At 39.2% G+C, this 72089-nt stretch overlaps 1 long non-coding RNA gene across 1 annotated transcript; it reads right to left on the minus strand.

Moving 5' to 3' along the window:
- Nucleotides 1-10363: 10363 nt before the first annotated feature.
- LOC108449667 lies at nt 10364-29714 on the minus strand. Its single transcript, XR_001865928.1, has 6 exons — nt 29623-29714; nt 23893-24071; nt 21332-21531; nt 15557-15726; nt 12846-12974; nt 10364-10729 (listed from the first exon to the last, which is right to left on the minus strand). It is a non-coding gene; the product is annotated as an uncharacterized LOC108449667 (long non-coding RNA).
- Nucleotides 29715-72089: the final 42375 nt, after the last annotated feature.

Here is a 72089-nt window from a genome sequence, read left to right on the forward strand (position 1 = left end):
TGGAGAAAATTCTACTTCAATTTATGGTGATGAAAAGAAGGCTCAGAAAACAGCTTGTTTACTCCTCATTTAAAATACTCCCAGACAAATGGATTATTGGTTTTTTTAATCCCTCCTGATACGGGATTTTATAATAAATAGCACAGATATATTTGTCACTATTCTTAATCATGGATATTAGTGCGAAGATTTCAACAAGCTCTATTCAGTTCCAGTTTAAATTCCTTTAAATTCTTCCAAGCTCCATTATGGAATAACTCTCTGCATAATTTAAACTTGTGTTTGACCACTGTTCTGGGTCCTCATCACATCTGTATTGAGGAGCATTTTTCCAAAGCACAAACAGCAATCACTTCAAACAGTTTGAATTTTCTGGCCACTGTCTGTCCATCCAATCTGAGGAGCTGTACTATCTTACATTTCCTTGTCACTGACCAAAATATTTCTGAAATTCCAAGTTAATTAGCACTGCAACATTCCAAGTACTGTAAGAGGCTAACCCCTGGTTTTCCAATGGCGTAAGCAGGGGTTGCTGCTGCTCCATATGCAATAAAAATAAACTCCTGAGACAAAAACGGTAAAGTCTAGATGGATAGATAACAAAAAGTGAAAAACAATGGACTTTTTTTTCTCACATTATAGTTTAGGAAACAAAGGCTGAAAGAGAGCAAATGTTTTGCCCAAGATTGCCAAGACTAGACAAAGCAAGGACAAAAATTGAGTCCAGATTTCTTCAGACTGGTTATGGATCCTGTATCACATGATCATTTTGCTCAGTAAATGAATGGCAACCACAGCCTGACCAGCAGCCTACTGAATTCAACAAGAACAGCTCTTGCTATTTCCAAAGGGGATTTTGATCAGAGTCCACTGGGTTACTCTACGAATACAGGCAAAAGAAGCCTGCAGATAGAATAAAGCTGAGGACATGCCACACCAGACCAGATTTCTTCTTTTTTAAGGCATCTCTAATTCATTTGCCATGAGTAATATAATATTCACGGAGTCCCATCTGGTGTTCAGTTTTATGTATAAGTGCTTTGCATTGTTGGTCTGATAATTCCAACTAAAACTGGTAAAGTGATATACAGGTCCTTGAAAACAGTAGCAGGATAAAAAGAAATAACAAATTGAATAAAGGAGAAAAAATAAGCTTGCTTTAGTCTGTAAGGAATAAAATTGATGCCTTTTAACCTTACACATAAGTTCCACACCATTGCTTTTTAAAATCAGCTGAAAATCATTTAAAATCAAATTGATTTTGGCTTTTACATTCAGATGCACTTCAGCTTCTCACTTACTGGCCTATACAAGTAATGCCTTCAGCCAACCTGTGTTTAGAATGGGTTGAAAATCAGTTTGTATGTCCACATGCTTATTGGAATTTTCTCATTTCCATTTCACTCAGAGCCAATCACGATCAGATTAACTTGCTGGGGAACATGTCAAGACGTTGATTTTATGGGTGTTTTAGCAAAGAAATGGTTCCTAATACAGTGAAACATTTTTTTGCTTATAACACATTGTCTATTGCCCATTTTGTGTCAATAAATGGGAAGATGGATAATCAGAACTGTTCATATTTATTCTGAAGAGCTCTCCTCTCCATCATGTGTAGACCCATAATCAATCATGAAAGAACTGTAAAATCACATGAAAATATTTCCTAGTTTACATCTGCTCTTTTCTACTAACAAAATCTGAAGTATCTGCAGCCTTCCATGTATGGAATGGTAGGGTAGGCTTCTGAAATGGACACTGTCCTGCTCACCTGCTGCCATCCAACTGTGGATCATTTGGATTGGATAACTGCTATCTGAACTGACGTTTAGTCATCCAGTCTGAGAGCAAGAATGTTGAAATGATGCGGCATAGCACACTATCAAGGCTGTAATAGGACATAGAACACCTGCCATTGACTTGGATAGAAAGGATAAAATGCTCTGAATTGCTTTGTTTTCAGCATTCTCTTTCCCATACTCCTCACATGTCCGTTTTTACTTAATCTGTCACTGATGCTTTAAGGAGAGAGAAATGGCATGGTTGGAGAACAAGAAAATGTGAAGCAGATGCCCAAGTTCTATTATTGACTCTGTTGGCGACTGGATAAGCTGCTTATAGCATTGTATCAAGTTCATTGATTTAGATGGCTTAGTTTTAGGCTTCCAAACTGACAAGATACACACTGCCTGCTCTCCACTGTGAGTCAGTACTTCAACACTCTTTGTCTTCAAAAAAAGAGTTAGAATGACTCTGCAATTACAGTGGTAAATATGCCTCAAGCTCTGCATCTAAAAACTCAACACTTACAGTTAAATGATATCAAGAAAATACTGACTGTAACCTCACAGTAATTCAATTTAGTTTCCTCTAAACAAGAAATTAAAAATGCATCACAGAGATATTGTGGGTTCAATCAATGCTTTAAGTGTTTCTGCAAATCTCAAATAAGAAGTAAAAAATCCATGTGCAAATATTACATTGCAGAGATGATGAATGGGAATGGAGTGGGAGGTTATATAACCTGATAATATCAAGGATCTGAAAGAGCTTAAACTATTTAACTATTCAGCAGTGAAAAGTCAAGAAGGATCACTGCAGACAAGGACTGGAAATACAATATAGAAGCTGACTTGCACAGGCTGACATTCTGCTTCAAAGAATATTAGTGCTAGAAAGTGCTTACAAAACTCTAAGTCTTTAAAAACAACTCTGATTTAATAAATATTTACTAAATTGTATAAGAATTGCCTGGCATCAAGCTATAAATATTAAATTGTGATGTAAATGTTAAAAGAATGATGTTTTTTCAAATAATCAATTTAAGATTACAAGAATTTTTGGATTAAACATAAAAAATAATAAGAAAAACCCCTGAAAGTCAAACAAAAATAGTGATGGTTAAATTCCAAAAGAACAATCCACTCAGAGTTCCTTTTATGTGCCAGAAACTATTATTTATATTGTTTATGCACTTTCATCATGACAGCCCTAACACTGAGCAGAGCAGATAGAGTCTAACAGTTACCACATTAGAGAAAAAAAGCTCTCAAAAGGTAAATAAAGTGAAGTGAGGCTATATTTTTGGATCTTGGGAGACATAAGGCCATTCTGATATTCCACTTACATCGATTATTTTATATTGTTTAATTAATTTCTGTACTTTCTCTACAAAATAAAGATTGGCTCAGTGACTAGAGCTTGCACTTAAAGGAGCCACCCTATTAAAACTGGTTTTGTTTGTGCCTGGAGAATCAGAACAATTCCAGACAGTTTGTTTCATATTTTACTTGAAAGCTTCTGTTCCATTAGCATGACATAGTTTCTGAGACAAAGCTTAACCATAGTGTCTTTCCCCTTTAAAAGGTAATGACACCATCTAAGCAAAAATAACAGTAGGGGGAAAAAAGACCCCCATTATAGCAAACTGTGGTATTAATGAAATTCTGTTTGTATTAAAATTTTCTTTCAACCCTGGTCTTCCTATTCAGGGGGATAGTGTCAACCTGTCAAACTTTTAATCAAGAGCAGTTCATTGATGCTTCCATTATGTCAAAAAGCCTCACCTAGGTGACTTCAAGGGGAGACAGCAGGTCTGACTTTCTCAACATCCAAGGTTATGAATTTTTCATTTCTCACCCCCCAACTTTTAATTTCTAGTATATGTATGTGGATAGACACAATGTCTTTTTTATTGCATCAAACCTATAAATAGTGTACATTTTAATCAAGTTGTAAAGTCAAGACATTAAAGAAAGGTATATACATGAAAGAATAATTTCTTAATTTTTAGGTTAGTAAAAAGGGGCTGGTTAGAGGACTGAAATCTATGCATTCACAAAGCCTTTTAAATGACAGCTACTTCAGCCAAAATTTCACAACACAGCATCATGATTCACAGTCTAGAATCTCCCTAGAAATTATTTCACTGAGGTGTTACATTTGCAGACATGCTGATAATAATGATATAATTCAGCTTACTAAAGAATCCTTACTTTGTTACATAGAAGTCAAATTTGGGGCCAGATTCTGACCTCCCGCAGTAGCTGCTATCCATCAGCAAGACTGAAGCGTACAAAAGACAGTTTAATGAAGTACCTGGACCTCATGCTCTGTTGGCAGATGCTTATTTGAAAGACAAAAATAAACCCCCCCACATGGCAGCTTTACAATGCTTTCCTCCGCAGCTTATCACTTACTAACCTGCTACAAGTGAAGTTACAAGGCAACTGTGAGTAGGAAAGGCTCTCTCTCCCTGATTCCAAGGAAGCAAAATGATTGCTTAAGGGTTTTAAGAAGGTGACTGAGAGCAGCCTTACAACCGTTCTGATTTTCACCTCAGTATCAAGCATGGTATGTCGTTGACCCCATGTGATAGGCAGAAAGCTTTTCATACTGTGTGCTACAGACAGAATACAAGTCGCAAGGAAATGTATAGTCCTCCTAGGATCTCAATTCAGTCCTGCAAAAGTTTGAATTGCTCTAATAGAGCTTCTGATTCGACAGTTTCTACCATACTCATGAAAAAAGCCATCTTTTTGCATTCACAGTAATATCCCTTATTTATCAATTAGATGTACAGTGAGATGAGTTTTGACTGAAAATACTTGTTGCTTCATGATCAGGAAGTGAAGTTGGAAAATTATGGTAACCTGAAGGTAAGGTTAAAGGAGAGTCCAGATCTTGGGTTTTTAAATAAGTTTGCAAAGGCATATTAATGGGGAGTAATCCATCTAAATTACTTACTTTTCACTCTTCTGCCAAAAGAAAGATTCTCATCCAAGCAGTTTGGTGGGTTTTGTTGTATTTTTTAAACGTATCATGTATAATTAGAAGATGACTATATGAGTCATTTATAAAGCCAAACAACAAGACCAGAACTCTCATAATGTGAAATGACCAGCTAATTACAAGACTGGTTTAAATTATGTTCCTAGGTATTACTTGTTGTTTCCAAAATGGGCTGGATATCTGCACTATTAATTCAGCCCCAAAGACCAATTTCGTTCTTGCAAACATATTGCACATTTAAAATGTAGCAAGGTTTAAATCATCCAAGCTTATTGTTTTAACTTCCAGCATTTCATTATTCTACTTAATGGTTTGCACATTGTTCTACACAAGTACAGTATAATTTTACTGCATGAGGTAAAAAATACCCAACCAAAAACCAAAACCCACGTCCCATTTGCTTCCAAAAGAGATGAGAAGTGATGGGACAGGAGACCTAAAATACAGTGATGTTTTACCTACAGACAGGAATAGCTGAAGGTTGTTCAACATATGCTTAATTGGGAAGATATATACTCAGAGTATTAGTAACATATTCTGAATTCGTCCGCCCCTCAAGATCGGATTGGCAGAAATATAAAGAAACTGAGCCAGCCCAATCTTTTTCTCATTGTAGTCAACTGGAATATTGACAGCTTTGGCTGGGCCAAGAGAAGGCACTAATTTAGGCCCTGTGGCTTCTGCACTGGAGCAGATTTTGTAGCTGGGGGGTCACAGCTTTGAGAGACCCATCTTGGGGGTTCAAGTACTAAATGTGCTGGGTGGTCCCTCAAAACATATCTGAAGATAGAGCCTGCAGTCTCAGACACAGCTTCCTTCTTTCCCTGGGGAAGTACAGGTGGCAGTGTCTGGGGGTCAAGAACTACATCAGAGCGGCTTATTTCATGACCTCTGGGACTCCAGGTGCCACTAGTTAGAGGGATGGAAACAAGGTCTCACAAAGATTGGAGAGCACTCTGATGCGTTGCCCCTTCAAAGTGCAGATATTTGCCTTTAGCATTAGGAGATCTATGAGGAATTAAAAAATATATTTCAAATTGTTCTTTTGTATGCAATACATAAATTGCTTTTTCACAAAACTCTTTTTGCCAAATATTTCCACAAAGCATATCCAGTGAAGCACTGTGTCTGCAAAGCTGTTTAAGGATCGGTGCTTCCCAAGTGCCCTCAATTGCTCCTGTTCTACTTGCCTTGACCTGTTGCATCACGTTATGAGATATCAAACTGCCATCATGTTCCATTTTAGAGCTGATTACACTTCACTGGTGGGCAAAGTTGCTGCTTGCTGAGGGTTTGTGAGGTTTGATTAATTAGTGCTTATGAAGTGCTTTGAAATTCTTGCATGAATGATGTTACAGAAACACTGAATATTGCTGCTGTTATGCAGGCAGGTACATGATTAAAGATTTGATGTTGCAAGGTGTGGCTGGACCTTATCTTCTCTTTGGGAAAATATTCTGGTTTCCTCTGAATTCCCTCTGGCAAGCTAATACAGTCTTCCAACCAAACCAAACCAAAACACTTCAATCGTCCTAGGGTAGGGAAATATAATAAAAAAAAAGATTAGATGAAGGGTATTTCTGAGAACTCACTGCCTGTCTAGGATATTGCACCTCTAGGTGGTCTGACAAACTTCAAGGGCACCTTGGTGATTAAGTTTATTCTCAGACTAACTACATTTTCTTCAACTTTTTTATTTTTAATCAACTAGAGCTCTTTTAATTGCTTTCTCCTCTAGGTATTTTACATAGACAACTGATGGCCTTACTTAAGCATCCTTATCTGTGATATCCTCTCCTTGGCTGGAGAGACCTACCTATCCCCCTCTCTGATCTCTCTTGCCCAAAGGGAACTGTTACACATTGTATCCCTTTCCATAATTTCTGACTCTGAACCCGACAGCTCCCATCTGCTCTGGGAAATGCAGCTCCCCACAGGTGATTCATTCTCAGCCAAGGCAGGAAGCTGTAGGGCTCAGCTCACAGCCAGCCTTAAAAGACCCAAGCTGAAGATAATTATTGCACAGACTTACCTGTTTAAAGATACTTCCAACTTGCTCACTGCTGCCATGCTTGGCCATGACCACACTGTTGTGGCCCTTCAGGAATGTGCTGCTTCACAAAGAGAAGGCCAGGATTCCTGTCCGACACACAGGTGCCCAGTGCCATTCGAGAAGGCCGTAAGGCACCCAGGACATCTGCACAGGAATAGCATAGATGACGCAGGACCTAAAGTAGACTGACACTCCACCAGGGTAGCAAATGGATGCCAGGCAGACATCTGCAATAGCTAAAACAACACCAAATGCCAACGATGAAGCCACCAACTTCTCTCTGTACTGTTCAACTCCCCTGCTTTCTACTACTATTGAGGGCACTCAAAAGGATTGGCCATATTGATCCTCTGTGTTAGTCACACACTTCACATACTTTTGCTCTTGCTTACATTAGCCAAACAGACTATGATCACCCGTGCAATCTTCAATTCAAGTCACAGCACGGTATCTTTCATTTCATTTTTCCTGCTTCTACTTATTTCATATCCTGCATGCAGTAACATTTTTTTGGTTACTTTTCATAACAACTTAATGGCTAATTTCGTACATACCTTTCTGCATTCACTAACCTCTAGGTTTGCAGTGCTTTGCACTTGCTTAGTTTCCTAAGAACTGTAAAGAAAAAATACTGATTGGTTTTGCCTCAGGCTTTAGTAGACAAACTTACTTAGACTGCGAGGCCAGAGTCTGAGACCATGTCTGTATTTAAACCATGAGAACATTTAGCATTTAAGAGGTTCAAAATAACCAGGCCAAACACTCTTACTATCTATCTAACACTGCCAGTTTCCTGGCTGCTGCCAAGGCTGATGCCACAGGCCTATCCTGTTGCATATTTTCAGAGACATAAATCTTATGAAGAAGTATTTAAAGGTACCAGATTTTTCAAATGCTTAAATGAAGAGTATCAGGAGCCTCTCACTTGGTCCCAGATAGTGAGTTATTGCACATTTAAAAATCTGTACCTTCAGTTTTCTGATCACTGTTCTTGTCTGTGCATCTTTCAAAAACGGGGTTATTAATCTACTGTGCCATAAAGTTTCTTTCATTAGAAATTAACAAGTCTGTTCTGACCTTTTCCTAGGTCTGGGCTGGAATTCCATGAGGCGTTTCTTGTCAATCACTATATTCTTTGCACAGTTTGCACTGTTCCATGTGTGCTTTCAACTGGGTATTCATGCCTGGCCTGTAGATACATTTCCTGGCTCATCTCAGGCATGTCTCTATCCCCAGGTGTGAAATATGTATCCACTGCATGATGTCAGCTCTTAAATCTCCTGGGATTACTGTTCAGCTCCATTTAAAACAAAATCCATGCAGTTCTTCATTCACTTTCTGGGGGTGGGCACAACAGTCTGTGGCACTTACTGCTTTCTCTTGGTTGACCACGGATTGCACATCGCTTTCCTGCCTGTCATATGCCATGCTGTTTTGTAAGACTGCCTTGAATGAAAGCATTTGAAGACCCAGAGTCAGTAGTAGATTTTCACCTCATTGTTTCCCCTTCCTGGATATACCAGAACCATCAGCAAGCACTGCCACATCTTTACACCCAGAGCTGGTTTTGCTCCTCTTTCTCAGGCACCACCCACACCAGTGCTTTAGGTGCATATAATGCTTCAGGGAGTTGTGCTCCACTTTCAATTTTCTTCTCGTGATGCCTTTTCTTTCTAATATTTGAGTATTCTCACAAGATTCCATACCGATCATTTTCAGCAGTCAAGAGAAGTCCAATGTGATAGATCCATAGTTGAGCTCACTCTCAGTCTCCCTTCATTCACCCTAATGTTTTGTCTCCAGCACCCACTGCAAAAAGTTATCACAGATAAATATCATGGGGGTTTTTTTGCCTGTTATTTTACATTTCTTTCCTGGAATAAAGATGCCGTAAGTTACAACACTGGCAACTAGAGGCACAGTATCCAGTTAATATCAAATATCTTTGAATTGGAGCTGACACTGATAATCATATGTGCTCATCAACACCTGCTAGAAGGTGTGGCAAAGGTTGTCAGGCAGCTGAATAGCTCTTCCTCTTCAGCATGCAAGTTATTGACTCCCTGATTTCCTTCTTAATTCTTTAATCACCTACCCCATCATGACAGGATATATCCACACAGAAAATAATCCACATGAAAAGGACACAGATGGGAGTGGACAGAATGGAGGCATACACCTGGCCCAAGCCAGGTAATTGCTCCTACTTTGCCAATTAAAATCACATTGCCATTTTTGCTGGTATAACAGTAAGCATCTATTTTACATTCAGCTCTTTGTTCCAGAGCAGATGTGTTCATTCTTACTTTTTAAACTATGTCACCTTTCCCTCAACGTGGACTTAGGTTAATAAACTGTACATCAAGCACTGCTTAAAAGCTGGCTTCGCAGGATGATAACTGATGAGGGAATTGCTTTTAATTACTATACAAGTGAGTAGATAAAAATCACAGTCCTAATAATCAACTCCAGAAACTGACAGCAACAAAGTCTCACATTTCAAATGTGGATTATTTTTTCTTTCAGCATTCAGCTACAGAAGGCAAATGTTAGTGGTTGGATCATCTTCTGTAAGCAAGCCAAAGCTATGTGTAACATTTTTGGATGCTAATAGGACACAGTTCTGGCAGAACAGAAATAAGGGTAACATTAAAGATTAGAGCAAGCTTGGAAAGGAAGAAAAGTGCTTTTATCAATTCAGACTTTCAGAAGAACAATAATCTCACCTACATCTGCTGCTAGAACTTCGAAAGTCCAAGGACAGAAAAAGCAAACAACTTGCTTGTACAGCTATCAAGAATCAGAGAGAGCATGAGGCTTCCCAGATTGCCTTCAAAACCAGCAGCATTTGGCCCATTACCATCCACACCAGGCTAATGTATTTTTAATAGTTCACCTCCTAAAGAGATACTGCAGGCCATGAGATGCAAATTAGGCAGCCAAAATTGAGCGAGTTTGTGCTATGAGAAATTTCAGGGGAGAATGAAATAAATGAAAGTAGGACTACAAACTGGGTTTGGTGCTCTGGTGAGAGGAGAAAAATGTACTCATAAAGCCCAATAAAACTTTCTTTTTCTGGTTTATTAGGTGTTTGCAAAAACGTCTCAGTTGCAAAGTACGACATGTTCTTTTTCTGAAGACTCGTCTACAGCATAGAGGCTCTGATAAATCAGCTGCTTTCTTTTTCAGCCAACTACACAGTGTATGGGAAGCTGAGGTTACCATTACAGCTTTGTTAAAACATTAGATGTTGCCTGAAAGCTGCCATGTGAACTCTATTTTGAATGTATTTCAATGCAGATTTTTACAATAGGAAAAATAAACACTTAGGAGCTCAGGAAACCAGGACCTAAAATACTGTAGACATGGATTTGTTTATTTGTTGCTTTCCTGCTATAGATCAGCCTGTCAGGATACCTCCTTCATGTAAATATTTAAGATATACAACTAACTACAAAAGATCTACAACAAAACAATTCTGATTTAAAAAAAAAAAAAAAAAAGAAGGAATTAAAGGAGAAAGGAAAAGGAGGATACAGAGTTTATTTTAAAAAAACCCAAACAAACATGGATGTGGCTCTCTTTGGATCTATCAAGTGTATTCTTAACGAAAAGGAAAAATATTCTGATTATAAAGGTGTTGCATCCAGGGAACAGCCCTTAGTTCCTTGAAACCACATCTTCTGTAGATTTTAAGTTACCATATTCCTTTTTGACTTTTTTTTGTTGTTGTTGTTTTAATGGGGCAATAACGTCAGCTTGCAAAAGTCCACAGGAGAAACTGAAAATCCGGGATTTGAGAACTAGAGAAGTTCAGAATAGTAGTCATCTGGAAGTCTCCTCTTTTCATGTCGGTAAAGTATAATGTTACTTCACGCCATTTGGCTGCAAATGTAAATTACACCTTTTTTCAGTTGTTAGGACAGGATAAAAAACCACATAATTCTAATGAGTCATAAATGTTTCACCATTTTTTTCTTCATTTAATTCATATGGTGCCAACACCTGTGAAAACAATCAGCATCATAGCTGTGTGCTCTACTTAAATTTGCTTTAGGGTATGCTTGAGTAAAAGCTTTTATATCTCATTTCTCTACATTATTAACAACATGATGCCCTGAATCATTCTATAATTTAAGTATGCTCATTTCATTCTCAGCCATTTTATTAGGACTGGAAAAGATGCTCAAAGACTATGACAGTCTTAAAACAGACACACACACGTACCCATTCCTGATTCTTACTGTAACAAAATATCTATAACAAGATCTTCACATTATTTTTTATGTGCTTTGGCAGTTTTGCACCTTGAATTACGAATCTAAACTGTTAGTACAAGAGCCATACTACAAAGCTTTCTCCCAAAAGGCTTTGCAGCCATTGTGCTAAGGTGAGTTCATTTCATAAGAGCGACATCTGCACTGATCTGAATTTTAAGCTATTGCCAAAGGAGAGCACACCTTGTTTAGCAATGGGAAAGAGCAGTGGTTGGAAGCATAGGTCTGGAGTCACTAGATGGTGCCAGAGACGAACGTGCAATGGTAATTGCAGTCCTGCTTCAGTTACCGCTGGGCAACGGGGTGGGTAAGCTGATCAACAGCAGAAGCACACAAGCTAGAGAGCATGATTTTCAAAAATACTTGGGGGTAAATTTAAAAACACTCTTCAGTTTCTGAAGAAATAATGTAGTGACTGGAGGATGCAGACAAGATCCTAAATCCTACTTGCCCTTCAGCGGACATCAGGCCTTTGACCACCTTGGGAGCCCTTGGTAACTCCACCTGGCACCTACATAGCCCTAAATGACTTCAAACTGAACTGTCTGCAAAGTTTTACCTACAGTTTTATAAGATAAGTGAAAGGGGTACTGAGCTCCCCCTATACTTCAATGGGACTGTGGCTCAAATTTGCTCTGTAAAAATCTCCATCTAAACCCAAGCAACATAATAAATATAGATGAGTGAGCATTAAGCTGGAAGGAGTAGAGACCATGATATTTCCCAAAGAGATCCTTTCCCAAAATGTACATTCCAGTGTTAAACAGCATATTACAATTAACCATCCAGGGCCAATTCAAGATAAGAAAGCAGGCCAGAGCTGATAAATGCTTCAAGCAAAATGTTTGCAGTTTTGATTCATTGCAATAACTCCCTTGTAATCCAGAGGTGGATTTAAATTACTCCAAGTAACTTAAACTAGCTAGCTCAAATCCTGAGAGCAGTGCAGGCTCCAGCAGGGTCTTGGGTAAGGACTCAGACTGTTACAGTTCATTCAGCAACTTAAGTCAACCCAAGCTAGTCAATTTAAAGTTTCTGAACTGCAGCCTTCTCTCCACACTGAAGCACAGTATCACCTGCATCCATGAGGATGTGAGGGCTGAGCTGACCACTCCCTTCCATGCCCACACAATTTCAAAACTGACTTTGAGGTGGTTAAAACCAAGTGGTCTGCTTGTCATTTCAAATAAATTTATTATAAAGTTATTCCAGTAACCTGCACATTTATACATACCCCTTGGTTTCTTTGCAGATAAAAATCTATGCTTGTGATTACTCACCAGTGCCCTTAGTGGCAGTTTGCACAAAAGATACCAATAAGCACTAGTCAGAGGATGAGCCTTTTTTTTCCTTTGCTTCTCTTAAGACTTCTTCTTAAGAGGTCTTCCACACAGACATGGGACTTTGGGGAAGTGGGGGGAAACAAAAACCAATCCTACTCACAAAACACTTCCTTGCATATCTATTAATTTACAACAGCATGCACCAGACCCAGTACCATTTAGTGCCAGATGGGTACACACAGCAACATGACTAGATGACACCAAATCAGCCAAACCTTTCTCTACATGATTCAAAGCTCCCCATTTACTGGGACCAAAAAAAAAAAATCAACTGCTTCTTCCAATTTCACCTTTTTCTACCTTTCTTCCTCTTGATCTGCTAGATTTCACTTTGAAAGCCCAAATGAAAATCCCTGTGATTTAGACAAAAAATGTCTTTACCTTTATAGGAAAGAGGTTGCCCTTGCAGAATCCATTCAAAAGGCCACTCAGCATAGTAGGACTGTGCTTGCTTTACGTTGTTCAATGCTCAGTAGTTTACTCAGCTGAAGGTCTGTTTGATTTGAATTTCTGCTAGGAAATTTAGAAAATATGAAAGAAATATATTTTTAAATTTCACTGGAATAATCTCCATATTGTTGAAGATATTCAGACTTCCTGGCCAATATGATACCCATGAGATGCAGCATTTTCCATGGTGCCATATATGCATTCTTAACTTTGAAATGGAGCAAGAAGGAAATATTTATACTGGGTGTACCTTAATTAAATTTAATTAATTAAGTTAGGAGGTCCTGAAGCAAAGAACAGATCAGTATGAGCTTTACTTTTCTTTCTCAATAAAACTGATCTGTTACTGAAATGCTCAACTGCAAATCAGATCTTTTACTTAGGGGAATACTCATTTGCCTGGCTGTAAGTTGCAAATCTTTCATAGTTTCAGTTCTTCCACTGTGAAGGCAGCTTCTGTGTTAGGAATTTTAGGAGGACAGTCTTGAAATGTTATTAATAAGAACTTAGTGTATACTTCATATTTGATGTAGGTGCACTCTGCCTCCTAATGGAAGTCGCATGTGGTTTTTTTCCCCCCAAGTATGCACTGGTAAGTAATGACCCATCATCAGGCAGTGACTGATGACAATTGATCATATGGCCATCTACAGCAGCAAGAAATTAGAGTAATCTCTCAAGAGAATAATCTGAGAACAATTTTCCAGGGTCATTACTAGCGAAGAAGCTTGCTGAAGAAGAAAACAGTCTCAGTCTTCACTCTGGATTTTCTTTTCTCCTCTGGATTTCATTTTATACACAAGGTTTACATTTGGTTTTAGAAAATTTTATGAGGCAGACTGAAATGTTAAGGGGATTAAGGAATGGGAGACAGTCTTTCACCTCCAAGTCTTCAGTTCAAATCCAGTTTAGGTTAGTAATGAACAAGAAGTATTTACCATTGCTGTTCACTGCCTGTGCAAAATGGATTCGTGGTTCTGGCTCAATTCCCAGCAATAAACCTGCATGCCACAACTGGCAACTCCGTTGCCACTCTCAGCAGACAGTGCCAAGAATTAAATGAAGCATAAGAGGCAAAGCCACCTCTCCCCCACTACAGGCCAGGGTGGAGGCACACTGGCAGGAGAAGTCTTCACTGCTGCTGCCTGAACAGGGCAGTGCCGCAGTCGAGCACAAAGACATCAGTTTAGTGGACTGACAAATAAGCACCTTTTTCAGGAAATGAATTTACTAATCTTCTTAAAATAAAAAAACCCAGGGGCCATCTAGTGTGGGGAAGATTAGTGACTCAGACTGGGCCATGTTGTTCCTTATGCTAAAGTATAGATTAACCTGCCATTATAAAGAGATTGAAACTTGATGTAAATGCAATGGATTCCCACTACACAAGGCTTGTCTTGCCTGGGACAATGCCCTAAAACAGAAAAAAAAATCAGTACCTTTTTTTCCCCAAAAGTCACATGAAAGATCATTTCTCAGTCTAGGAGACTTTGACTCATTAGCACCAGAAGCTATTAGACCAGGAAGTTTGTTTTTCCTTAAACCATAGACTTAGAGTAATTCCACAGAAATAAATGGAGTCAACCACCCACACAGAACAGCATAAAAGGAAGCAGAGCACACCCCAATCTTCATCTGGCCAGTACTGGAAAGAAAAAGTGATTAGCACAAACTAAAAAATGCCACCACATTTCTGTGCTGAGGGCATCAGCACCATCAACAGGAAGGACACTGAACATCCTTGCACATGAGCATAGCAAGAAAAAAATCCAACCTAGGCTATGAGCCTGGGAGTGATTTTACCATCGAACAGTGATGATTGAAAAATGCATGAATTATATTCTAAAAATAGCAAGATGGGTCAAGAGAATAATGATCTCAGTCTATACAGCTAGATGAATTTATGGTGATGCCCTCTTTTATATTTCATAGGATATTCACTATGGACCCTACTTTTTCCATGGCTTTGAACACTTTATTTATCCATATTTTATTACCAGTGTAAACTTAATTATCACAGCATCTTCATGCTGAAAGTGATTGATAGATTTTGCTACTTGCTTGTCAAGATGGTCATGTTCCTGTATTCAGCTATCACACCAACCCAGAGACTGATGACTGTTCTGACCTATTAATAAAAGTCTATTACAGTGCATGGATGCTACTTCTCTCAAACAATATTAATGGAAGCTCTGCGGCAAGAGGCACATTTTTAACTTGCTACAATACAATGAGGTTATTTCATTACAACTATTAACTCTTTTACATTTTACTCAGACTGTCCATTCTTAGACATAAAGAACAATCACAAAGTCTTCTCACTTCTTATTTTCCCATTGTTTTAAAAATGTGTTGTTCATCAGCCCATTATTATAAAAGCAATTAGTGGTATTTCAGTACCTGTACTTGCAACTGCTGAAATTGAGACAATATGAAGTGCAGACGATTTTATGAAACGGTGAATAGTTGCCTTTCAAAAAAAAAGAATCACTAGTTGACAAGTCAGACACTGAAGGACTCAAGACCAATCATTGATTGTGAAGATCTTATGTTAGAGCTCAACTGGCAACAGGCAATGAATGAAATGTATTTCTGCAAATAATATGAGATAGAAAAGGAAAATAATAAAAATACCCACCAACCTTGAACATGCTTAAAGTGGTAAAGGCAATATGCTGTCAATTTTTTTTTCTTGTAATCAAGCAGGACATTCTATTTTTCTATATATGCTCCTCTAAGATTAACTTCTTGCCTTCTGTCACTCAAGTTTTGGTTTGATTCTATGATATTCAAACTGAAATGTCTTGATCTGCTAAAGAAGGTAAATTGTTAACAGTTAAAATACTTCCAATACTTTTAGATATGGGAGCAAAACTCAGCCTGCATGTGAGGAAAATGGATAAAAGACACGGATCTCTAATACCTCAACTCAACTTTTTTTTTTAAGTAGAACTTGAATAAGCCTCTAGTTCTAGAGCTTCCATAGTCACTTAATAGTATTTTAAATAGAAAAACCTGAAAAACAATAAAACTGACTCTGTCCATGAAAATGCTTACAAACTGTTTAGCTTTAAGCCTGGCAGCAATACACGTTAGTTTTCTTTGATGAAGATACTTACCTTGTAGCAGTTAAGCATGTGCTTAACTTTTTCACTGTGAGTCCATAGCCTTATAAAAACCTACAAGGTATGACATAAATTCTTTTGTTTGTAAAATAGGTGTAATTTTCCAGACAATCTAGATTCAGCAATCACAATCTGAATTAGCATGCCTAGATACTCCACCTGCACAAACTGCTGGTGCTCCACTGACTTTAAATAACCCATTGAAGATACAGCCTCGGGACCCCAAACAGTGCTGGTAGTCCTAACAGCCCTCAAAGGCTGAAGACTTGGAGCTCACTCAGAGAGGCTGTGCTGGATTTAGTGATAATGGCTTAAGAGGTTACCTCTCCCAGCTGTCTGCAGCAGTCCCCCACCAGAAGCTGAAACAGAGCCATCAGAAAGTGGTATGGTCCAGCCATCATCCATAGAGCTCTGAGCCAGCACATTAATTTTAACTGCCCATGGTCTGCAAATTGTAACAATTGATAAACTGGCACTTGCTTACATCTGCTGCCTCCTCTAGTAAGGTGGAAGACTGTGGCAAAGTGGCAGGGTAGACATTAAGGGCAGTAACCCCTTCCTCCACCCTAACAAAATTAATAGCACTTGTTTGCCAGAGCCCTAATCTGCTCAGAGTGGAACAGTATGTTGAAAGAAGCAACTCCATTTAACTTCGTTTGGGGGGAATGAAGAGCAAGGATTTTCTACATTTCATGAGGCAGTGAATGGCAAAGAATTAGTGTATATACAGTACCCCTTGTAATTTTAATTCACATTGCCCCCTCTCAGTGAATAAATCTTGTTAAACCTTATCCTCTTGGAGACCATCTGGATGAAAACTATTCAGGAAACGTCACCATTGGTACAAGAACTTAAATCTCACCATAAATCTCAGCATGTCAAAGCCAAGCATGCATGCCTTAAAGAAACTCTGCAGCTGTGACTCGCTTGGAGTTGCAGACATGTGTGTGCAAATGGTGCCTCCCAAGAAACACACTGCTACATTTCAGTAACTCTTAAAAACAAATGAAAGCAACTCAGGGATATTCTCATTTTCAGATAGCTTTATCCTATTTTTAATATAAAAGAAACAAAATAGTTTAATAAAAGCTACATAAAATTTACTACCCTATTATAACTGTATTGGTTCAAATGATCTCCACCCTTGTTCTTATCTTGCTCTGATTACTTCTCCCTCTCTTCCAAAGTGCATGTGCTAATGTGGCAACCTATGCTGAAAATCAGAAATCATGATTACTTTGCTCTGTAATCTGATTGCCTGTATAGTTAGACACCTGCCTTCCTGGCAAATTTCTTTATGGTAACAGGGTAGGAGCAGGTTGGCCTTTTAAGTGCCAGATACGGTCAAAACAGCTTCAATCTAAGCTCAGTGAGAATACTACTGTTATCCAACAGCTCATATTCTCCTCTCTCTCCACCCCAAACCTCATAGAACTGTTTTTTACAGAAATGGATTTTGTATTCAGTCCACTGACTTCAAAATATGGGGAAACATAATGCAAAATTTACAAGGCAATCCATACAGTGGGTGAAAAAACAGAAAAGTAACTAAGAGAATTAAACTAGATTCAATGCTTTGACAAAAAAATTTGGGGGCATAAATGCAGACTTGAAACAAAAGGTTCTGCAAATTTGCTTCATTTTCCCTCATTTCCATATAGGGAAAAAAAACCCCAAATATTGGAAAAGGACTGGAATGATTAACTTCTGGTAATTTAAAAAACTATTTGTGAAAAAAATTCAAAAGGAGCTTGTTCAAAAGCATTTTTCAAGTAAGGAAAAAACTTATTAAACATAGGTAAATCCTAAGCAGCCCATTTTATTTTTATCATATTTTACTTGACTGAAACTGAAGTTTTTTCAGTTTTCTGTCTTCTGAAAAACTTGCATCTTGGAACTGCCAGACAACCTGAAGATCAGTTACTTTTACACAGTGAAAGCAGCTTTGGAGCCTGGGAATAGGTTGATTAGACGTTCTAGATGAATACAAGTTGCATCAGCCGAAGCAAATAGAATATTTCTGATATATATATCAATGTACCACAATTGATGAGCCAAGCTTTCTCCAAAAGATGTGCAGGTTTCCTGATGAGTCAGAAAAGTAACAACGGTGGACTCAATGATCTTAAAGGTATTTTCCAAGCTAAATGATTCTATGATTCTAAGATTACTGGACTTTACTCTTTCATTCAATACAAGTGATCCAGGTTTATTTTTGCAAGAAAGTCCAGTTCTGTGCAGCTATGTATCACCACTGTAAAGCATTTCAGCTACCACCACAACAGCAGAAATGACACTGATTTGCTAACGCAGGTTCTTGCTTGACTAATTATTGAATAAAAAACAACCAAAAAAAAGAGGAGCTCAATTAGCCTTAGAGGTAATAGGTGCTAGCAAGACATGCAAAGACTGCCCTGGTGGCTCCCTGTAAAATAACCATCCTTTCTCCACAAGTGCAGAGATATTCAGTAAGAATTATCAGTCTTCCTCTGGAAAAGCAATGCCTTTTGGGCCTCAGTAAATGGGCTTCAGCATACAGTTGTCTAAGAACTGTAGAACGAACCACTTGTATCCCCATAAAGGAAACATTTGCTAGCTCAGAATGCAAGATGCTTGGCAACACGTTGTTGACATGCAAGGTGTATTGTTTCTTCTTTTTCAAGCCGTATCCCATGCTGGGCTCTAATTCCTCCCACATGACTTTCTAGACCAAACCAGGGAGCTAAATTAGGAAGGGGTACTGTTTTTCTCTGCCTGCATAGTCAATGGATGAAGACACGTGGGCTGAATTATCCTCTGGAGGCGCATATCGCTTTCCAGCATCAATGGGGAGCCTTGGGTGATTAGGTACTAACTTAGGTGCCACAGTTTTATCCGTGAAGTCAGGTGGCTCAAATCCAGGAGCAACTGTGCTTCTCCTTTTGTCCTGAATTGGTGCATGCTGTTGCTACACATCACAAAACAAATAGCAAATAGTAGTAGTTTTCGTGGAAGTGATAACAGCTAGTATAAAAGCTAGTGCTTTGGATCTAAACCTAGAATACTATTATTATTACAGGAATCCAGCCTGTTTCATATGTCCTTTAACTTCACTCCTTCAACTATGCAGAGCTGCATAACTGAACATACTGTATAAGATTATTTCCACTTTTCATGGAAGCTTCACCCAGAGCTAGCCACTATTGGAAGCAGGACAGCAAATTTTCAAGGCCAACTTGCTGCTCTGGTACAGTAAATCAGTTGTTCCTACTGCAAGTAGCATACAGATTTTTTTTCAATGCATAATACAAGGAAAGGATGACTCAAGCTGAGTTTCACAGGTGAAGTTCAGATGAGTTCAGATCTATTCAAGCCCTCTCGATGTTTCCATATGCTTGACTCAAGTCCAAACATCTAATCGTCAGCTCCAAACAAAAACTTCCAATGAAGACACAGAGCAGGGAATTGTGAACTCTGCTTTCCAGCACTAAGGACTTGAGCACTTTTTTTAATAATCTGTCATTTGTACTTTTTCATACTAAAGGTGACAGTCTAATTCACATATGACCAACACCCATAAATCATGTTGGGGGAGGAAATATTCATAAATCCATATCAAACAGAACCCAAATTATGACAAATGACATGGCAGTCATAAAATTGCACAAGCACAACTCACCAAGTCATTAATTTCATGGCCGTGGAAAATAAACAGACACATTTTTTTCGCAGCCCTAATAAATTTTAAAAAACTCAAAGAATGGTCCATCTGCTTCGAATAATTTTTAATTTCCTATTCTGTCTCGTTCCCATTAGCTATTCCACTGAGATATTTGCTAAATTCTTTCATTTGCCTCCTCCCATCTGTATTCAATTACTCTATTCCCAAATAGAGTTAGTTTTTCTTTCTCCTAAGTGCAGTACAAAATATCCCCACCTGTACCTTAAAGCAAATGTTATGTGTGTTTTATTATCTGTTAGACTCTATGAGTCATTCTAACTCGATTGCCTGTGCTGAAAGACTTGGAGGGCAATCTGATTTTGATGTTTTCTGGCTTTGGTGAAAAACACCTGCCTGATTCTCATAGCTAATCTATTAACTTGGTAAATGCCTCAACAGATGTTCTAGAATCAGCTAGGGATCAGGGTCTGTCCTCGTGACAGCGTCCCCTTGTAAGCTTGAAATATTTAAATGTTCAGAGATCAGAGGCCAATGATGTGTTTTGGGTACAGGCTTTCACTAAATCATATTTTTTCAGTCAGTCCCTGGAGTGCATTCCACATACAATAAGTGGCTGGAGCGTTCTGACTGAGCAGGCCAACAATACAGGCCTCCTTGAACTTTGAAGGGACATGAATTTCAAGGCAGAATTGGCTTCTTTTATTGAAAAATGGAACAAATTTTAGACTGTGCTGAAACTGTTCCCTTTTAAGCTACATATCTTTTTTTCCAGTTCCTTTTCTTTCTTCCTAATGAAACCCATTAAGAAAATATAAGGCTTGGCTTTGAGACCTCCCTTTCCAAGGATAACTCAATGTCTCCAAGGAACCTGTTCCAAACCGTCATCCTCTGTTTGGGTCAGCACTGCTCTGCATGATTCACTTACTGTGTGCCTGTTCCTCCACTTTTTAACACTGATTTTAATCCAGGGTTGCTCCACTGACTCTAAGCCATTCCACTCTGTAACAGCCCCTGAGGCTCACAGACTGGCTGGGATCACCAGAGCAGAGCAATCCCTTGAGAAGGCTTTAGTTCTCCCATAGGAAGGGTGGGATAGATGCATGACTTCAGTGTCAAGCCCACATGAACTCCCATTTTGCAGATTAAGGCACTTTTCAGTCAAGCTAGCACCACCAGAAAAACACAAATGAGAAAAAAAGGCTCACAACACAGAAAACCCCACAACTACTGCTGGCCCCATTCTGCTATAAGAAATTTCCTCTTGACAATCAAAGCTGGACCTGAGAGCCTAAAAATGTTTATTACTTTTACAAGCTTTTATATTACTTTGCTTCTTGTAAGAAAAGCTCCAGATTGTGATAAAATGTCCAAATGTTTCAAACTAAAATGGCTGCAAGCTTCACTGCAAAAATTTTCTCAATGAGATCACACGAAAGCAGAACAAATAGAAAACAGGAGACTTTCCTCTGACCTTCACTTATCACTTGACTCTGGTCACTTCACTTACCCTCTGTTTACCTCCACTTCTTCATTTGCTAAATGGGTTTCATTAACGCAAACTTACTTCGTTGTTTTAAAGCTTAATTAGTTAATGTTTGTAAAGTGTTTTGAGATCAATACAACAGTATTACCAATGTATTCAAAATCTCATCTCTGCTGCTCTTTGCTCTTGGAGGCTTGACAAAAAGGATTTCACTGTTCCACATCTTCAACAATGCTCAGAAGCAGCTCTGTTGTTAGAGCTCTCATAGGAGTGATCAGCAGATGGAGTTGGAGGAGTGAGAAGGGAAAGACTGATTCTTGCTCTTATTGCTGTTACACATGCTGCTTTCTAGAAAATAGAAAATATGAAGGGAGCGTTGATATCAAATACTTAATCATTTAAAGGAAGACACTGAAAGTACAGAGAAGTGCTTATGTGTATTTTAAAATTACTGCATTTTTCAAAAACACCCTTCTGGGAAAGCCATCAGGTTGGCCTCCAAGCCTGACAAGAGCTGGAGAAATATTCAAAATGTGAGATGAAGGAGAAGAAAGAAGAAAGGTTCACTAGAAACAGTGTTTCCAACTGAGGATATAGGCCAAAAAGCTTCATTAAGGAGGAAAAAGAGATTTTCTGCCTGTAATCAAATGTGAAAGAATTTGTCATTCTTACCTTACCTTCTAAAAATAGTTTCTTCCTTCAGTTTTCAGACTGTACCTCTGCTAAAATCAAATGTACCCACCCGTCACTGAGAGATTAAAAAAATTGAACTGGTTACTGGAAAGATACAATAAAAAAGTTTGATTTGAAAGTACAATCCCTGCAATATTTCCTCTACAAATTAGGCAGACATCATAGAAACATAGAATATGCTGAGTTGGAAGGGACCCATCAGGATCATCAAGTTCAACTCCTGGACCTGCACAGGACATCCCCAAGAGTCACACCCTGTGCCTGAGAGCATTGTCCAAACACTGCTTGAGCTCTGCCAGGCTGGTGCTGTGACCACTTCCCTGGGGAGCTGTTCCAGTGCCCAACCACCCTCTGGGTGAAGAACCTTTCCTGGTATCCAACATAAACCTCCCTGGCTCAGCTTCAGGCCATTTCCTTGGGTCCTGTCAGCAGAGATCAGTGCCTGTCCCTCCTCTTCCCCTCACGAGGAAGCTGTAACTGCAACGGGGTCTCCCCTCAGTCTCCTCCAGGCTGAACAGACCAAGTGACCTCAGCCACTCCTCATTCGGCTTCAGCTCCAGACACTTCACCATCCTTGTGGTCCTCCTTTGGATGCTCTCTAACAGCTCAATGTCTTTTTAATATTGCAGTGTCCCCAGGATTTGAGGTGAGGCTGCATCAGTGCAGAGCAGAGTGGGACAATCACCTCTTTTGTCCAGCTGTTGATGCTGTGCCTATACACCCCAGATATGTTGCACTCACTCTTCACTTCTTGTCTATTTTGGTATTTTAGAAGCGGTATCACCAGAGGTAGATGTGATATGATCAGTGCATGTGGCAAATATAGATTTTTTCTTATGGCCTTGGCAACCTGGAGGCGATCTCCAGACCGAAGCAAGGTTGCGTGCCTATACATCTCTTTTGCAAAGGTTAAGATTATGGTTTGGGATCCTCTCTAATCTATAGCAATTTAGAAACTTTTGTTTGTCTCCTACATATCTTTTCTTCAGTAAACATTTATAAAGAAAGTTACCTTCCAGATTAACACAAGGAAATGAATATATTTTTGCTATCATATTCATGCAGCTCCATTGATACAAGTTTTATTTGTAGACCCTTTGGGACAAAAGAAATACACAAGTTATAAACCAAGAATAATTCAGTATGATGTTGTTATAGATGTCCACAGCAGAGGGTGCTAAGATTAAAGAGGTAATATTTGGGGCAATGGGAGCAAATTTGCAGCAGGCAGAGATAGATGTTTGATGATTAGTGGAGCAATAAAAACATTGGCTGCCTCTTCATTAATGATACCTCTGCTGTTTAGGTTGTTTTCCCTCAAATTCAGGTTTTTCATAAGAAAGGAGGTACAACATCCAGAGCAGAAAAATGATGTGTGGTTTCTTGCATCAACAGTTTTACTCAGAAATTGAATTTAGCTTACACACTAATAAAAACAAATCAGATCAAACAAACAAGCAGACTGTTCTCCTATACTTTGCCTCTTTTTTCCCCTGAAGTCTTTAATTGGTCTCAGGAAGATACATTTATCTCACGCCAAAAGCAGCCTTAAGTAAGTAAAAGAGGAAAATTCAGAAATACTTCTGCCAGTGGAACTGGCTGTTACTGCAATGAAAATGAGCTATCTGACTGATAGCTTTGTTTCTATTGTGTTTCAGTGAAAACACATCCTTGAATTTAGAGCTGTGTAATGACATTATTACATTAAACTTGTTATTTGAAAATAGACAAACAGCTCCAAAAATATCCTGCTACCAGACACATGTTTGGCTCATCTCTTCAGAGATGACTGAACATGTCATTAAGTCCCCCCTCCTTATAGCTACCAACCCACTGGTTTTCACAGACTGTTAAGCTTGCTTGTGGGGCAGAGTGAAGCAAAAAGAAGGGAAGAAACAAAAGCTCTGAAGTGTATGCCCAAAGACTTGGAAAAATCACAAGTTGGAGAAGGGATTACCAAGTCTTTAGCTAGTGAGCCACACTGAACTCAGAACAGGAGCAAATGAAAATTTTTACCCTTTGATGCAGTGGCCTCTATCAGTAGTTGTCCATCTTTACCACACAAGGGAAGCTTCCTGGATTCTCTACTCCTTCACTCACACCAGGCTTCTCTTCCATTGAGACCAGGAGCAGCAATTGGGGTTCTCACTTTGAAACATGTTGGAAGCTGTCACCTTCAGCATCAGCTCTCTGACCTACAACACCAAAATCCATGACGAAAAAGAAACCAAACCAAAACAAAAAAAGCCGTGAAAACAACAGAAAACAAACAAAAACCCATAACCCCCCCAACTTTACAGAAATCAGCAATCCAGGGTGGTTTTCTGCTTTCCAGTTTTGACATCAGAGGAACTACTGATTTATATCAGAATGGGAAGTCACACTTGGGGAGAGAACAGATGGTTCAACAGTTCTGCTTAAAAGCACAGGATACTTGTGCTGCAGAAAGGCATGAGGGAGAAAAGAAGGCTAAAAGACAGCCTTGCAGAAAAAGCTCACATACACTGTGGCTGGAAACTTGTTGTGACTCCAGGCTTTGACCATCAAAGCAACTGAGGCAGCTCCCCACAGACACCGACTGGTTTCAGCAGGCTGAACAGGCATTGGGGTGATCAGCGTTTTGAGGCACCTGGACTTCATCACTCTGGTATAACCTAAGACCTTTGTGCCTAGAGCCCCAGTTTCCCATCTTGTTGCGAGATGATAGGAATCTGGTTACTGATGATAAGCCAAAAAGAAAAACACAGTAATGCTCAGTAGAGCATATACACAAGTCCTCATAGAAGAATTGCTGTTATGATGGGCATCATAATACTGAAATTATTTTGCCACCGTTCAATTACATGTTCTTTTTTTCTTTCCCCTCCAAGTCACCACTCTCACTAGGTATGACTGCTCACTGAAGAGTGAAGACAAGTAGTAAATAAAAAGCAATGAAAGCTGTTTTACATCTCTTTTCATCCCCTCTACGCAGCTCCCTCAACCTTAAAATTTAGGGGAATAAAAACCAAGTTTTCTATGCAGACAATGAAAAGTATATGCATTGAATGTCAATTCTATAGGAAAGAAAAGAAGAGACTGAAAGAAAGAAACCCATAAAAGGAAATGCACCACATTCTTCCACCCTCTACCCCAACAAATCCAATTAAACTTGCCAAGACACACACACATGCCGTCAATCATTCCAGATCCTATCCACCCTATCAATATTTCAGCAGCATTTCACTCTCTTACTTTCCAGGACTATGCACACTCCACACAGCATGCACTCATTGTTCCCCATTCTCCTTCCTTGTCCCTCTTAATCAGTCACAACAAGTCACATTCATTCCTTTCCTGCACCTTATGCTACACCAAACTAGCAGGTTAGCTGGCACAGCAGAGCTTCTTTGTGCTCCATTGATGCTTTGGGGCTTGGCTGGTTGGCAGGGGGGGGTTGTTGTTTGTGGTTTGTTGGTTTTGGTTTTTTAAAGGGTGAAAGGCAGGATGCAAAATATGGCTGTTTATAGACAAAAGGACACTGACACAGAGGAATTGTGTTCATGCTTATAATGCAATTTTCCTTATTGTGAAATACTGCTATCCTATTGTAGTGGCCTCTTTTTAATGAGCACAAGCTCATTTTAATGAGTCTACAATGAATGGACTCAAAATTTCTGGTAACAAGAGATCCAGAAGTTCTCCAGAGACTTTACATATCTGACATGGGCATTCTCAAAGCCTGCCTAGACACACAACCATTATCAAAATAACTTCAGTAATTTGAATTGATGTTCTTATGCAAGCTGTTCTGGTTCAGAATAGAACTCAATCTCCTTTACGGGAAGGGGAGATGCTTGATGGTTTTTTATTCTATCTTGTGCACTCTCAGGGCTACCCTTGAGGATGGACATACACGGTAACTCATTTTCAAAGATAAGGATTATTTTGGGTGTACTAGAAAGATCACAGTTGTACCTTGTGCCAGTGTCACAGGTCAATCGACTTTCTCTTCAAATTCTCACTTGATATCACCATGAGAAACAGGAAAACCTAACATGATGGAGGATTTTACCAACTGTTGGGCTGTCTTTACTGACAGTACAGGCAGTGACGTAAAGTGGCTCCAAAAGTACGGCTGGGCTTTCAGGCAGGCAGTAGCTATTCAAGCAGAGAAATCTGTCTATAAAAATTTTATTCTTTTCCAGTGTTCCCATGTCCTGAACTGCTTCAGTACTGAGTAGATTCCAAGCTTAAAGCTGTGTTCCTTCTGTGAGCTGCTATTCCATCCCCAGTATGTTTTTCTTCATTTTTTGAAAGGCTTAAAGAGCTGATATTGCAGCCTCATACAAGAGGGCTGGAGCACAAAAATGAAATGGCACCAAAATACACTGGTGACCACTGTATGTGCTGGCACAGCTACCAGACAGCAAAGACAAGTCTTGCAACTTGATATATTTGGCTCTGAATATATATGATACATATGATCAGTCTGTACTCTTCCTCAAATCCAAACAGAAATGGCCAAAGGTTAAAACTTCTCTTTCTTTTGCAAGGAAGATTTTTTGTTTTCTAGAATCACAGCCTTCCACCTGCTGAGCTCTAATTTCTGGGTCTAAAAATGCTCTTCGAAGTCCCACCTTCAGTTCTCAAATACACTCCTAAAAATTGTCTCTCTGTATGACCAGGTGTTGGTATTTCTGTATGAAATTTTAACCTGTTGCTGCACAAAATGTGAATTATAATAAGATTATAAAGCTTCCTTGTTACCAGTAAAAAATACTCAGACATAAAAGACTCATGGTTTCACTGCAACTTTTACACAGAATGAATTTAAACATTAACTTTGCAGCTTCAGTTTTATTTAAACATCAGGGAATACTGAGTTGCCAATAGCAGGAGAGAGGTCATCTGGATAGCATAACTTCATCTCCCATCCTGGAGAGAACTGACAAGTACACTCCCTTGGAGGATGCTGTTCTGCTTTCTCATGCTGAGGCATAGAATGCAGTCCTCTGGGGCCCACAGGAAAAGCCGCTTGAAAGTTTCATGCCTTGAAAGTGCAGGCAAGGCCAACTGCATGTGGAGGACTACGGCTTCCTCCAGCAGACACCCTGCACATCATTTGAGAGTGGTCTGAGATTAAGAGGACCTGAGTAAATAGAGGCTAGTTATTCAGACAGTTCACTTCCTCTTTTCAGCAGTCTCCCTGGAGATCGCTTTGGAGAACCCCACCCATCATCTAAGAGGGAGTTTCAGAGCTCCTTTGAAGAAATACTTCCTAAAAACATGAAGGGAGCTGTGTAAACTTGGATCCAGGGTAAAAAAGTAAAAACCTCACTCTGCACAGTTACAACTTTAATATAGTCCTCAATGTTTTGAAAATAGGCTTCCCTGAAGTTGCTGTCCAGAAACTCTTTCTTCTCTGACCCTCTTAGTGTTTTCCACTTTTTAACTCTGAGAAACTTTCTTGCATAAGGCAGAAATCCAGACTTTGAGGGGATAAAAGAAGAAAAAGGGAAAAAGAGGAAACCTGGTGATCATTGCTCCCTTGGGCAATTATCTGTCTTGTAAATAATTAGTGTTTACTCATATTTGTAACATGGTTATCTACCAAACACAAACACTGCTTGCTGCAAATAGCTCAGCTAGGAAGAACAAAAGCCAAAAAACTTCTGAATGAGTCAGCAATCAGAATTGACTGTATAGCACCTGGAGAATATTGACTGCAGTGTGACCTGTTTCCTGTATTTGGTGAGTAATATGTGATTTCCACATAAATTGGAAAATGACTTTATGACTGAAAAAAAATCACAGTTGTGCACACATGCAGTCTGAATGCCAACTACTTATCTCTGGTAACATGAACTCAGCTGACTTGGGGATTGCCTGGAGGCCTCCAGGGCACTAGCAAACACGGCATCAAATGACTCCAGCAAAGCCTTTTCGGAGAATTGTTTGACATAGAAGGATGCTGTGAGTCACCCTGGTTTTATGTGCAGTGTTTGTGGGAAGCCAGTGCAAAAAAAGAGCTGAGGAGCATTCAGGAATGTAGCTGGCAAGGTGATGACATGTGATTCTAATAAGGAAATCACGGTTTTTCTCAGCCCTGGTTTTGGTAAGGGGTCACTTGCTGCAATGTATGGAATTTCTTTAGAGTGCTGCATCTTGCACCCTGTTCTTGAGAACACAGTGGGCAAAGCTCCCAGGGTATGATTGATTAAAATAGCTACCACATGTTTATCTGTGTATTTATCTGATGGTGGAAACCGTGTGTACACACACAGCAATTCTGACCTTAATTTACAACCAGGTCACATGTTTTCTACTGCACTAGTGATGTTATGAGGTAAAAATCACAGCTGAATGGCGTAAAGCTCCCACTGTTTACACTGGAAAGGAAAATGAGTTCTGAATTACTCAGCAGGCCAGATTTGCCTGTGAGGGACTCTTGCATTCTAATATTTGTTATAATGTCTGCTTATGGAATGTGGAGAGTAAGGCAACCACAAGTGGGTGCCTAAAGCCAGCACTCTCAACAGGGAGCAAATAAAGCTTGCCAACGGGAGTTCAGAGGAGCCTCTATCTTTTGACTTCCCATCCCTCTTCGCAATTTAGAAATATATCTTCCCAGACCCTGACCTTGGTAATTTGCATTTAAAACTTACAGCCTTGAATATATGAGGCTTGGAATTACAATCTCACTTTTCAGAAATGAGGAAGGGCTAAGACCTGTGGTCTTTGCTAACACATCCTAAAGAGTGTGTGCTCTGTTTTAATCCATCAGCCTGGGTTTTAGGTTCTACACATGGAACGGGTCTTCTGAGAGAGCCTGTTGGTGAGAGCCCAGTGAATGTGCACTTGAGCACTTAATCTGTGAGTCTGGGTGGTTTTAGATTAAAGCAAGGCCTGGAATGGGTCAGCAATCTCAACATCTAGCAGAATTTTTGGTCATTTGACAACATTAACATCAATGTTGTCATGCAAAATTTTGTGTCTTCAGTGCTGCGTGACAGCCAAATGGGTTTTTGACAATCTAAACAGTTTGTCACTTAGACCACTCGGTGTAATGGCCTTGTCCTCCAGTCAATTCACCTTACCCAATGAGCCTTGGAAGCTATCATCCTTTCTATGCCTCTACACTTTCTTATACACTTCCCTTTAAACCAGTCTGTCACTGGAAATGCCGTTTGGAAGCTTTGATCTCAACTGACATCACTACTAGGTAGACACTTCATGTGTTCCTCATTCAAAAAGAGAGAAGGATCCTCCCACAGATTTATTCTGGTTGTTTTGCCTGCTCCATCACACCACTCAATACCTGAAACCCCATCCTCAATTGCACAATTTAGAGCAGTCAGAATATGAGCAACACCTGCATGTTTTATGGAGAAGCAGCTAGCCTCCCCTTACTGCTAATGGACTTTGAGTGAATGGGGCAATGTATTCCCAGTTATTCAATCAAATTGAAAATTATTGCTAACACAGCACCTGGACAAGCTGCCATTTTTCAAATGAACAAAACCACACAGTGAATGAACCATTCTCTCCCTTCCTTCAATTTTCTGACACTGTTGTTACATATTAGGTGCAGTTAGCAGAATGTGTTTCCTGGTAAATCATGATCTAGGATTCATATTTGAAGAAGATAATAATTTCAGACTTGAACCTAACTCTGTATTTTCCCTGCAGGTGTGTATGGGGACATGGAACGGGATTGAAATTCTTCATTCAAAAGATGGCAGCCAGATGCAGTCTGTGTCTGACCTTTGCATTAGGTGGGTATTCAGATCTAAAGCGTAGTTTCAGGGCTGTCTCTGGCTGGCTCCCTTCCACAGGTCAACTGATTTTTCAAGAAGGTGCTCTGGAAAAGATTAATTTAAATTAATCTTTTAATTAGTTTTTAAATTAATTCAAGTTAAACTGTGTTGCTACTATCATGTTATGAAAGACATCTAGAGAAAAGACCTCCAAATGAGGGACATATCCATCAGCCAAGAGGCTGATGTGACTAGTACCAGTCTCTAGCACAATGCTTTCTGTCAGATTCACAGTTTAATGGTTTGTCTTACTTAAAAACACACAACCCTCCTAGCCACCCCACACCAGTCCAAACACTGAATTATTTGGAAAGACCTAGGCTGGGATGATGCCTGCATCTTTAATGTATCATCTATATGCAGCATATAAAAATATGTATTTCTTAGAGACACATTTTATGTTATGCTATTATTTGAATGCACACACACAGTTTCCTGTGACAAAAGATGGCAAAGTAAGATCCAGTAAAGGAATCAACACAAACAAGGAAACAGAGATAAACACAGACTCACCAAGCAACTAGATGCAACAGTAAAGCAGCCAACAGTCCTGAAGTCACTGCTTCAGGCTAAATTCATCCCAAGCATTCAGGACATTTGTTCCTATCTTTTCATGCAGACCTCCTGAGTAAACTGCAGCAGTACTCTTCCATTAGCAAGACAAACAAGTCATACTATGGGAAATTCTATAACCTTCTAACTCCTCCCCAAAATGTCTATTGACAAGGACAAGGCTGTTGAACTCTGAAAGTCTGCTGAAAGTTCCTTGCAAAAGACTATGGGATTGCCCTTGACAGAAAGGAGGAGAACAAGCTCTCACAGATAAGATTTGAAGGCCAACAGGCTGATGGGTCCTTGAACAACCCACACTTGAGCTTTAGGTGCAGTTTAAATGCCAATAGAGGCTAGGGCTTGAATCAGGTAGCACAGCTGAGATTTGGCACACAAGCCCTGTATCCACACAGAGGGTGTGAATTGCTGTGAGGGCTATAAATGGAGGCTCTGCTCCACTAGATCTGATCCAAGGGCTGTGTCTGGGGCTGTGCTGTGCAGGCACAAACCCTTTGGGGGCTGCAGAGACTCTTTTACAGGCAAGTAGAGAATACGTTCAACTCTACTTGTTCAAGTTGCACCTAGACAATCAACAGAGTCCTACACAGATTGATTTGAGTGAGCTTTTCTTCTTCCCCTAAACAATTCACCTTCTTGGCCATAAAATATCAATTTAAAAATGGTTAAAAAAATCATGCTAATAAGAAAAAAACCTTGGGGTCCATCTGCATTTTACATTTCAGACAACCCCAACTCTACAACCTCTAGATACCAAACCAGCTTGGTAGTAATCATTTGTTTCAGCAATTATGCAAAGATGTACAGGACATCAAGTGCTGGGATTTATCACAGAGGAAAAGGTTTAAGGCTCTCCTGAATTTAAAAAAAACCCCAAATCTCAGTTTCCAAAACAGTATCATGTTACCAGGCTGTAACAATAACAGTTTTTACTGTTGGGTGAATCAGGCTTTCAGATTTATAATTTATTATAACAACAGCATGAAAAGCCAAGCTGTGTATGAAACAGAGCTAAATTTAGATCAAAAACAAAGGGTGCCCCACAGAGCAAAGGGTCAGCTGAAACACACATTGGATGCCTATGGAGAGGTAGAGCAATCTTTTGATCAAGAAAAAGGAGCAAGACTCAGGGGAGATGGGCTCCAATTCCAGCGTATTTCCTATAGGACACTGAAAAAATTATCTCCCTCCTTTCTATCTTTATTTCCTCAGTGGTGTCACAGGTTGGCTTGGGAAGACAGTAAGATCCTGAAATGATGGACAGTATTTGAAGAGCAAGGTACTGCTCTTTTCAACAGTTGCAAATGAGCCCAACTCCAGATGGTTCTCACACACACATTGCTTCATTTCATAAGTGAGATTTTAAATATGATCGTCATAGACCAAGAACATTAATTAAATGTACTGAAGACAACGACACTTTTTTCTGAGTTAAAACATGCAGAGTCTGGACCTGTCTCTGGACACAGTGAGCAGGTCTCAGAGTTCTCATTTCAGCAGTTTACTCATATATGAGTGAGTAAACTTAATGTGAGCTGTTAGTTTAGTTAACACTTCATGCATTTTATGTAATCAAAAATATTTTAGCTGATAGTTTCAAATTCCAAATGAAGCTACAAATTTCAGGTATAAAATGTGATTTTTACAACTTTTCATGATATTTAGATGCTTGTATTTGGTTTACAATTTTCTTCTTACAATTTAAATATGAATCCCTTTACAAAGCATGGCCTGAGCAGAATCTCTCTTAATGCTGGGGGTTTTTTTTTAACTTGGGAGAGATAAAGAAATGATCAGTTTACCATGTCAGAACCACATTTGTGTAGTTTTGTGCATGAGGGCAGTGCCAGCTGTGGAACTGGCTTAATAATAAATTTTTACACAATTAAAATAATTTTTCAACAATTTCCTGGCAAAGAGGTAGAGGGGAAGGGAAGGGTATTCAAATTCAAAATCTCTGCCAGACCACAACATACAATTTGTTTGTGTCCTGGGTTGCAGTGTATTCTATTGGCATCCTCATGAGCTGTTGAAATCAGGTGGAGCAGTGTTTCCTTGCCTCCTCCCCCCAGACTCTCTTTCTGTTAATGGCCCATCAATGCCCTGCCACATGACTCAGAGATAACTCCCTCCGGACTATCTTGTGTTAATAGGCCCATCAGTGCCCTGCCGTATGACTCATCATCCCATTGTGAGATGCTCCACCCAGAGGGAGGAACCAAGCATTCCATCCTGGATATAATCTGAGACTCTGAACACCAGAGACAACATTTCCACTGGATTCCCAGAGGACAGGAGCTACACAGCCACCACTGGACCTTCTGAGGAAGAGCAGACCCTCCTACAGGACCACAGCTTCAACAGAACCACATCCACCACTTCAGGAGGACTGCAGCCACCATTTTATTGGACTGCTACCACCACCCTAACAGGGTGTCAGGTTGTATCCTGACTCTGTCAGTTTAACCCAGTGTTTTCTGCCTTTATTTTTTTTTTAAATTGGTATTCTGACTTGGTGCCTCCCACTGGGTTGTTTTCAAACTAGTACATTTGCCTGTTCTGAAAGACCTATATATTAATTAGGACTGTTCCTTACTCGCAAGTGAAATCAGTGCATGAGAAAGTCATAACCTTCATACTTAAGTACCTCAGCCTTGAGGCACGCAGAATGCTCCAAAACAGAGGACACCAAAGATGCCCATCACATTTCCTAAATACTTAGATAAAGTATATTAATAGAGATGATGGACTATGTAGCATCACACTTTTCTTAGTTAGGGATGAATGGTTGCAATTTTGTTTTAAAAAATGTATTTTTACTTCTCTGCCAAGAGCAAGGAAAACACATGAAGCTTTTAAAAGAACACAAAATGCTGAGGGGATCAGGTATATTTCATATTATTTGTTTTTTTAAGAACACACCACACATGTCTCCATCCTGGGACAAAAGCAGATTCACACAGTGTATGGGCAACCTCCTCTTCCAGAAGTCACTGCAGATATACATAATGCTCACTTCTTGGGATGTGGTTATATCCTTACAGTAGTCTTCAACAAACCACTGAACAAAGTCTTTGTCAAGTCCTTTAGGACTTCTCCGCATTATAAAGCAACATAGTTTTTTAACTTTAGATAAGAATGTACTGACACAGTCATAAAATTTTCAAACCACAGAAAAAACTCCATCATGAGAAAACACTTAGCACTAACACGCCCTTCTATTCCAAGGGTACTATCTTTGTGACATATGGGTAACATGGGGAGGTCTGACTATTACTTTGAAAAGAAATTCAAAATGTAGAGGCTGCTATAAAAGGAAAAAGTCAAAATTTCTACAGCAACATTGACTCTTGACTGTGACATGTCCTGGGTAATTTTAGCCAGACAACAGAAATTCCATCTGAACAAACTTTCGTAGAAGAAGGAACTTCAGAATTCTCCAAATTATGAAAAAGTTCGGTTTCTCATCCTTAACAGTGCTTTATAAACAGAGGAATGGAGAAAGATAAGAGTGCTGCCAGATGGCAGTGAAAGGGTTAGTTGTTTTGAACATGGTATGTGGTCAGATGCTACCTATTCATCCCCAGCATGAATTACCTCACCAGGTCTGTGATGTAAACACGTGTAGTTGCTAAGCAATTTCCAGTCACAAGGTCTCCTGTAATCCATACCATTTGCTATTTTACTAGAGATGTGCCCTGGTCAGTTTGCTAAAATGACACCTATGGTCCCACATTGGGTAATAAAACTCATATTTACCAGTAGGGCTGGTGGGTCTTGTAACATAAATTGTTAGAATCCTTCCTCTATAAATAAATGAACAAATATATAGATGAGTTAGTCTATTCTGTCTACAACAGGTCTTAATATCTTCTCTTCTTCACCCTGCCATAAGTCCACCCAGCACTGAGGCATGCACCTAGGGTCTCTGTTGTACATGACAGCTTTTAATGCTGTAAAGAACATTATTTCTGAAGGAGGAGGGAAGGAGAAAAGGCTGATCTTCCTTCTTGCAAAGAAAGGTTTGGAAAGTTAATCAATTTACTAGGGCTGAACAGATCATGCAGAAAGGCTCCTTGCATATGTATAAATTCTCGGATTTATTCTTGGCTTTAAGCAATCAGTACTGTTTGACATAAACCTCAGCAGCCAGAATTCTGTGTTCTGGTGCAAAATGGAGTGATCATCCTAAACAGAAATGGTTCAAGTCTGGGAAAAAGAACAGAAAAATATAGTTTCCTAAGATACTCAAGGATACTCAGATCACCTCTGCAAGCTTGCAGGCTTACAGGATGCTTGAACTCTGCACTCCTGCTCAGGTGACATCAGAGGACTATGCTAAAGCAAAACAAGCTCGTCTTTCAAAGACATGTAGTTCATTCAGTGCAAATGTTAAAAATCACGAATAGAAACGGTACTGAGGCTGATTCCTCCCCCCATCTTAGTTATCCTTAACTGCCATTGCAATAGCAAATTCAAGTGGGAACTCTGGATATCTGTGCCCTAAGCAGTACTCAGGAACCAAGTGGATTTGAAGGTCAAAAAACACCCCAACAATGAAGAGATGCATGGTATAAAAATAACCATTGGAAGCTGAAAACATTTCTCTCTTAGGTCCTGGTTCTGCAACTCCACCATTGAATCTCATGATCAGTAAGAATCACTATTCACAGAAGACTCACCCAGTGAGATTAATGCCTGTGCAGGAACCTGAGTGGGCTGAATGTCACTTAAAAATTGTTTGTGATGGACTGTGAAAGCTAATACCTAAGATAATCTTACTGGTAGTGTGTCAAGTCCTGCCCTTAAACATCTAGCCTATGTGCAGTTCAACTCAATGCAAACTGCAGGCGATCTCTCTCTTCCTAACACACTTTCCAAAGAATTAGGCCCAGCCCACATAACATATAGAGAGGAAGAACATTTTTCGTACTTTAGAGATTTCTTTTTCCTCCTAAAATGAACAAACTACTGTTACAATAAGTGTTTTAAATGGTAATGCCCAGCCGCAGGCTGCACACCAAGAGTGTTTATTTTAATTTCTTTAGGACATAGTGAATTTGATAAACACCTTCAGAACATGTTATGGAGTCACTCCTCTTAATCTAAAATGTGAAAAACAAGCATCAGTCAACATAAAATACATGTGATATGGCATGAAGCAGAATAATAGGTCTAGCACATATGGTATTGTGAGAAGTGATTTTCTGTGACAGCCAAGTATGACAATGAACAGAAGACAAATGAATTTCCTGCACTACGTCCATAGGGGTTGCCTGTCCTGCAAGGACTTATATAGAACAAACTGACAAGATCACCTGGAATTACCTAATCTGATTGGCATTATATGTGACAGATAAAACATCTGTGCAGAGAAAATAAAATGTACTTATCCATGACTGAGATACTGACCAAAACCAGATCAAACAGTGGGAAACATTCCTCAAAACAATTTTAACAAGTCTTGTGAAGAGGTCTCAAACAATTTATGGTAATGCAGAGACACGGAACTCAGCACACTTTCAGTTCTAATGACAAGCATGCCACAGTTAATTTAAATGTTCTAGTTGTGTAATGTGTAGAGAAAGGACTGGTGTGTAATTTAGAAACTAAAATCATCTGGAAGAGAAATAGGCAAAATAGGAATAATTCAGAATAGTATCTGTCAAGGAAAAAAATATCCATTGTTGATCTATCCGAGAGAAAGGTACTTTAAGCATCATTGTCATGTTCTCTTTGTCCGAGAATGAAGTTTCTATCAATGGATTTTAAAATGCTGTTTTAAATCTGGAAACAAATTGTCCTCTAGAAAACCAAACATTATTGATTTCAGTACCTGGTGGTTGCAAACAGCAGAAACGTAGCAAGTATACACAAAGCAGAAAATCTGAATTTTGAAAGGAGTTTCTCAGTGAGATTCCACTGACACATTTATTATTGTTAGTAAAACTTCCCAGACTAACCCAAAAGTCTGGGAAAGTATACAAATTTCCCAAAGTATACAAATTATCTCCTTATCTTTAAGAATTTGTTGCCTGTACCTTAAAATGGTATGTGAGGTTGCTTCAATTTTGGTGACAGAAGAGCAGAAATTTTTAAGTTATGCATACAGATTTAGAGGGAGAGAGAGGACAGAGCAGTGCACAGGGAATGGGCTGGGTGGAAAGCATTGAGAGTCTAGATGGAGGATTGCTGTGGTAATAAGGGTGACATGGTAGTTGAAGGGAAGGTGCTCCAATTAGGGTGTGGGTGTGACAGCATCAGGGTGATGAGAGGAAAATTACCAGAGATGCTTGAAATGAACTGGAAGGGAGAAGCCAGTCAGTCAGAACAATGCTCATTATACAGGTGTCATAGGCACAAGGACTCTGTTTTTCTAGCTGGATACAGCAGGCACAGCATTCAGGCAGCTTAAAAATGCAACTTCCACAGGAGGCTGCATGGGAAGGCAGGGGCCCACATAGTCACAAGTTGTATGCACCCACTTCAACTGCAAGGCCAGGAACCTGCTGAGGGAACCACAAACCACGGTTCTGCCTACTGTGGAATCATTATAGATTGGGAGATAGCATGATTGCAGTGATACTCAGACATGTCCTCCATTTGCCTCAAAAATCAGATATGAGTAATTTAATCAGAATCTGCTATCATGAAACTGGCAACTCACTTCTTGTTAAAAATATCAACACTAATAATGCCCTATTCTTGCCTTAGGCCACATCGTGAAGCTTTTCCTCTTTGTGAATTAGTAAACAGGATCATCAGTTACACCTCAGCTGTCAAGCGTATGTCCTTTAACCGGGACCTTCTTCAGGCAGCACGCCTCCTTTCATCCACAAGCATGGTACAGCCCCACAGAAATACAGACCAAAGACCTCTAACTGTGGATCATCAACTTCTCATGAGATACAGCTGTTCCAGGGGTTCCTCACTGCAACAGGCCACAGGGATTTTTTCAAATGCTCATCACCTTACAGTCTAATAAGACATTTCCAACAGGCAAGTCTACCTGACAGAACTCCGTGTGGTTTTTTGGACTACTTACACTCATTCCCAGAAATAACCCCAGCTAGAGCTGGCAAGATGCAGCTAAATCAACTTACAAGAGAGTAAACCTAAAACTGCATTGGCTATGCAAAAAAATCTCCCTGGGATACAGCACTACTGCTTCAACACAAGTTTTATATGCCACATATAATAAATGGAAGAGACTAGTCTCTGGAGAGGGCAATTTACAAGAGGTGTGTCATAAAGATGCTTTGATTTTCCCCTCTGGAAAAATTTCTGTCTCTCCATTCTCTACAAGGAGCCTGGGTAGGCCAGGCAACAAAAGCACAACAGCAGACTCTCTCCACAGAGAGAGGTACCAGAAAAATCATCGTGAGTATTTTCCCAGAGAGGGTAGTCTCAGGAGGCAGACCAAAATCTGAACAATAATTATGCTTAACTTTCTCCAATAATTTCCATGAAAATTTTTAACAGCCAAAGAAAGTAGACAAAAGAGTTTGTACATTGAACTACTTCTGTAAATAACATGCAGACAGAGGAGGGAACCTGGATTAAATTATTAGGAACAATGAAAATTCTTTGGGGGTAAATCTGAAAGGAAAATGTATGCTGTGTTCCACTTGGGAGAATCTGTTTCATGTCATGTATGGCATGAATTTGCCAGGGCACTGCTTTACTTTTGTAACAAAATACTTTGTGAATATTCTGGTCTCCAAAGGCAGACGTGAGGAGGAACTAGGAATCCTTCAGTTCAGAGCTTAACCCATCTGATCAAACCCATGCACTTCTCTTCAACAGGAGAAAAGCATTGTTGCTGTGTTGTCTCAGACCCTGTACATCCACCCTAATATTCTTCCTGTTTCATCTTTCCCTGTATTTTTAGTCTGGATGGATCATTCTGTTGTACTTGAAGATTCACACACTCTCATGGAACTGTTTTATTTCACCCCTCGCTCAGCAAGCCATGCAACAAAAGCCAGAGAAGAAGAGCAAGCTCTGTGTACTGTCAGTGCTACATACTTCTGACTATTATTTCCGCCTGACAGCTTTAGTTTTATCCAAGGATTATTCAGTTTGGGAATAATAGGAGATTTACATGCTTGCACACAGGTCAAATTACAGTCAGAAAGCACATGTGTTGCAATTTCTTCACCTGCAGATTATTCCTGGTGACTGTTATTTTAAAGCTTCCCTAACTGGCAATGGCAGAAATTATTGTTTGAATCCTGTTTGCAGATGAATGCTGATGTCCTCCTGGTGTTCCAGCAGGACATTGCTTTGATATTGAATTATAAATTGTTACAAATAATATCAGATTTTCTTTTCTAAATAGTAATTCTTCAAATGGCTGAATAGATCACTCAAAGTCAAACTTACTGGAAATTTTTTCCAAGTAGCTATTTCTTCAACCAAGCATATTACCACATCATTTTGAGTTTTATATCATCTCAAGCAAATTAACATCAACTATAATGCCTTTTCTCTGATCACAGGAACAAGTGCAAAAGTTTTATCATTATTCGTGGTATTTCTAAAGGTTTCAGTAATCATTTGGAGATATTAAAAAGGAAATAAACAGAGAGCTATGCTGACTTTTCCTCACTCTAAAAAAAAAAAAGTAAAATAAAAACAATGTGAATTTCACTGCCTGTCCTGTAACAAAGCAGGGAAAGAAATGACAGTTTTGCAGCTTCTGAGGAGTTACTGCAACTGACTGAAATACAACTGTGAATTCTGGATATAAATGATGAGAAGAAAATGTAGAAAAAACCCACTACTTTACTGATGGAGTTATTCATTTTTAATGATGACGTACACACAGGCAGGCTAAGGAGGCTTACTGGCACCTAATTTAATTTTCAAGTTTATCTAAATTTTCTAGAACCACATAGTACTACCCAGACATGAAAGTAGGCAAAGGATTCTCCATCACTTTTTGGGTTTTTGTGATTAAGTATCTCCTCAAAAATACTCACAGTCGCATGTTCAAACCTAGTGCCCAAAACAAGACTCTGAAGCTTGGGTGACACAGGGTTTAAAATTAAATTAGTAAATGGTCTTTTCCATCTCCTTAATATCTAGCAGTAGATGTCTGGGTAGGGGAGAGAAAATTGATTATAATCTCAGAACAGGGCTCCTAAATGCACTCACCAGAAGCATCAGGATATCAGGCACTCCAGCTCCACCAGCTGCACACCAGCAGGGCACAACCCCTCAGCTCATTCAGGACGTTGCCACTTGTTCTTCCTGAGCAAAGAACTTTTGCTGCAGCACAAAGGTAGGCCTAACCTCTGGAACCCTTCCCTCAGCTCTTAACCCCATATGAGGCTTCCTAGGGATGGAGGATGCACACCGAGGAACATCTTTGGAACAGGAGATTTAAGAGAGAGGCCTATTCAGTGACCATAATAGATCAGATGGTTTTTTTGTTTGCTTGATTTTAACAAAGAAGAGCTCCATCATAAATCTTCACTTCAAATTTGATTGCTTTATAATATATCATACTGTGATGTAACTGGCATTCACACTTGGCTCCTATTAGGTGACACCATATGGTACAATTAGAAGTGGAGACAGAGAGTGACATCTAAATAAGTTAAACTTCATTCATCTATGATTAAACCATCCTCATTCCCCTGCATGCATTCAAGATCCTAATTTAACTTCTGAAGAAATTCCCATTCGATTGTGCATATATATTTTGCATTTTTGAAACTCTAGATCACTCAGCTGAATGTCTCTTAGAGTTCCTGAAAGTTGTTTATTTGCTTTCTTATTAAGATGGTTTCACAGTCTATTGCAGGGCCATCCAGATGGGGAAGCTGTGCAGAGTTCCCAAACCCTCACATTCACAGAGCATGTGAGGCTCTTTGACACATTGCCTGCCTCCCACTGGGAGATCTACACAATGGTATTCAACTTTGTCTTGTGGTACCCACGTTGTAGCTATAGCACAAAATAAATCTGCAGGTTATCAATAAAGGATTTTTAATTGGCAAGCCTGTTTTATTTATTCATGGGAAGATAAGTGAATCTTAGAATACCTTCTTTCCCAGAAGGTTAGGGGGTTGCACACAACTCACAAATCTTTCTTGGTAATCCTTTAGTTGAACCAGAAATTATATTATGCTTTTGTTCTTTCATGCCTAAAACTGACCAAGCAGGCAATGATTTATTAAGCAAGAGTCTTGAGTCTCCTGCCACACAACCCACTTAGTCACAGTAATGGCTATGAAACAGATCACGCATTCTAAGATAGGCTATAATTTGTGTTAAAGAAACTTGTCTGTTTTAATCACCAAATTTAATTTGCAAAGCCCTATAAAAGGTTATGAAGTAAAAAGGAACAAAGACCTAAACTTTAGGTTGGAATGTTATGTGTTACATACACTGAGTAGGAAATGAAAAAAAATGAATTTGGAATGGACCCAAAAGATAAAAATCAAATGGCTTCAAATAATTAAATGTAGGATACTTAGGATGCAAAACTGTAGATTGGAAGTATCTGTTTACAAATAATCAGAGGTAAAGCAATCATATATATTTCACTTCCTAAGTAAAAGATTGAAATTGGAGTCCACTTACAAAAAAGTGGAGAGGCTTTTCTTCAAGGACTGAGTCAGGGTTTCACACAAAGTACCATGCATTTTTAGATGCTGATTAAGCACATCTTATATTTGAATTTTAGTATCACTGATTTCAACTTGTATTCAATGCTAGATGCATTACAAAGGAATTTAAGCTGGTATTTAAAAATTGGAGCTTTTGGGAAATGCACAAGAAAAGAAATAAAAACCTTCACTCTTTTCAAATAAATGTAATTTTTCCAGCTATTCAAAATTATTTGAAATACATCAATTCATTAGAACTCACTTTAGCAATATGTCTAGAAAAGATTGTGGCAACTGTAATGTTACTTTTCATAGGTTAACAATGCAATTTTTTGCTTTAAAACAATGGATAATAGAAGATATTATCTATTATGACCATTGCAGCAGATTCTAGCAGCTACTTATTATAGAGATGAAAAAGGAGACAGGAAGAGGCACTTTTGGAAGTTTCTCCAACATAAAGTATACATTGACCTCAAATATCACAATAGATTTATGGTTTTCTTTTCCTATGTGAATGTGCAGTTAGGAGGAGGAAATGTTCACAGGGAGGCAACAAATGGAAAGGCAGAAAGAGAGTGAAAGAACCAACTGGATCGAAGTGGAAGATGCAAGGGACAGGCACAGCTGAGATGCAGATGGGGAGGAGAAAGCCCACTGAGCTCATAGCCAGCAAAGGTTGGCACCTGACAGAAACAGGCGCAGAGGCATAGCCCCAGCCAGAAGGTAACTTCCTCATGACAGGAGGATGCTTGCCAGGCTGACTTGGGTCATTTTGAGTGTGAAGGGCCCACTTACATCCTGCCACTGAAATAGATTAAGTTTCAAAAAATAATTTCAATAGCCAGCATCAAGATCTTCCATCCACATTTAATCTCATATAACATTTGCTTGTTGAAGAGAATGAGAGAATTAGATTTAAGTCTCAGTCACACATGTATCAGGCCAGCAGGTCAGGTGGGAATTTCTTTAATTTGCAACTTTGCAGTTACAATATGTGCCCAAGAAATGGAAATAGAGTGAATTTCTGCCCATGCTCACAAGCTCCTTTTGTGATAACCCCAAGCAAACTGCTTCAATTATCTGTATTTCAGCTTGTTCTGTAAAGCAATTACAGCCATATTTGCTCAGTCTGAAGGCACTGTGAAGTTATACTGGAGTATAACACAAATTTTGATCCCTGGACTACAGCTGTTACTGGTTGAAATTACTATTATGCAGCAATTTATTCAGACATAGCAAGTTTCTGTAAGAAAGCAGAGAATGGTGAGCCATTTTAGTCACCTTTGAAATAATTGTGAGAGATAGATGCAGATCTATTTGAAGGCCTATTCTAGCATCTATTCTAGATGCAGATAGGTCTGCAGAGAGATGAAGGAAAGGAGGAGTTAGGAGATGAGAGAGCTGTGACCACAGTACTGCATACATCTCTGATTGATGTTATTTGTGGGTGACAAAGCCCCACAGGACAATACACACCAAGACACAGGCTTAAACACACGCACAAACACCTGCACCTTCTTAACAGCCACACACTTAAAATACTGACATTCTTTTTCTATTTCGCCTCCACTACTCATTCAGCACCCTGAACCAAAATATGATTCCAATATATTTTATAGTAGCTGCTTTTTAGAAATTGCCCTGCGTTCTTCGCAACACATTATTTCAAAGCAGCACTCTGAAATGCAAAGATTGCCGGATAAGATTAAATGGTTTTGACAAGATTTACTCTGAATTTTTGACCCAGTAATCTTGTTTCTTTTAGTGATTGATGAGAGATCACTATTGAAACCTTCAAGTTAGTCAGCAGTGCATGCAGCACAGATGAAGTGTTAGAGGTACAGAAAAGCATAGACCAGAAAAATGGTCTTGAGGCTTCCTATTAAAATATACAGCCTTGCACCTGGAGTGAAAAGGCACAAAGCAACCACCTAAGGCTTTTCATATATTTCTTTCACAAGAATTACAATGATGAAAAGATGCTTCTATTAAAACACATAAACAAAGAAGTAAATTATCATGTTTGGTGAAGGTAATGCATTAAATCTCTAGGGTGTCTTCTATCTAAAGAAGTCTGCATTGGAATAGCACAGATATTACTAACCATCCTCAGCTGGCCAAGCTGTGAGGGAAATTCCTGTAATAAAATAGCACCAGTGTGGAAAAGTTTCAGATAAAAAAAATGTTGTATTATCCAAGGGTAATTGGTGTTGACTGAAGTCTGACCCACATATGCAACTGGAAGGTCTTTTCAGGGGGTGCTTTTGTCAGGAACTGCAAGACAGGGTACTGTATTTGTAAAGATGTGGTTTTTTCCAGCACCCATGGGCTTGCAAATATGATGTCAACAAGACTGTAAAACTGGATGCTCTTCACATGAGCACTGAAGCCTATAGGCAAAAAAAGTAAGTACCTTTACTAGCCATTAGTTTTTACTTTTCACTTTGTTTCCATTTCTTTTTCTTACAGAAACCTTACTAAATATAGGGGGGGAATCCCCATGAACAGACAACATGGATGCCAGTGAATAAACAGCTCTTCAAGTTATTTAGACAATATTTTAAAATAACAAAATATTGCAGAAATGATATTCCATTTTGAATTAAACATCTAGGCTAATTTTTTTTTACAGGGAATCATTCTGCCAGTTTTATGAAGGTCTCTTTCAGTTGGTCAGAACATTTTTTGATGCTGAAAAGGACATAATTTGTGCTATACAAGTTTTTCCTGGACAACCTCTTGCAAGGCAGGACAACCAAAGACAAATTGTTCCTTTCAAGCCCTACCCATATTTGACGGCTGAATGTTTGTCTCATAGGATCCTGTAGAGGGAAAATGCTCATTTACCTAAACAGATAAGGAACACACACAAGTTAGTGCGGGGCCAACTTACCATTGAAATAGTTCCATGGAAGTTGATCCTATTTAAAGTGACTACTGAAGTGGGAAAATGGACATGCCTTTTTGACTGGTTGTTAGGAGCCACTCTAGAGATTTTATATAAGTGCAGTTGCAAATTATGTTACCCTTAAAATCTCTTCATTGTTGTGTTAAGCCAGGACCAGAATACATTTTAAAAGAAAGATGAAAGTCCTGACAGACTGGTTAGAGAAGCCCAAGAGAAAACATGACAGGAAATGATGTCTGAATATTGACTGGGATGAATGAGCATGCATGAGTATGGACAGCAAATTCAGAGGTGCTGGAGAACTTCTAAGCAGCAGCAAACACTGGAGCCCGGAGTTTCCATCTGCTTTCCCATAGTTCGCTAAGTATCTGTCAAAGCTGGAAAGACTGAATTTATTTACACCCTTTCTTCTGTTTTGATAACACAGGTTTAGAAAGGGATAGAACGCATAAGAAAAGAGAACCATACAAATATAACCTGTCAGATATTGTGAGCGAGATGGGCTTCCTAGTCCTGCCTTGGCAAAAGTGATGTTTTGCCCTGCTATAATGCTCCCAGATTGCAAAGTCAAAAGCAAGTTTTCAGCCACTTAGAACTTGTACTTTGAATGATCAAAAATAACCCCAAAACCAGAAACCAAACCCAAACAAACAAACAAACCACTCTCAGATGCTTTCAGTAGAAGCAACTAAGAGTGCACGTGGAACACTTTATTCAGGGACACTTGACTAATTGTCCAAGACAAGACACACTCTCTGGAGAGCCCTTTGTTCCCTGGCACCCAGCACAAATGAACAGCAGAAACAACCTGAATGGTGCTGACCAATTCTGACGCATGAAGAGTTCCTAAAGTGAAAGGTAACTTTCTCCCCTAGTCATCAACTGTTTAGACAATGCTAGTTTATACAAAGGAATGGGAGGAGCAGGGAAACTCAGACTAAAAGAGATGAAAAAATGAATTGTAAAAAACAAACAAACAAATACCCCAATGCCCACCCCAGAAAGATTCCCCCCAAAACCAAAAAACCCAACAAACCATGCAAACTAAACCTGAAAACACCTGATGATTTTACAGGGAATCCAAACCCACTGCTGATTATGAACCACAGAGTTCCCTGAGTAGAGCTGGCTTGCCTCTGGAAGCACATGCAGTACAGCATTCCCCAGCTAGCACTGGAAATGGTACAAAGCATCATCTCTGCACGCAACTGTACACCTATGGCCTAGGGAGTTGGGACATGCCTTAGAGTTATTTTCATGTATAAATTACCCAAAAAATATTTATGGCAGGAAAGTTTATAGTGAAGCTTGGACAAGGTCACCTGAACTATCAGCTATTGGTGGACCCTAGGGTCTACTTTGGAACCAACACACAAGTTGTCTTTTTAATCCCCACAGTGCCCAGGAAGACTTTCACATATCTGGCTTCCTACTCCACTGTGCATAATGGCAAAGGTTCTTTGCCTTAGCTGTGAACCTCCTTTGACTTACCTTGGCAGAGGTTAAATATCTGGGAAGCCTAAAATATTCCACAAAAGTGCTTAAAAGATGTATAGCTGTAAGTTTACATATGGCTTTTCATGGCATGCAGCCTAAGCATGCAAATTTTTTCCTTCCTTTATCTCTACTAAACCCTGGCCAGACCTGCCTCAGGTTTCTATGCCACAGGAACTGCAGAACTGTGATATAAGTAGGTCTTCTTAGCTGCTGTACATTTAGTGCACTTTGGCACACTTCAGAGTCAGTGCAAGTAGCACATTTTCCCCTCAGGTTTCCCCTATCCAAGTGCTCAAAGTATATGAAAAACCTAGCTATGATTATCCCTGGGTGACTCCTGATGTCTTTTCCTCCCGAGACAGATGCTGGAATTAATACTTAAACTTTTCAAATTTAAAGTTCCTTGGTATTTGCTACCTTCAAAAGGTCTCAACAATAAATGTTCTTCTAAATCACACTTTGATGTGCTATAGATTGCTACATTTGAATTAAACATTCCCCAGTAATACTGTGCTTTTGTTTAGGTGAACCATTATGTGCAGATTCATCCCTGCTTCAGTGCAGACTCAGTCATGTACAGACAGCTAACCCTGAATAGGTCTCTGCAAGCATAATTATCTAGTCTGATTAGGATATGGACTTTATACTACCACTTTTGAAGCTCTGGAAAAGCAAAATGAAGATTTTAAAGATAAAGGTAATTGAGTAAGAGAAGAATGATCATTATACCTTTCAACACACTCTATATAAAAGAGACATAATCCCAATGTACAAAAGGAGTTTAATTTTACAGTTATTAGACATCACTAAATTTTCAGCCAAATGCTTTTAATTGTGACAATGCAAGCTTTTGTTGTGAAGTGAATACCCTACAAAAATCTGTGAAAAGATCTGGAGGCTCCAGAACATACCCAGAACTACAAATAAAAATATCTATAATGCTACTGCACTGTTTGCCATTGCCAATGCTATTTGGTACCCTGCTACCAGCTGGTTGTCTTTCAGGCCTCTCATCCTAATAACACAATGTGATTCCTAAAATTTACCCAGTGATGTAACGGATGTTAAATGATCTCACTAAACTTTACAACAATGAAGTGTAATTTGGAGTGAGAGCAAGTGGTGTTGGAGAGAGACTCCACTGCAAAGACTGAAGTGGGATTTCTATGGGATAAAACACATCAAGAATGTAAGAGGGACAGTTCTGCAGAATGACTTTATAATTCCCCTTTTACATCATGTGCCATGAGGCTTAAGTTTATTAGTGGGTGTAAAGGTTTCAGGATGATTTAAAATTAAAGATTACTAAGAAGCAGATGGAGCACAGCAAGCACATCTCGGTATGAATTCCTAGAGATGTTCAAGATGATCCACTTTGCAAAAGGCAGGCTTCCCAACAGGTATAAATGAAGCCTGAGTTGCTAGGGATACACTAACTCCAGGAAATACAAATCAGCAGCACAAGGAAAAATATCAATTTATTATATTTTTAAGTGCAACAAAAATAGAATATAAACTACTACAAAAACAGAAAACATAGAAGTATAAATGTATAAACATATAAATAACATATAATAACAAAAATAACACCAATATAAAACAATTTATCAATAATAGAACATATTTAGTATTAGTTTGTTCTAGTATTACTACTGCAGAAGTTACATCCAAGCTGACATGCTGACAGAAAATAAGATAAACAAACTAAAAAATACTATCTAGTCATAGTAAAGTAAATGTCAGATTTCTGTTGTCCAGTAATTATTTCCACATTAACTGTTTAAAAATTTTATTTAGAGCCAATACTGTTTAACAGTTGGGTGTGGGATGCAATCCCAAAGATGAAATCTTATCAAATTCAATGTAAGATAGTCATATTCAGGAAAAGCAGGTACAAAAATCCTTCCAATTCTACTTCAGCCTAAAAGGTATTTAGTTTTACAATATTTGTAAGTGCAGTTCTACTGTCCAAACCCTGTGCTGCAAATGGAGCAACACACATAGAAAAGGCTGCTGCTTCTATTTTTAGGGTTTGTTTAGGTTTTTTTAAAGCAGAATCAGTGTAAAAGAGAAATGAGACAGGGATATTAGAGGGAAGCTTATAAATGAGACATTTACTACCTGAAATCTCCATCCCTCTCACATTTTCCAGCACCAGAGGGGAATGCAAGGCCTGAAGCAATGAGATGCTGAGTGGACTTAGCTTCTGCTAATACTAGAAGGAATGAAGGATGCTCACTCTTCAGTAGGAGGAGTTTAAAACCTGATGGGATCTAACCCCCACCATGCATGTGGTATTCCTGAGCTGTGGCTGCATGTGTGTCCTGAACAGAGTGTTCTAGTCCCAGCAGTAACAAATGTCAGATGTGAGGCTGGATTTTACAGCTTCAAAATAAAGCATGCTATGTTGCCCTCCAGAATGTTAGCCACATCTTTGGTTTTTATTTACGTGACTGCACAAGTCACAGTCATATTTGGCTTCTACTTGTATGAGTCTATGAAGAATTTTTCATTAGAGGGCCTGCACACATGCTGGATCTCTACATAAAGTCCATACTAACTGTTTCTGACATGGAGTCGCTGCAAGTTGTAGAAAGTCAACGAGCTGATTCTGCTTCCAATTACAAACATCCAAACCCCACTGCCTCTAGAGCATCACTTCACCCTAAGGTTTATTTATGAGAGCACATGTTGATTGTTCAAGTAAAATCTTTAATTTTGTGTGGTAAGCTGAGCAGATGATAAAAATACAAAGCACGACAAACTTGCTGAGCGTATGCCTCCACACTCCAGCAAAACAAAGACCAAATCCAGTATTTAACTGGGAGGGGCGGGGGAGAAATATTGCTAGCTGAAGGAGGTATGCCACCTCAAACAGAGCAAGTGCAATAGCCAGCTGAAGTGATTTCAGAATCTAGTTACTTACAGATAGCCTGTTCAGATGCTGACACTATATTTCCAAAGTGAAGAAGAATAATCTTTGCAAGGGTTTTTAGGAAGAATGTCCAAATTGCAGATGCTTGGAGTTTGTTTCCATAGATTTAATTTGTTATGGAATTATAGCAATTTGGCAGAAAGTAACACAGAACACTATAATTTGTTTTACTATTTACCTTTCCAGAAGTACTGGAGGAATGATATTAAATGGTTCCAGTTTTCTAGTGTTTACAATACACTCGAAAGTGCTGAAGTGCTTTTCACTTTCAAAACAAGTGATGCACAGCATTCCAGCGGAATGCAAGCATGCTGTCACATGGCTGTGCTAGCATAGTGATACATCTGAAATGAAAATAAGAGTCCAGAAAAACCAGAGCCAGAATATCACTGGGAGGAATTCTTTTATCCACTACAGTTCCGGCACTTAAAAGAAATTATTTTGATACCAATGGCTTTGGCAATGCCATCTCAATGACAAAAGTCAAATTATCTTATCTAATATTTGACTGGGTAATCGATAATCCTAGCCAGAAAAGGTCTGGATTACTACCCCCACTTTGTTTTTGCTTTTATCTTTACTTCTAAAATTGAAATCCAGGAGCTCTTCAGAGAAGAGGATTTCATTCTGACAGATGAAAGGAACGTGATGTTTCCCTGTCAGGGTTGGCGGATTAAAGACAGGATAACATTAGGAAGCAACTCTGCACATACAGCAACCCACCAAGACAGAAATCTGCATCCTTACGTTGTTTTTAAGGAAAGTTATGGTGACACATCACAGTGAAAAATCAAATATTGATGCAAAATGCATCTCTTTTCTTCAAAATAAAAGTCATCTAAAATTAGAGAAGGGAAATGCTTTATTCTGCTATCTCAAGGCCCATGTACCACACTCACATACCAGTACACATAAGGCATAGCTCAAGTGCATTTAGCCCAGATCTGTTGAGTATAAAATTTCACTGTACAAATACATATGTTTTGAAAAAATTAAGATTTGATTACAACGTACCTAACAGGTGAAGCAGTCCCTTGCAAGTCAGCATGAGGCAAAATACACCAACTTCCATCACAAGAATGTTGCATTTTTGTGTAATGACTTACAAGGTTTCAAAAGTTGACATATTTTATATTCCAGATTGGGACCTGCTAAAACTTGCTATGCAAAATGGGGCTCTGATCTCAGAATTTGCAATGCTTTTCTTAATACACAGTCGCCCTGACTTCACTGGCATAGCAGGCAGCCAGACAAGGGTGGGCTTACATTTGTGATCTTGCTCTATTCTTTTACTGGGGGACACTTAATCCTGCAGAGAAGAAAATACTGTAATTATTGATGAGTGAAAGGGCAGGGTAGCAACTGTGCTTTCTGAAAACCCCAGATTCTTTTAACATTCTACACTTGGGGCTTCTTCCCTCTTCTTTTTCCTGCAGTACTTTCTGAACAATCACTTCAAAGGCTGTTGTTTAGTTTATATCATAAACATCATTTTCTCCTGCCCTCAGGATGCCATCAATCCAAGGAAAGATACACCAGAGTGCTGTTGTCAGGGACACAGATGTTTGGAATCTGCACATTGATTCCACGGAATAGTTTTAATGTGAGATAAACTAACCTACCCCAGAATGAACTACATGTAAAGGAGAAAACAAAGAGCAATCCTTTCTGTTCAGGTACAAGTAGCACCTGATATTCAAGAGTAATAATCTTAAATCTCAAGAAGCATTTTCCGTCAGTGGATCCATCTGGAATGGGAGCACTCATAAAAGGTATTGATTCAATGCCAGAGCTGCAGAAATCCTACGGACATGCTGTCTATGAAAAGCTAAGCAGGGGTTTAGGAGGATTGCAGAGCTGATAACTGCTCTTTGGTCTAAGAAATTTGTTCTGGCAATGACAGTAAGACACTCAAAAAGAAAAGGAGCAGAGTTGGTCATCAGTACAAGCTAAAGTCTACAGCATCACACAGGACTGAACAGACATACAATATGCATCTTCTTATACCAGCTGCCTTTCCTACAGGAGGGCAGCTTTAAACCTCTCCCTCCTCCTACACATCAGGATATTTGTCCTTTCTATGGCATTATTAACCTCACTAAACAGTTATTTCTCCTGTCTTTTGTAACCCTGGAATACAAACGAAAGCCAGAGAGGGGGAGAGACAGAGAAGTGTGACCTAGGGGAGAGGTGGAAGTAAGAACCAGGAAAGATATGTAGAATGAAACCAAGAAGAAGCACAGAAGAGAGAGCAGGAGAAGCCAAACTATACGCATGCAGTATCCACCTACAGCAATTGCATGTGATCAAAATTAAACTTTAAAAAAGGAATTCTTGAGAGAGACATTGGTAGGAGAACTAAATGCTGCCAATATAAAATGTATCTTCAGCACCTGGAAAAATTTAATAGAAAGGTGAAGTCAATGTTACAAGGACACACAAGCATGACCACAATCCCTTTTCCTCTGAGGGTACAGAGCATGAAGATGGATTTCCCTAGTAAAGCAAATGCTGTAGATGTGTTAAGTATAGAAAGGATAAAAAGGCAAGTTGCAGAGGGAGAGTGTGCATAGAAGTACACACCAAGAAGCAACATCAGATTACATTTGTAGGGCATGGGAGATGCTAACAGAAGGGACTCTGGAAGGGAAACACAAATGACTTTGATAGCTAATCCTTAATTTAACTCAGTGACTAAATGAGAGGAAGAGAAATTACAGAGAAGGGAAAAACAATAGGACAAAAAAGAATGGCTCGAGTCCCTTAAACAGACAGACTATTAGCTTAGCAGGAAGCTAAATACCATCCGTGCTGGAGACACAGCCTCATGTCTGTTACTCCTATTTCCAATTATTGTACAAAGCATCTCTTTACATTAGCGCTCCCACAAAAACACCAACTGGCTTGTCATAGATGTGGTCCATTCATCTGTTCCACATGAAGTTATATAGTGAACAAAACATCTTTGGCCAAGTGGCATCACAAAGAACAGTAGACCACAAACAACAGTGGAGCTGAATAGGAAACAGAAATATTTATATTGAAAACACAATCTGTGGATAAATAATTCACTCTGTAAAACATACAATTGTTGTGACTAGACACAGGCACAGATGTGAGACATACACTAAGAAGGGACAGGTCTTCTACTGCAAAAGTAATATATTTTATACTCTAAGGATATTACTTTAGTATTTTTACTTTCATATATAGGAACTTAAATCACAGCCAGCTAGAGGGACTCCAGCACCACAGCAGGACATGGCTGGGCTCCCCTGTTGAAAACACAATCTGTGGATAAATAATTCACTCTGTAAAACATACAATTGTTGTGACTAGACACAGGCACAGATGTGAGACATACACTAAGAAGGGACAGGTCTTCTACTGCAAAAGTAATATATTTTATACTCTAAGGATATTACTTTAGTATTTTTACTTTCATATATAGGAACTTAAATCACAGCCAGCTAGAGGGACTCCAGCACCACAGCAGGACATGGCTGGCCACCTGTGGTCAGTGAATGAATGCACAGCGCAGTAGCCACACCAACAGAGCCACAGGCTGAATTGTAATCTAGCCATGGGTTAAGTGCAAATTTCCTTTTCAGGAAAGACAGATTGATCAATGAGAGGAACTGCAACACAGCCCTATCCTCCCAGAACCAGGATGTAAACTTTGATACTTTACACAATTCTACCCTGTGTACACTTTCCAAGTGTTGCTACATTTGGCTTGACCCCATTCTTGCTTTTTGAGTGTTCATTATGGTCACTCTCTCTGTTAAATAATCCTGACACAGGTTTCCAGCACCTTGCATGCACTTTTTGTATGGATAAGATGCAAACTTGGGAGCCAGGCTCATCTGGCCACACAAACCCACATCTCACACCAAGTCTGTGTCCTGTCTCCGTGCTTATCTACATGGGCACCCCTAAAATAGTGCTTGAAACTCTCCACTTGAGCAAAGCCATGATCCAGGTGGATCTTTAGAAAGAGTAATAGCAAAAGACAAATACTCATTTGAATTTCTTCTTAAGAAAGGTGTGACCTGGCAGGAATGGTGTGAGACTGTATCCTGCTAGACACACAGTAATAACAACAGGCTTGTCTTGAATATCCACTAATTAAAAGCCCATTAAAAATCACGGTTCACCATACTTTCCTGACAATGTATTGTCTTATGCTCCAAGTCACTCTTTTAGACCCACATCTGTTGATATGTTGGTGTGCCCTAAATAACAGTTTGAGTCTCTAGCAATTATGCTCCACCACCATTAGAAGTAATCTTTCTTAGTTTGCATAGCATCTTTGTAGTAAAATACTTTCTAGAGTAGAGACATTTTGGGATGGAACGAGAACTGGCATGCTGTCTCTTCTTTATAATGAGTAAAAGCCAATACAAAGTAAAAATAAAAACAAAGCCATCTGAAACCACAAAATAAAGCAAAGAAAATCAAAACCAAGTGTATATATGACTTCAGAAAGAATATAATTCAGAAGGAGGTTACAGCAAATAAACAAATGTGTAAGTATATTAAAAAATAGTATGTAGATAAGGATACTTCAGCTTTGTCACATTCTACGTCAGAGCCACTGGACACCTATGGGCAATGGTCCATGTCACATTTTACAATACCTGAGCGCAGAAAAATCAAAGGTAAAACACCAAATCTATGGCAGAGTTGCTTCTCCATCTCTCATTTTACCCTCAAATCTGTTAAACCAAACTTTGAAATCCTAATATATCACATGCAAAATTTAGAGTAAGTTCAACAGATTTTCAGAAAAATTTGAATCTCGAATCAACAAGAGAATTTTAAAAGTAGTGAAGAGAGAATAGTTAGGAAGCTTTCTGACTGCATCCTTACCCTGAAACACAATCCATTTCTATATGAACTGTATGTCAATGTAAATACTCAACTATTAAGCAAATTATTTTATAGTGATATGAATATTTTTTCACATGTATATATTGATTTTGGTACACAAACTGTGTATTAGTTGCCTATGTGTATATACTAATTGCATACAAGAAAATCAGTTTTGGTGGTAGAGTTAGTAACAGAGTTGCAGCATATGGAAACTGCTTATCACACTTGTCAAAATTTGCTGGGAGGTGATGGTTTAGGCTGGGAGGCCTATTTACTTTCCAGTATGCCCTGGGAAGCAGTTATCTGTAAATCAGTAGAGCAATTTTGGCTTCCATAGTTCTTACTGATTTATAGCTAACACCTTTACACAACATGAAAAAAAATCCAAAACCCAGAGCAAGGCACATGAGACCATTATTTAGGTTTCTATATCAGCACTTGGAGACAGGACACACCAGTTTTACAGCTACTCCTACAAATTGAATTATACCATATTGCACACTCACCCCTACACGCTATATAAAGTGGGGTCTTGTGGAGGAAAAATGACACTTTATAATTGTAAACAGATTGTAATGCCATAATAACAACACACAAAGGCAACAATTAAGATAAAGGAGCCCCTTTTCTTCACACAGCTCATCTACTCTGTGGTACATGTAGGACAGACTCCAAAAGCTGGGACAACATGCTGGTCCTACGAGAGAAGCTCCACACTGAGTGCAGGGAAAAATTCAGTCTGCAGGCATTGCTGCTGCTCCTGCTGCACCTGGTTGCAGAAGGCTCAAGCACTGATGCTGCATTATACACCAGTACTGTGTGGAGGTTCACAGCTGGGAGAAGGCAGATGGAAGTTTTCAAATATCCTTTTTATTTCAGAAATGGAAAAATAATTCATTACCTGATGAAGTGTTTTTCTTCCCAAAAATTTTCAGCTGTTGGCCACAAAAATTCACACATTAGTGCAAACATAAAGTGCCAACAAATAAAAGAAAAAACTTCTCTGCCGATGCAAGCTTGCACCAAGTGCAATACTATGCACATCAGCTGCAATGTACTTATTTTGGAAAAGTATTTAAAAACTGGAAAATATCAATAAAAAGGAGATATTTCACACTGAAGCCCTTGCAAGTCCTAATTGAATACTTTTTAGATTTCTCTGTTTTACCATAAGCTCACAAAGTCTTTTAAACCTTTCCACTTCTCAAAATTAAATTTATTTGCAAAAATATGTTACAATGCAAATTGCCCTGTGTAAGCAGCACTAATTCTTGGTGGCATTAAGCAAACTGTATCAAGAAACCAGAGATGAACTCTTGAAAGCTTTAAGTTTTACAGCTAATTCAAAACCTGCCACAGATAAAGTAGTAGTAATCAAGAGGATTTGGGGTTTCATTTATGACAGACAGAAATTTATCCTTTAAAGGAGAAAACAAGATTTCTTTTTCCTCAAAGCATCTTTCCCACTGTACTGTTTCACAGCAATCTACTGGAGACTCTGGGAAATGTTTAATCTGCTTTTTTGTAAGACGGGCAGAAGTGACTGCAGGTAGCAAACTGGACAAATCCTACACTGCTGTAAAATATACATCTCCATTGATTTTATTAGAATTAAGTGTACAGAACAACTCAGCTTACACAGTTGCTCAGTTGAGAGTCCAGAGAACATTCTCTGCTGGAAGCAGTCCCCACTAAGCACTGACCTCACTAAAAAGCATCAGGATCCCTGTAGTGTTCCTCAGGGTTAATGGAAACAAGCAACCAGCACGTAACATGCTTCTCGTGTTTTTGCAGCTCAGTGTCAAGTGTGCCCTTTAAATCAGTAAACTTGTTAATCAACCTGAACTGAAATAAATACTGACATTATTTACATGAAAGCTGTTCCAGGCACAAATTTTTGAATAAATGAGGGCTGTTTAAAAGAGAAAAAAAGTTTTCTGTTTTCTTCACTCCTGGTCACATGCCCTCAAGATGCGATCAAGGTGCATTGTAGCTGGCTGTCTCCAAGCACACAACAGTAGGTGCTTTAGGGTTTTTCTTACAGCTGACATGTAACTCCATCAATCACATTTGTTTTCATCATAAATTACTAAAATCCCAAGATGCTTTTATGGTCCACCATACTTCACACATCCCTGCTCCCTGTTTCTAAAATGTCTTCAGTTACAGAATATACATGAGGAAGAAAAAAGTTAAATCTATATTGGTTTAAATGCATAGCTTGTCAAAATAAGTTTTCACTACAGCTGACACTGAACTTTGTAATTATTCCTGAATGTTGTGTTTTAGAGGCTGCCCCTGTGATAATATGGAAATTGTTTTCTCTACATCTTGACTACATGCGTGCCTCTCTCTGAATAAACAGGAATATCATGTCCTTTTAAAAGACACATCTCTCCCTCCCTTCACCTTCCTTCCCTTGTATTCTTTTACTCATATTTCAGCCCTCAATTTTGAGGGAACAAACTGTCATTTGACTTTAAGGAGCAAAGTCTCAGGGACAGAAGCACAAGGTGAAACAATCATGCACATCCTGAGTCTGATTATGTCCTGCAACTGCACTCTACTATGAAGCCCAGATGTGTCTTTTAAGTGATGCAGGAATTGAGGGAGAAATCATCTCACCTCTAAAGCTCTTGGGCATCACTTTCCTTCCACCCTGAGCACACACACCTGAAAGAGCTACTTATACAATAGACCTGTAGCTAAAGCACTCACTAGGGAAGCTAGAGCTCAGGGTTCAAACCCACACCTTACTCCGAGGAGACTGTTCTGCCTACCAGGTTGTTGAAGCATCTTAAGTGGGGTCATACCTCCTCCTGAAGGTGTACTAGTGTGCAATCAAACACACAGGAGGTGGCAAGAGAACAAACCATTTGAACAAAATGAAGTTGTAGGCTACTCTCCATGACACACACCTGGGTGGGACAGGAGAGGGTAAAATATGAGTGTAAATTTAAACAGCCAACTAAAATTACAAAGATTTGATTCCTGCAAATAGAAGAGCTAAATCCTAATGCAGACTTTATTATAGAGCACATACCAAGCCTGCTTAAATTCAGTACAAACATAACTTTCCAGACTCAAAAGAAGTAAAACCCTCAAAATTATACTCTATTTAAAAAAAAAAAAAAACAACCAAACAAACAACAATCCAAGATGTTTCTGTGATTGAAGGTGTATTATGTGTTCATAATTCAAGCCCAAAGACAAACAGATAATACTGGTCTGCAAATTATTGAATATATTGCAAAGGACATTCTCAGAAGCACCAAATATACCAAGAAACGTATTAGCTCTTGTGTAATCCCTGTTAGAAGCTATCATCCCTGTGTTACAGAGCTGCACTGCAGCCTTTGTCATATCTATGTTAGTCAAGCAGGCAAAAGGTCACCAACAAGAATGATCCTAGTACAATATCAGATTTAATTTTGCAAAATAAACATCCTTAAAGGCTAAATAAGATAAGCTGATTAGAGTAAATTACATTCCTTCTTGCACATCTATAGAAAGAATGAAAAGGAGTCACACCAAAAAAAAAGAAGTGATTTACAGAAGCAAACGTTGGCCGGCTGGCAAGAAGATCAGAAATACACGTGAACTATTTTCTGCAGTGGCACAGTCTTCTTTCAATTTAAAGCTCCCTTTTGTGTCAAGCTGGGAAGAAAGGGTCCACAAGGTATCGATACATCAGCATTTCGTTCTCTTCATGACCTTTCCGAGGTGAGCCCATCTACCCAACTAGGCAATTTCCCCTCTCCCCTTGCATTTCCCAAGAGGCAGCTGTTGAGATAATCACCTCCTTCAAGATCCCAGAGACTCAGAAAACACAAATAATGCACTAGGCCAGCAGTTCAGCACTCTCCTTCAATTACCAATATACGTAAGTCAGAAGAAGCAGGTAATAAAATACCCACTTTAAGGTAGACTTTAAGAGGCAGCAAAAACAAACCCACGCATACACCCTCCTCTCCTCACCACATAAAAGTAAAAATTTGTTTCCCCCCCTCCTTCTTCAAAACATCATCTAGCAAGGAAAACTTTTTAAAAGGAACAAAACATTTATTCCTCCTTAGACTCTCCTGTATCAGAAGGGAAATTTATCATTCTGTGTGCCTCAGCAATATTTTCTGCTTCAGCCTATATGCTTTCAAATTCCCATCCAAACATAAAAGCAAAGCATCGATGAAAAGAAAATTGATGTCCCAACAAGCAAGAGCTCTTGCAGTGACTACAACTAAACAGCAGTTGGCATGAACAGAGACAACATTTAATATCATTTTAAGATATAATTAAAAAAAGACAGCTGCTCAGAAAGAACTCTTTTCTATAAAATATGGCAGATGCACACTACAAATACTCTACCAGTTTTTTCCCATGCCTAAAAATCTTCAGATGAAAATGTATGGTGGAATTGCAGAAGCCCTTTACAATAACACTTTCAGCACATAATAGACTTTGGCACCCCGTTCTCCCTGTCATTAAGGGTGGCACCAGGAAGATTTAGAGCTGGAGTTTGCCTCCTCCCTATCTCACAGAGCAAGTACTATAAAAGGTTGGGGTGCTTCCACTCCATGTCTGGTCACAGTCCGATTTAGGGGAATTTGATAGGAGGACAAATAAAATCAGATTTTTTTTTGTTAAATGTCTTGTCTCGTGTTGTAGAGCTTGAGTAATGCTGCAGTTTAACAGGAGCTGTGGAGTGGAGGGGAAAGCCAGAATAGTCTAGCAGCAGAGCACGATAACTACAGAGATAGGAGCTATTTCACTAAGTGAAATGGGAACTTCATTGCCAGGAATTTACTGGTGAAAAGCAGGGAGGTATTCAGTTGTTTGGGGTTTGGTACAATTCTTTATTTACACAAGAGCCAGCTGCAGCTGGAACTGGATCCAATTTTCTCTTCAAAGCCTAGAATCTAAGTATAATCTCAATGCATTCAAGTACCTGACTGAACAACTAGTGAAAACACAGGCATCACAGCCAACTGGTGAGAGCAAAGGTACATAATAACATACTGGAGAGGAGACTCAGTAAGTTGTGCCCATGCCTCTGTTGGCTGTGGCTTAACACTAAGCTGACAACCTCCCCAGGTACACTGAGTCCTCTTTTCTTTTTTCAGGACAAACATATTAATTTCAAGGTGTAGAAGCTAGGAAGTGCTTTTACAGTGTAGAAAAGTCCTTTCAGCGTTGGCAAAAAAAAAAAAAAAAGTCCTTTCACCTGTCTCTCTCAGTCCTCACAGGTGGCACCCAAAAGGTTTGGAATTGTTTCCATCTTTGACTGCAGAAAATCTGGAGTTGTGGTTTAGTCTCTCAAAACCACTTGCTGCAAATGGCCTGAAAGAGACTAAATTTTTCCAATTAATCTCTAACCCTTCAAATAAAAATAACATGGTACTCTATGCTAGAAGTTCAAGGAAAAGCTTGTCACTAGCAATTGTGGTGTAAAGTGAGGCACAAAGCAGGACACTTGCATCACAGAATAGCTGAAGAGCAACTGTAAGGTGGAGTTAGAGCACCTAAGAGAAAACTGACTTCCTGTGAATGAGTAAACTAAAGTGCTACATATTAAAAGCCTAGATGTTTTTTGGCTAGGGATTGTTCTGCAAGACATCATAGCACTTTTATGATAAAATTATTTTGTCTGATATGCAATCACACCCTCTCTGCCCCATTTCACTGAAAACCTATAGGAGAAGATCCTTTAAAAATCCTTCTTCACTCAGGTTAGGTGACTCCATTCCCAAGGCCCTGACAGCTTTACTGGCCTTTTAATTTAGAAATGTGTCACAAAATCATCTTTTCTGGAAGCTCAGAAGGAAGTCTGTATGCAGTGTGCAGGAGCAGAGATGGCAAACTCATATTTGTTTTACTCCCAACTTACTTTACTCTGTTTAAGAGCCATACTAAGGCAGCCGTCCTTGCGCAACAGTGCAATCTACCAAACTCTTGACACTTCCAAAACCCAGCACTTCCCTCCTCACAAAGCACATACAGAAGTACCTAGTTTATTAATTATGCTTACTAGCTGCCATTTGGGGTCACCAGATGAAAATTGGTCCATGGAATATTCTAAAAGTAAATGCAGTTTTCTCTGGAAAACCAGCAACTCCTGGCTCAATATTTTATGTTTTAGAGAATGCCAAAATCTAGGCAGTAAATAAGATGGCCACTACTGTGACAGTTTGGTGCACACATCAATTGAAAGCATATGAGAAAAATAGCCACAAGAAAAAAGTACATATAGAAAAATCACTTCAATAATCTCAGCTAAAGAATAAAACCAGCTATTTCAAAATACAAGGCCTAAAAAATTGTTTAGCCACAAGAGGGAGACAAATACACAAATGGACAGTATTTCACACTACACACAGCTTTCGATGATGGAGTTTTGTGGAAAACCTGAATGTGGTCAAGAGGCACAAATTTAACTTTCACCTTATAAATTAATTTCCTGTCCCTAAACTTAAAAGATCCCTGGACCTAGAGAAATTCGAATCCAAGTCAGGATAACTGTATTGATGCTTGAAGTAACAACATGATATTCCTTTGCATACAACAATTCCAGAATATCAAGCCTGAAGAGAAAATTGAATTTTCATTTTAAGCATATTTTCTAGAAGAAAGAAAGACCTTGTTGCAGTCATGAAACACTTCAGCCATAAAAATCAAACTTTTCTGAAACATCAGGGTTAAACAGAGTTCACAGCATTCTCAAGATACACTTTTATGACATTTATAAGCCTATCATATGTTATAAATTAATGGCAGATACAGCACATTCTAATTATATCACCCATGTCTATGTCATTTAAGTAATAGCTCTAAAGGGTGGATTAAAATGATGGAAACCTAAGGAATGGCTGCAGATAATTGTGCGAGGTGCTACAACACAGATTTACAACCTACTGTCCAACATCACCCTCTGCTGGGCATCGGTGAGGAGCATTTACATGGCAGCATCTGATGAGATTCCCACAATGCACCAGGAGCAGAACAGGACTGATGGTGCCTTATTTGACTGAAGCACATCATCTGATGCACAGTTTAAAGCATTTGGGCTGTAAGATTTCATTACAGCTCAGCATAAATCAATCAACTGATGTCATAGAACAAACCAGCAAAGGTACATTCAATGTGTCATAAATAAAATAAATCAGACACCTGGTTTTACAAGGCTCTGCTTCCCCCTCACCTGCTATAGCTGACTTTGAAAGCTCAGAGAGCCCTATACAGACAGAATTAGGCCCAGACCACCTTTTATATGTTATTTTAAAGAGAAGAACTCCTTGGAAAAGAGCCATTTCACAAACCAGTGTAAGCAGACAACTTAATCCTTATTTCATGTAATTCATATAAGTTGGTATTTGCAATATCAGGCTACCCAGGCACCACAGTTTGAAGTTGCACATCTGGCATTTGGTTTGTAATACCACTGCAGCAATATTGCAAAACCCGTAAGAAAGTCCAATAATGCAAAAGGGGGGGAATTAAAACCTTACCTGTGTTTCACAGGTGGCCGATAGTTAGATCTTGCATCAGAACATCAGTTCTGAAATTAATTCACTTCACATTAAGAGGAACATGCCCTAGAGTGCAGGAAGCTAAGGAAGGGCAGGCTGGCTGCAAATCCCATGCTGGTGGGCCAGATTTGACACCAGCCAAAGACAGCTGGAGGGGAGGAAGCAGCTCCACCTGCCCAGAGCCTCACCTGACTGAAGCTGTCCCTAAAGCAAGCTGGAGTCCCCCAGGCAATACCACATCTTTAGCTAGTTGCAGTGGCCTCCTATGAGACCATTTAGCAGGCTGGAGTAGCTAGAAGGCAGCATGACTCACAGCTCATTCTTCCTGTGTCTCTGTGTGGGCTTTAACCACTGGGGAAATCACCTTTACACCAGGCATGGTTCCACTAGCTCCCCGGCCCCATTTCCCTGGAGGCAGGCCTTATCTTCATCATTTGTTCATTATACTTTACATTTTGCATTCTGACACAGGACCAATAATGCCAGAAGCAGTTGTATTTAACTCATTTTAGAAAGAGCCATCCCATTATACAATCCTGTTCTGAGCAAATCCACACAGGCTGCAATTCTCCCTGACTCCAGTGCATGCTGGAGACAGCACACAAAGATGTGTTACAGATTGCCAGCCTCTCCAGAACTGCAAGCTGCTCTGGATTTAAGGCGCACTGCGCTGTGGAAACCAACTTCAGTAATTTTTATCTCTCTTACATGAGCAAGAGAGATAAAGTAATTGAAGTTCTTTTTTGTTTCATATATACAAACAAGTTTAAAAATTATATTTATTTAATTAAAAGATGAATTAACTATATGGCATAGAAACAGAAAAGCAAGAAATGAGGAATGACACTAGAAGGAAGCGCATACAGATAGCTCTAGTTTTCAGATTTCTTGTTAAGTTCAGGCAATCAAGGCTATTTTGTGGACTTCTTTATAATCCACTATGAATGGAAGACATGCAGGTCAAATGTATTATGAACTTGCTTTCAAATTAACACTCCATTTGCTGATTCAGATTAAATGAGCGTAAATAAATCTTCAATTGAAATCAATGTGATTATCTCTGTTGGTATCATGAGTTAAAAACTGTATCTATAAAAATCGAAGCAAACACTTGTAATCATATGTTTTGTGCATGCTGGAGACAGCACACAAAGATGTGTTACAGATTGCCAGCCTCTCCAGAACTGCAAGCTGCTCTGGATTTAAGGCGCACTGCGCTGTGGAAACCAACTTCAGTAATTTTTATCTCTCTTACATGAGCAAGAGAGATAAAGTAATTGAAGTTCTTCTTCATATATACAAACAAGTTTAAAAATTATATTTATTTAATTAAAAGATGAATTAACTATATGGCATAGAAACAGAAAAGCAAGAAATGAGGAATGACACTAGAAGGAAGCGCATACAGATAACAAGAAATCTGAAAACTAGAGCTAAGTTCAGGCAATCAAGGCTATTTTGTGGACTTCTTTATAATCCACTATGAATGGAAGACATGCAGGTCAAATGTATTATGAACTTGCTTTCAAATTAACACTCCATTTGCTGATTCAGATTAAATGAGCATAAATAAATCTTCAATTGAAATCAATGTGATTATCTCTGTTGGTATCATGAGTTAAAAACTGTATCTATAAAAATCGAAGCAAACACTTGTAATCATATGTTTTAATTGACCCAAAGTGTGAGAAAATAAACATACTTTCTTAAACCTCTTGCAGGCAGCCAGATAGACAGAATACAAACAATTCATTCCCCAAAGAAAGATGTACAAGCACAGTTTTTAACTAATACTTATTTTCTTTATTCTTAATAAGCCTGTTTATGTTGAAGAAAAGTTGTTATTATCACTGTCTCATGAATCAGGGTCTAAGAAACACTGTTTGTGTAGCAACAGACTGAAAATAAAATAGCTGTCACCCTTATATGACCCCTAATTGTGCAGTGAACCTCACTGGTGCTAGAGGGGAGCCTCACGTGCACAAGGGTGGCCAAACAGGACCACAAAATTTTCTTGAGAAGAGAAATATTATCTCCAGTCTACAAATTTTCCTTCTGAGCTGCAGAGAAGTCAATACCTTCTGTAGTGTGAACTGTGGAGTAAACCCCTGCATCATCAAAGTCTTGTTAAGTGAACCCAATTTGCCTGTGTTTGCATTCCCAGTGAACAGCATAACCCATCTCTGCCTAGAAGAAACTAAGCCAACAGCAGCACCAATCTCAATTTTATTCAAAACCACAAGTCATGCCTTGAGGATATAAATTTATCCCCTCCCTTTCCCATCAACACACACATTTTGCCACTCGCCTTGGGAAGCATGTTATTAAAAAAAATTCATTTCCCCCTTGGATACATTTTTATATTGTATACTAAATTATGCATTTAAAATCAAATAAAAATAATTTACTGCCTTAAGATTACTGCACACATCAGAAAGTTCTCTGTTTCTAAATTTTGAAAGAATTTTTCCACCTTCCCACCCAAGCCAAGCAAACATCCAGTGTTGTTACAGCTGAAGCAGTGGGGGGGAAAAAAAAGACAAAAATATTTTTCACATTAGAAAGCTGTGCTTTAAGTAGTAGGGAGGAAAAGTGCACATCTCAGAAAAGCTACTGCTCAATGCCTCCAAGAGGGAAAGGGAACTTTTAATTTTGAGGGCATAGCTGAAAAGTTCACAGTTTAGGTCAGTCACAGATAATAATCTTCTGATCCTCTCCTAAACAATGTGAAACATGGACACTGATTAATTAGCAGCCTAGTCCTGAGGTTGATGTTGCAGCATTTCACTTTTTTCAGTCACAGTTCTCCTTGTTGGAAGGAAACAAAAAACTTAAACAGTACACTGAGACAGTTCAGACATGGCAAACATTATTCTATGGTTTTGTCCTGAGGAGGGGAAAGGCTGGTGGTGAGAGGTGATTTTTTTTCCTGGTATTAACACAGATTGAAACCTACACACAGCAGGAAACATTCACAAAACATGAAAGTGTAAAATATAAAAACCCCAGTTCTTATTTAGAGGCTTAAATAAAAGCCCTGATTTCCTGAGATTATTTCATAACACATCTCCTGCACCTGGAGTTGCAACTGCTCAAATCTTCCAAAAAATCAGAAGACTTAAATGTTTAAGTATAATTTTATAACATTAACTGCAGGCAGTCATATTTGAACAAGTTTAACTCAGGCTCCTATAAGGAGCAACTGCAGCTTGTCTCAGGCTTTGACAAATGTAATGGTCATTCTTCCACTTACACGGAAGAAATTGATAAACTAAGGCAAATAAGGCAGGCAAAGATAGGCTTAATTTAACTATATACTAGATTTTTTTTTTTCTCCAGTAAGTTACAGTTACTGTTAAGAAACCTCAGCTGGACAGGGATGGTGACCCACTGTGCAAACTGCTGACATTCTCCTGTGGAAATCCACCAACTCAAGTGAGACCTGCTTCCCTGCTATTCATGACACCCCCGAGTTTGTCAGTGAATGGTAGCTACAACTGAAGAGAAGTTATATGTGAAAATAGAAAGAAAACAGGAGACATAGGCTTGGGAACATTCTGGGCTAGAGAAATCAAGAGATGAAGTCAAAACAGAGCAGACAATACACAGAAGAAAGGACAGAGGTTTTGGACACAGAGGTATCATACATGTAGATAATGGTGCCTGCCAGAATAGCTGAGAAGGGAAAAGCAAAATAATGTAAAGAGCCTGCATAACACAGACCCAAAGATGGTCTAGGAGAAGTGAGATGAACTGGTCAAGAGGTAGACAAATCTGCCAGGCAAGAGAAGGGAGTTTGGCACTACTTACACACGGTGCCACAAAAAAGAGATTTCCAACCAAGAATGCCAAGGACAAAGAACATCAAACCACCCAGCCTAATCAGTAACCAATTTTGGTTGGGTTTTCTTTGATATATATACTTTTAACAAGCAGGACAGTATTATAGAAAACAAGAGTGCCTGATGCAGTAGCATCATATTTTTCCCCTATATGCAGAGATAGTGCCTCTCTTCCCTTCTGGAAACTCTGCAAGAAGAAAGATTCAGGTGGCTGGGAAGATGACATTTGGAACAGCAGGAACCCAGTGGCAGCTACAGCATATTTATTGGAAAGGTTTGGTCATACCCAAACCCTTCACATAACTCCATTACTTCCTCACTCCTGTGGTTCAACCAGATAAACCATATGTTGGATACTGTCACTGAAATGGGTTTAACATTCTTACAGTCTTCCCAGCTTTCAACTCCAGGCCTCTGGGTTGCACGTAAAGGATACCATCATAATTTAACTCAGCTCATGGACACTGAAACAGGTCAAACATTTGTCAACTCCTTTTAAATGTCTTTTAAAATATTTCCAGAACCACTAAATAAGCCCCCAGAGAAGCCTGAACAAATAGTCAGAGCTTGCTAAAGAGAAACGGAAGGATTGCTCTCTCCCAAAAGGGGATAGTCAGGACATCTGTTGAACACTCCAGGTTTCTTTCCTTTCTTAAGGTAATTGTTGACAGAGTCCCATGGTCCCACTTACGCTTTCAACTGGAAAGCTAGAATTCAGATACCATCATAATTCATTGTTGAACCTTTCTACCACTGAATTAAATGAGTAATTAACACAGCTCCTGGGACTGTGGTTGGACTCTTTGGCACTGTGCATTTGGTTGAATTGGAAGTCTCCATAATCTATAGCAAGGAAAACAATTCCCTTACCAGGCTCAGTATAGCATAACTACGGCATACGAGGAAGGGAGTGGGTTTATACCATCAGTGGTGGTGAGTGGGAAGTCACCAATTCAACAGACTGCACAGGACCCTTCTAGGAAAAAAAATAGTCTTGCCATGGCCATGTCTGCTGCACCTCTAGATTCTCTGTTCTCAATACGATGAGGGTGTGACAGACAGGGGATCTACAACAGTGGGGACATATCATGACAGGTGGTAGAAATCCCAGAACAAACAAAGCTGCTCAGGAAGAACATGCCTTTTCCTGTGCCCCACTTGTGCTGAAAACAACAAATTAGCATTTCTACCACCAACAAACTCTGCCTACTGTGAAGACAGCAGGTGGTGTTCTGCACTGAAGAAAAAAATCCAACCTGTGTGTTCTCCTCCTGTCAGTAAATCTAATCATAGTAACAGTTGCCCTGTCAATGAATGAGGAGATACGAGTTCTCTGGCAGAAAAAGTTTGCACAACCTCCTCCTTCACCTGGTGAAAGAGTAGTTCGCTCCCTTCCCCAGCACTCAGACCCACAATCAGATCACAGAATAAAACAGAGAGCACAGAAATAATGGTGGAGTTGGACTCAGAACTCTGATGAGTTGATCTGAGCAAGAAAATTCCTTTCAATCAGGCTATGATACAGGTGCCTCAGGAGCCAAATATGAATGACCCTGCTTCTCATGTTATCCATGTTAAAAAAAAGGGCTCTGCAAACCCAAAAAGCTTTGCTAAGAAATGAGAACCTAGCTGATGCAACTTTTGAATTTCTAATAAACTCACAAACTTTATTCAATGGAGCTGATATTCTCATAGGTTTTCCCTCTAAGTCCTGTAATCAGCTTCAGCATGGCCACGATTTGACACTAGCTGAGACACGCAGACCCCTAGTTAGTGGACTTTTATGTAAAACCTGATGCTCAGCATGTAAGCAAAATATCAAATTGCTCAAATATTTGTGAGTGTTGGTGACAACATGTCAAACTATCTTCTAGAGATTCTGTCAAGTGAAAATTGCTGCTGCACTGTAAACGGGTGAAAAATCAATCTAGCCTCATGCCAGCAGGCAATCACCAACACTGAGTACTTTTAGAGGAAACTAAGAACCAGACAAAAAATTTCCAGGTATATTTATGGTCAATAAAATAATTTAAATTATGTTGTAAGTTCACTTCTTATAAAAGCCTTGTGCGTTCACACGAGAAATCAGGATCCAGCCTTTGGTGGTTAGCTGCATCCCACAACAGATCCTGGAGCAAGCAAGCATGCTCCATCTAACCAACAAAGATAGTAGAGTGAGCACTGTGTTGAAAGTTTCCTGCTGCCTGGTGAGCTGTCAAATTCAGTTCCAACCAACAAATGTGTCTTGCACAACTACGTGAAAGCACTGCTGTTCATAGTGGGAGATTAAAGGCTGTCCAGTTTTGAACTGTGTGACAAGAATCACACCGGTGCTAATTCAGGAGGAGTTGATTGTCAGTAAGAAGTGATCAACATTTCACACTAAACGTTTCATATACACAACAAAAATTGATACTTCTGTATTTTTTTGTCATGGCTCTCTCAACTGCTCCCTAATGACATGTAGTCAAGTGCTATATTTTGATTTGCATGTTTCACATGAATCATTAATGCAGCAATACAGAACGTAATGTTGTTCCTAAAGCCACATTATGCTCCTGGAGACAGAGTGTGCCCATATAATGTTTATACAAGGAAAATAATGAAAGAATGGGCATGGGCACATGCTTGTTTGACTTTCACAAGCTGCTGTGGAAAAGGGCCCCTCATGCTTCTTTGCATTTATCTATCTTCATTTGTTTCTTTGTGTTTTGTTGTTTTAGGGTGTTTTTCCAAACAGTTTGTCTACACTTACATTTGTTTTGGTTTTTTAAAAAACAGTTTCAGGATGTTAAATGGACTGGCTTAAACTAAGTCAAACTGGTAAGTGTTAGGCAATCTCTACGAGATTGTTGCCACATGGATCACAGACGGTAGGTTTCTGTCTCAAAAGATGTTGATGCATGCTGGCACAACCGAGCTAACACTTCACAGGGTATCCCCAAGCAGCAGCTGGTCCTAGCTTTTAAGACAAACCTGCACATATTTTCTGTGTATCTCATTTCCCAGACTCGTTGCTAATGCTACAAATAAGATGACTCCATCAGCCAGGAAGGCCAACCAACTGGTCAAAAAGATAATTTACAGTTAATGTAAACCTACTCAGCAGGATTACCAGCATATTTATACACTTACAAGCACTCGTGAGTGGCATATGATGCTAATGGACATTAAAAGGAAGGCTGCATGATGAATGATGGTAATTAATGATTAAAGCATTACACAACATGTTTCTCTGGGAGTGCCATGTTAGTGTCACTAAATTAAGATCCATCAACCTGCAGCTTAAGAGGTCTCAGGGTTGCAAATCGCTATTAAAAAAAAAAAGGTATTCTTACTCTTGTACTTTTACTCTTGTAACCACACACAGGAATATTAATACAAGAATGAGGACAACTCCAGTTTGACAAATATATAAATACGTGCATGGGGAGTGTGCATGTGACCCCTTTTCTGAAAGCTTTAGCATTTCCTGGCTTACAAATCTGCCTTCCCCTCTTAAAATGCTCTCTTAAGACATTACATTAAAGCATTGTTTGCATCAGTAACTTTTCTTATGTGTATAAGAAAACATATATTTCTTTCTCTACTATAAATTTACAAACAGCATGCACAATCTTTCCCTGAAAGGAAGGAGTTGACAGAAAACGTGGTAGGCTGGTCATTGTTAAGCCAGTGAGAGGTATGATTTAGGAATACATCAGGGCACAACAACAGTGAGTGCGACACTAATGGCCAGACAGCAAATACCTGAGGACTACTCAACTTCTCTTCTGAGCAGATGTGGGGGGCCTGGCTGCTGCCTTGTGATCTTACAGTGCCCAATGCCATGCCAAGCTGTGCTCCTGCCCAGCTCCAGCTGCACTCAGCCTGGCATTGGTTACTCCAGGTTCACAGGCTGCTGCCCACCCAGCCCGTTACCAGTCCTGGAGAACTGTCAGCAGAGGGGAGCAGATACCCATATCTCAGCCAACTCCTTTTAGCATTTGCTGTCTTAGCTCAAACATGGTGCTTGAATTTAGTTATATCAATTGTCTAATGGAACCAATAACATGCAGGTACAGGGAACAGCCTGCCAAAACTGCTGTAGAAGCAGGAACCTTTAAGAAGGGAAATGGGGTGGACAGATGGACATGGAAGCACCTTAAACTGCAGCAAAATGATGAGCTAGAAACTGACCAGTCAGACTCCTTGCTTGACATAATGTCTCCAGGCAGTGATTAACAGCCTGCATAACAAAAATGAGGTGTTGGGTTTTTTGTTCCTGTGAGGTTTTTTGTTTTGTTTTAGGGGTTTATTATTATTTCTTACGCATGTTCATTCTCCTCACAGCTGCAAGCCTTAACAGACCTATCTGCCATGATTTTTAAATCCCATATATCCAACATGTTTCTAGGAGGATTAGGTGGCACAGTGCTGAAGAGGCAAGCACATGCAAGATGCAGGTCAGCATTAAAGCTTCGTAAACACAGTAAAGATGTGAGCAGGTCTTACAGGAATCAGTTCATGGCCCAAGAAATCAATTTGCCTTGTCTCCTGTGCTAACCAGACAGACTTGCTACTTTAACTTAGTATCCACTGGAATGATGCTGACTCTGCTAATCTGAGTAAAACTAGCTGTTATAAGCAAGAGATGTAGGTACTGGAAGGGTTGCCTTGGCTCTGAAATCAAAGTTATTCCCTGTATCAAATTACCTTTTAAAATAACAGAAGTTAATTTAACACTCATACAAATTCAGAGAACACCATTGTACGCAGCTGCAAAGGATAAAAGACACACATACATTTCCCCAGCTCCATGGTCAATCAGGTTCATTTCATCAACAGTCTATAGCCAGTCTATAGCCTATATTTTTCCATTCTCAGTACAAACACAGCACAACGTTTTCAGAGCATGAGAAGCAGCCAGTTAGAAAAGAATGAGAAACTTGAAGTGATCACTTGATCCTCATAAATGCTGCTAAAGCTGATTTCAGAAGTGGGCCTTTGTCTTCCTAATCCCAGTAATTCCTTTAATTGAAACTGCAGAAGTTGTCTTTTTCAGCCAGGAAATGCTAGTTCTTCAGTCTTAAAGTGACTAAAAGGGTTTTTTTCTCAGCCTAGAAGGTATGTAGGATTTGCACAAAACACACTAGCTGAAGGACCAAGAAAAAGCAATGATTGAACAAAAACTTAAATTAAAATGTCAGACACTTCATTTTCACATAGTGAAAAGCAGATGTAATACCATGAAGTCTGTAAGAATGGGGAAGAAAAAAATCAAAAAAGGCAGGGATTTCTCCTTCCTCATTATTTTCCAGGGACTTAAACTAAAAAACTAGTGGTGATGAGTTGTTATGAAGAAGTGAAGAGGAATTATGCCTAACAGTGGTGTTCCAGTTACAAGAAGAGAAGAGAACAATTAGGAGTCACAGTTTCCGAGTTCTGTTTTATGCTCAGTTAGTGACTTTGAATAAAACACTTGGTGCCTGGTTCAAGAGCATATGGGGCCACTGAAGGACATCCTTAATGTCAGTGGGACTTCCACATGGGATCCTGAATCATTCTAGGGCCAGATTAAGCAATGCAAGAACCATCATAAATCTGATGGTTTGCAAACAGCATCTAAATGTTAAAAAAAAAAAAATTAAATTCACCACTGTCAGATAAAACCCAATTAAGTCCAACAGCAGGAGTACTTATTATTTATGATTTCCAAAGAAACTTAGACCATGGTGTTATACACTTTCCTAGCAAAGAATGTCACTTTATCCTGGAGCAGCAGCTGGAGAACAACAAAGGGTGCACGGCCTATGTGTCAGGATACCAGTCAAAGGACAACTGTAAGACAGAGATTCTTTAAAAGATATTCGGAGTGGTATCTTTAAGAGATGGTTCTCTGAAAAAGAAAGGGTTCTCTAAAGAGTCTTTCCAATTATTTCTGCATCCCAAAAATAGCTGGGAAGAGACCTGAAGGATGAGAGCTGGCAGACTTCCACTTGTAAGAATCCAGGCCACAATCCACCTGCTTTAGGATATTTGATCACGATCTAATTGCAGCCTGGTGCTTGTAGGGCCCAGCTGATGATACCCAACAGACTGTATTTGTTTTACATGAAGAAATTAATTAAGCCTTCAAAGACAGAGAAGTCAATGGATGTCCATGGTAATGAGTGTACCAGTGCCACTTTAAAAAAGACTTTTGAAAGAGAAGTCAGAAAAAAATGAAAATACACTTGCTTTCATCCACAAAAACAGAAGGAGAGACAGATTGCAGATGCTAAAGAAATTACAATAATACCAATACATTACACCAAAAGTACCCTGTTATCAGCTGTATATCTAAAAAAGATGATTTACAGGTTTCAGTAGCACGACTCTAGATTTCAGCTTGTATAACAGATTAGAATATGGCCTACTGCCATTAAATTGCACAAAGCAATACTCAATTACTTTTTTGCAAGCAGAAATACAGTGCCAATAAAATGTTTCTTCCAATGTGCATCACTGTAAAGGGAAGTATTTTTTATAAGGAAAATTTTAGAAAGTTCAGCAAGCACAATAAAGTGAGCCCAACTCTAAGAACAGAAAAGTCAAGGCATCAAAGTGAGGATGAGAAAAGGAAATGGTAATTACTACTTTATCTCTAACTACAAAATTAACAGAGATCACAAGAATGTAACTCATAAAGCCCTTATGAAAACATATTCCACTATTTAGTGCTCAGGCATTTTCACTGTGGCCTCTTCTTGCTCAGTTTTCTATTAACTGGAGTAGACACAGCTGGTGGTCATGGCAGTTGGGTGAACACAAGTAATTGCCCCTTTCCAGTCTTGGGGGCACCAACACTTAAAGTAAACGTTCAAATAATTATCAGTGCTTTTCCATTCCTATGTACTGTGATAAGAACTTAAGTATGTTACAAAGTTGTTACTAAAAGCAATGATTATTTCAGCTGTTACACAAACGTATTAAACTAACACTATCCTCACCTCATAGCTACTGTATGAGAATACACACAAACTCTGGCAGGCATGACACATCAAGCACAATCAGATCACCCCCTTAGGCTTCCCTTACATATAAATATTTTTTTTTAAGTCAGCAGTGGCTAAAAAAAAGGAAGGCAAATGTCTGCAACTTGAAAATGGACAGTATTATGCATATTGATCTAGTGGCATTGAGACTTGTCAAAAATGGCTTTATGCAACAGGAGACTCGCAGTACATGGGCGACTTCAAGCAGAGGCACTTTTGTCTACATCTAGAGGTGTGAATTTATCCACATGAGAATTTACTGAGCATGCCTAACTACTCTGCTGACTACCACTGAAGACATGTTTGAGCTTTTTTTTTCCCCATTAAGACCTTTGTCTTATTTCACAGGAGCCTAAAACTTCCCATTTCTTTCAGGTTTGGATCACTTCAACACAACGTGCACTGTCTAATCAGAAAGCTACTCACTTGTACTTGTGCACAGCCTCCTCTTGTATGAGGAAACTCTTAGAGTATTTGCTCTTTAATCTCACATCTAAAGAGGAAAGAGTCCATCTCCTATCACCAATGCCCTGCAACATCTAGAACTAGGATCAACATAAGAATTACCAAATGGCAAAATTCAACCAGGATAACCAAAATTTTCTCTAATGAATTTACAGACTTCT

Source organism: Corvus brachyrhynchos, unplaced genomic scaffold (genome assembly GCF_000691975.1).
Source record: "Corvus brachyrhynchos isolate BGI_N302 unplaced genomic scaffold, ASM69197v1 scaffold279, whole genome shotgun sequence".
In the NCBI taxonomy this organism is placed as follows: Eukaryota; Metazoa; Chordata; class Aves; order Passeriformes; family Corvidae; genus Corvus; species Corvus brachyrhynchos.